This window comes from Pelodiscus sinensis, chromosome 1 (assembly GCF_049634645.1).
Source record: "Pelodiscus sinensis isolate JC-2024 chromosome 1, ASM4963464v1, whole genome shotgun sequence".
In the NCBI taxonomy this organism is placed as follows: domain Eukaryota; kingdom Metazoa; phylum Chordata; order Testudines; family Trionychidae; genus Pelodiscus; species Pelodiscus sinensis.
In genome coordinates this window covers 332,515,216-332,586,085 of record NC_134711.1, presented here as the reverse complement: position 1 = coordinate 332,586,085, position 70,870 = coordinate 332,515,216, and the positions used below count along the sequence as shown (strand labels likewise).

Here is a 70,870-nt window from a genome sequence, read left to right as displayed (position 1 = left end):
GTACGAGGGTGAACATCCTCAAGAGCTTTCCTTTTGTAAAAATGTATTCAGAGAAAGATGGATTTTTGTGAGGTGTTGACCCCTTTTGACAGTTGGTTTCTTGGATGCTGTTCCCTAGGATTGCATCCTCTCAGAGCTGCAATGGTTCAGTGTGCATTGCTCTTTACAGAGGAGGGGAAGGTTAGTTTGCGGGAGACCAGAGAATCTGATCCAGCAGGACAGGAGGGTGGGGAGATCCAGAGAGCAAGAAGGGTGTTAGAGGCATAATCAGCAGACCAGGGCACAGTCCCAAATGCTTTTCAGTGTGCAAACCCCATCACAACGGTCTCCCAAAGACTTCTTGCTAGCAAGTTAAAGAAGTTGGGCTTGAAGGAAAGGACTAGCTGGTAGAAAGAAAGCTGGCTGGGTTGTCAGAGTCACTGAGCAGTGATCAACAGCTCAGTCATAGGTGTTCACAGCACATTTCATTAGGGTGTGCACCCAAAGAATTTTTAAAAAATGTACTTTGAGCCCCATTAGCCACACCCCTGACCTTGTTAGCCATGTCCCTGACCCCCACTGGCCACAGCTCTGGAGGTAACACTCTCCAGACAAGATGGACACATGGCTTCCCCTCCCCCAAGGACTTTCCCCACTATCCTCCTACCAATAGGGATTAGTTTGCCCCCCGCCCCCAACTCCCCTCATGCAACTATCCTGCAGTTGAATTACCCCAATGTGTGAGAAAGTAACTGGGGGTGGAGAGGCTGGGGGAAGGGTTCCCTCTAAGAGTTTTCTCCCATGAGCAGAATGAATTTTGTGTTGTGCACCACTACTGAGTTTGTGGCTTGTTTGGATGTGCCAGTGTGGCACCTAAGTTATTAATAAATCTCATAAACCTCTACCTTTTCCCTCTGCTGCCATGTCTCCTCCCCTTGCTCCATCAGCTCCCCTGGTGCCTGCTGCCCCCCAGCCCCTCACCCTCCTCTACTGTCCTGACTCCTGCCCTTCTCACTGCCCTCAGCCCTCCTGTGACCTGCCCCTTCGAACAGCCCTTCTCTCCCCCCTGTGCCCACTCCTCCAGTAGCCCCACTCTGATCATGTGAGCTACCCTTCCTCATCCCCTCTCCTAAAACCTCCCCCTACACACCTGCCCTGCCTCTCTCCTCTGGTGCTGGTCCTTCCCCTGCAGGTGTCTGCCCTTCTGCTTCACCCCCAGAATCCCCTGGCACCTGCACCTTCCCTTAGCCCCGCACCCTCCTGGTGCCTCTCGCTTCCCTCACTGCCCCTGCCCCCTTTTTTCCTGATGCCAACCCCCTCACCACCCTCTGCCCCCATTCCCCTCATGCTCCTGTGCCCTCATACATGCCTTGCTCCATCCCTGCCTTCCTCATGCCCACCCCTTCTCCCAGCACCTCCCCTTCCCCCACTCTAGCCCCCAAAGCCCTTACCCTCTCCTCTCCCAGCATCACCCCGTCCCCCCTCTCACTGACACCTCCCCTCCTGCCCTTTCCCTCATTGTCTCTACTTGGCCCCCTGGCATTTGCCTCTCCTCTACCCTGTCCCTTAGCGCTTACACTCCAGGCCTCTCTGAAGTCGTTCGGAATTGATACAACCACCTGGGAATCGCTGGCACAGTCTCATCCACAAGGGATGCCAAGCTCTCGAAACAAGGCACATCTCTGAAGCACAACACAAGCACGTGCTGCGCAAGTCCAAAGCTACCAGCGCAATGATTGCAATGCCTACACACGTCTGCCTGACATGTTCCAGGACATTAGGTGCCCGAATTGGACTGATAAGTCATCTTCAGACACACTGTATCCAGTCTCAAAGCACTTAGTGGTGTTGAGGTCTTCATCGACCACGATGGACAAACAACAACACCCTGTCCCTTAGCGCTTTCCCCTTTCTTCTGCTGACCTGCCCCATTCCTTCTGCACAATCCCCTTCCTCTCCCACCCCTTCCTCTTATTTTCCCCTCTCCCCTCCCCTTCTCTTCCTTACCTTCGGCTTTTGCCTTCCAATTCACAGGGCTGGAGTCAGAGCTGGCCCAAGCTACAGGCCGGCCAGGCCCTAGCTGGGGCGCCCCCGGGGCACTGCGCGGTGCTGCTGGTCTGGGCAGGGGTGTCCCTGGGGTGCCTCGGGGGGGCCATGTGGTGTTGCCGGACCGGGCATAAGGGGCAGTGCTGTGGGGCCCGGAGTGCAAAAATGGCTTGGGCTGGCCAGCATTTGTAGTAGGGCCTCAGCTGCTTCTGGATTTAAATATCCCGGGCTTCATTTGCATGTTCCTGGGCGCCTCCATTTTTAAATCCCCCTTAGTCCGAACTAACTGCCCACAGCTAGACGTGGCAGTTAAACGTTAATTCCAACTAACTCCTTAGTTCGAATTAACTGTTACTCCTCGTGGAACCTTATGTAATGTGTTTGGTCCAGTTTATATACTGCCTGATGTCATAAAAGGAACATTCATGTGTCTTCAAAAGCCATGTGCAAAGGCTGTGAGGTTGCACTTTTGAAACAGAGCTATACAGGTGGCTAATTTAAGGGCATTTCCAGAGATGTATTAAGAGACTTTTCTAAGCAGGAGGTGACCAGTTTCAATGACTGGTTCATAGGGTGCATGAGAGGCCAAAGACAGGCAGCAAAAGTGCTCTCAACACAACTAACGGCACAGCCTAAAGTAGGAAAAAGGCTCATGATCAGAAGACCCGTGAGGCTCTCGTCAGACCTGGAAACCATGTTCGACTTCATGCCCATAGATTCCAATGATGTAACAAAATACAGGAAAAAATTGGAGTGCAATCCCCATGTTGTCGATACTCTCAACAGTCCCAGAGTGCTGGTTCACACTGTCCAGCCTGAACAAGGAGGTCCCGAGAGAGTAACACAGAGTGGGGTCAGGCATTCTCGTCCAACCAGGCTTCATGGCAGGCACAGAGCAGCCTGTCCCAAGGAGACTGAAGCCAATGGGGCAAATCCAATCCTGATGAGAATGGACAGATCCCTCAGACTGACCTGGCTTTACCTGCCAATGGATAAATAGAAAATACGGGTAATCAGCCACCAGTCTCCTGAAGGTCCTCTACAAGGGGATGTAAGGGGGATGTGGGCCCCTCACTAAAACAAAGTGAGAATTTTGTATTGGCCCTTCCCTTGCACCAGAAGGAAGGGGAAAGTCAATGGGAAACCAGGCACCTTACACTGAGATCCTCTGGGTGTAATGGAGAAAGGTGAGCTCTCCCAGTCAGCTTTACTGACAGGCTGGCGGGCCAATGAGAGAGCTGGGCCAGAGCAGGGCAGAGCTAAGGGACGAGCAGGGCCCAGGCTGGGCTGAGAGCAGAGCCACAGCAGCCAGCGTCAGAGCAGCCAGATCCACAACCCAGGCAGCTGAGCTGGCGGTAGAGGAGGGCAGCCCTCACAAGATATGCCAGGGGAGCAGTCCAGGGAGCTGGAGGCAGAGCAGCAGCAGTTCTGGGGCTCGGGACTATCTAGACTTTGCCCTACTTACACATTTTAAGAAGTCCGTTCTTGGAGAGAGAAGTGTCTCCCATCCCCCTCAGTCTTGCAAGAAACTGCCCTGCCTCTCAAACACAGAAGAGAGAGAACCCCCCTCTCTTGCTGTTTGAAATTCCTACCTGCATTGTTATTGGCTGACAACTCAACACTCGGCTAGATACAGGAGACATCAGTTAACCCTTTACTCACTGGGTGCTGGTCAGCATTCCTGATTATGACAGATGCATTAACAGGTGTGTTGTGAGCAAGACACGAGAAGTCATTCTTCCGCTCTACTCTGCTCTGGTTAGGCCTCAGTTGGAGTATTGTGTTCAGTTCTGGGCACCGTGTTTCAAGACAGATGTGGAGAACTTGGAGAGGGTCCAGAGAAGAGCAACAAGAATGATGAAAGGTCTAGAGAACATGAGCTACGAGGGAAGACTGAAGGAACTAGGCTTGTTTAGTTAGGAAAGGAGAAGACTGAGAGGGGACATGAGAGTGGTTTTCAGGTATCTAAAAGGGTGTCACAAGGAGGAGGAAGAAAAAGCCTGTGTCTACACTGGGCCACTTATTCCAGAAAATCAGCCGCTTTTCTGGAATAAGCTGCAAGCTGTCTACACTGACCCTTGAATTTCCAGAAAAGCAACGACACTCTACTGTACAAAATCAGCCGCTATTCCAGAAAAACTATTCTGCTCCCGCTCGGGCATAAGTCCTTATTCCGGAACACTGTTCCGGAAAAGGGCCAGTGTAGACAGCCCAGTAGTCTTTTCCGGAAAAGCACGTCTACATTGGCCACAGACGCTTTTCCGGAAAAAGGGCTTTTCCGGAAAAGCAGACTGCCAATGTAGACGCTCCTTTTCTGGAAAAACTGAAAACGGAATAGGATTCCGTTTTAAGCAGTTCCGGAAATTCATGCCAGTGTAGACACAGTCAAAATGTTCTCTGTGGCCTCTGAGGATAGAACAAGAAACAGTGGGCTTCAACTGCAGCAAGGGAGTTGTATTTTGGACATTAGGAAATATTTTCTACCTGTCAGGGTGGTGAAATACTGAAATAAATTGCCCAGGGAGGTTGTGGATTTTCCATCTCTGGCGATATTGAAGAGCAGGTTGGCTAGATATCTGTCAGGGATGATCCATGGTGCTTGGCCCTGCCGTGAGGGCAGGGGACTAGACTTGATGACCTCTTGAGGTCCCATCCAGATCTAGAATTCTAGGATTCTAGGATAAATACTGAGTTTCAGAGATGGTATCACACAGGTGAGTGGAAGTGGAAGCCCCTCAAGGTCAGGGCTACCAGTTGTTCCATCTCCAGGATGACTATTTCCTTCTTCTCCTCCTTTCTCTCCCCTGGTCTTCTCCTGGCACCTGGCGTTTCCATGGAAGTTCATAAGCAGGAGACTGAGGCTGTGCTATGAGAAGGGAGTTGGGGTGAGACCCAAAGCAGTCACAAAAGTGAATGGAGAGCCTTGTGCTCCCGTCTGTGTGTCTGGTCCAGCCGCCGCGTAATAGCCATTCCCGCTAGCTCCAGTCTAGCTCCCTCGGACATGTGCTCTGCTCTTTAAGGCCCAGGGAATTCTGGTAACAGCCAGGGCAGGGCTGTGCATTGTCGGCATGTCGCACCCACCTAGCAGCTTTTGTTACCACTTCTAAAAGAACAACAAAAAAAGGAGTAGTCCCGTGGCACCTTAAAGACTGACAACTACATCTGAGCATGAGCTTTTGTGGCCAAAACCCACTTCCTCAGCTGACGGAATCCAAGGCTGTGTCCAGACTCAGGGGTTTTTTCGAAAAAAGTAGCCTTTTTTCGAAAAAACTTCACCTGCGTCTAGACTGCAGCCGCGTTCTTTCGAAATTAAATCGAAAGAACGCGGCTTTTCTTTCGACGGTGGTAAACCTAATTCCACGAGGAAGAACGCCTTCTTTCGAAAGTGCTCTTTCGAAAGAAGGCGTTCTTGAAAGCAAACAGGCTTTTTAGAAAGAGAGCATCCAGACTCACTGGGTGCTTTCTTTCGAAAAAGCGGCTTGCTTTTTCGAAATTCCGCGTGCAGTCTAGACGCGATCTTTCGAAAGAGGCTTGCAGTCTAGACATAGCCCAAGGTATTTATGTCAGTGCCAGCTGTTCCCTGTCAGTTGTAGAACCTGTGTTTCTGAAACTAATTAAGCGGGCTGGATATGTCCCATTCATAGTTTGGATGTGAAAATGTAGGGCAGGAGAAATTCCCTTTGTAGCGTGTGAACTAGTTCATGTCTCTATTCCAGCACAGGGTGAGAGTGTCACGTCTGTCAACTAATTCCAGTTCAGCAGTCTGTCTCTGTAACTCGGTGGTTAAACCCCTTGGCTGTGTCTACACTGCAGGCTTTTTGAGCAAGAACAGCCGTTTTTGCGCAAGTACACTTACAGTAAAGTGTCGGGCCAAGTCTGTGCCTCAGTTTCCCTGTCAGCATAAAGGGGAGAGGCTCACAGTGATTTTCCTTTGCTGGGTGGTTTGAAGACCCCTCAGTGAAAGGTGCTGCCCAGGGTGATGATAGTTAATGATGAAAATCGCTGATCTCTGGTGCCGTAGTGGCAGGCCATGTGGTTCCTGTCTCCCCACACTCATCCGTCTCTAGATCTCTATTCTCACACTCTGCCTTCATGCCTGGGCATTTACAGGGTACGGCGCCTGTGGAGACCTGTGGATTATCCGCAGTTTTCTTAGTAGTCAGCAATAATTTTTCAATAAACACAAAACGCGCAGAAAGCCAACTCCTCTGACTCGGCCCAGAGCCCAGGAGTTCTCCTCTCCCTTTGGGAAGGGCCTTAATTGCTGTTTACTTCTAAAGCTGGAGAAATAGCCCAGAAGCCGAGCCATGGAAAATGTCACTGGAGAGTCACTGCCTAGAAAGTCTGTTCCACAGCTTCTTTGCATCCGGAGGCCACTTCTCCCCAGAGGCTGTGTGAACCCCCCTGGGACGGCCCAGAGCTGGGTTATAACCAGTGCCCAGCCCTGTGCCGGCTCTCGGCGCGGGACGCTGCTGCAGATGCTGGGCTGAGAGAGGTGCGGGACGCGGCTGCCTGAGGGGGGTTCCCAGGGAAACACGTCCCTCTCAGCACTCACAGGTACCAGCTCTGGCTGGGGGCTCCTCTGCTCGACTAACCCAGTGCACTGTGGGAGTGGTGGGATAGACAGTAAGTCGGGGTCCTTTCTGCTTTGCACAGACACTGAACGTTCTGGGGCCCTTGTGTTACTGGTGAAAATGTCCCTCTTTGCGGACGGCCTCTAGCCCACGGCAGCTGCATTTCAGGTGCAAAGTGGATCCTGTCGGATGAAAGATGCCAGCAGATGGACAAGGCAGGAGAATATTCTCTGGCCATGGCTCAGAGTTTACTCGACTTCCTGAGGCAAAACTCTCCTAGGAGCAAGAACTGAGCCAAGCCCTCAGCAGCCGGCTGTGTGTCACTGCCTAGACACTGTCACCTCCCTCCCCCCCCAGCATCTCCGGGCTCAGGCTGTTAACGGGGGGCTGTATCTGCTGAGTATCTGCTGGGAAGCAGAATCCATCGGTGCCTGCCCTGGCCTCCTTGTAATCCCCCTGCCGGCCTTTGGCTCAGGCACAGCTTTTATCTCCAAATGTTTTCAGTTTGCTTCCTGGTCATTGATGAAAATATCTAATCACACAAGGCCTACAAGTGATCGCTGCAGAGCCCTACTTGAAACAGCCCCATTGGCTGACAGGGGCCCATGGACATCGTCTGTCTGGAATCCCGGAGTGACCAGATGTCTGTCTATTTTGTGGGTGCTCTGATGCTATTGCAGAGTGCACATAGTTGATCTGTCAGGTTTCCCTCTTACATCAAAGGCGTCAGAGAAATCAAAGTCTCTTGCATGTGCGCTGTTCCCTTCTCAGCCAGATGTGCACTCGTATTACTGGAGGAGTTTTCCATAAAGCATGTTGGTGACTGGCATTAACTAATCCCAGACCAGCTTTTCTACTGAGTCCTAACCTGGCCAGTTCTGTCAATGTTTTGGTTAGTTTAATAGTTTCTATTTAACACACGTCTGCCTTTGATTTGCCTTTAAAAATATTCTGGTTCTGCTGCTGCCTGATTGTGCATCTCTGAATGCAAATAACATTTGTCGTAGATCGGTTAGCTCACAAGTCCCGGGTTTCCAAGTGTCTATGGGTATGTCTACACTAGACCCCTAGTTCAAACTAGGGAGGCTAATGTAGGCATTCAAAGTTGCAAATGAAGCTCGGGATTTAAATATTCTGGGCTTTATTTGCATCTTCCCATTTGGGCTCCATTTTTTAATCCCCTTAGTGTAAACTAACTGCCCGCAGCTATACGCGACAGTCAAACATTAAGTCAAACTAAGTCGTGGAAAGAGGTGTAACAGTCAACTCGAACTAAGGACGTAGTTCAAGTAAACGTTTGACTGCCGCGTGTAGCTGTGGGCAGTTGGTTCGGACTAAGGGGATTTAAAAATGGTGCCTGGATGGGAAGATGCAAATAATGCCTGGGAAATTTAAATCCCGGGCTTCATTTGCAACTTCGAATTCCTACATTAGCCTCCCTAGTTCGAACTAGGGAGCTAGTGTAGACATACCCTACAATAGATGCTGTTTAACAGCCTTATTGACTGTTAGTGGACAAGAATGTATTTCATCACCTCATGTGACATGAGTGCCTCTGAGTGCCTCTTTGTGAATGCACAACAGAAATATTTCGGGAATACGTCGACCTTTCCTGCAACATCAGTGACTTTTCTTTCTCTTTCTAGGAAATGGCAGATCCTTTCTTTCTTTTTTTTTTTAAAGATTTGTTGTGTTCTTTATATAGTTAATAATCTCATTTTGGCTATTCTTAGCTCTGCCGGACATGGATTTCTCACTGTTTCTAATATCCCTTAAAATGTCCACAACGTCCAATGTGTATTGTTTGCTATTGATTTTTCCCTTTTCCCTCATTTTTTCTGTATTGCTTCCCTCCCCTGTGTGCTTGCTGGAAAGAATTTGTTTGAGGTTAGGGGGTTGTATGTAGTCAAGGATTGGCCTGTCCCGCAATGCCTGTGAGAGTGAGGAGTCATTTTCCAGGATAGGTTGAAGATTATCAATGATGCCCTGGAGGGGTTTAAGTTTGGGGCTGTAGGTGCTGACCAGTAGTTTTGTGTTTTTTTCTTTGTTGGGTCTGTCTTGAAGAAGCTGATATCAGGGTACCTGTCTGGCTCTGTCAATCTATTTCTTCACTTTCCTGTGTGGGTATTTAAGTTTTAAGAATGCCTGCTAGAGATCCTGTAGGTTTTTGTCTCTGTCCGTGGGACTGGAGCAGATACGGTTGAATCTTAGGACCTGGCTGTAAACAATTGATTAGGAAATGTGTCTTGGATGGAAGCTAGAGGCATGAAGGTGAGTGTAAGAGTTGGTAGGTTTCTGGTATAAAGTGATGGAAATGTGGCTGTTGTTTAATTGTACTATAGTGTCAGGGAAGCGGATCTCTCATGTGGGCTGGTCTAGGCTGAGAGTGATTGTGGATTGGAAGTTGTTGAAATCCCTGTGGAATTCTTCAAGAGCTTACAGTTCATCTTCAAGTTTGACACAATCAACTCTGGATTAAACAAAGACTGTGAATGGCTCGCTAACTACAAAAGCAGCTTCTGCTCTGTTGGTATTCACACCTCCAGATCAGCTACTAGAAGTGGGCCTCATCCTCCTTGATTGGATCCACCTCGTCATCTCCAGCCTGATCCTGGCCTGCATATTTATTCCTGCCTCTGGAAATTTTCACTACATGCATCTGACGAAGTGGGTCTTTGCCCACGAAAGCTTGTGCTCCAACACTTCGGTTAGTCTATAAGGTGCCACAGGACCCCTCGCCGCTTTTTCTGATAGTTTTTTCGGAAGAGGATTTTCCAAAATTTGGCCCAGTGTAGACAGACCAAATTTCAGAAAATCCTCCTCTTTCAGAAGAACCCTTCTTCCTCGTGGGAGGAAGAAGACAGAGCTTCGGAAGGAGTGTCCATGCTCTTCAACAAAAAAAAAGCAGAACTCTGGTATCATGGAAAAACTCCATAGACTAGACGTAGCCTAACTGATCATACACTTTTTCTTCCTATTTCTTCCTAAGCTATTTTTTCTTCCTTCTCTTTTCCTCCCCATCCTCTGTCTTTCTCTGCTCTTTATTCGTACCCCAGATCCCTAGCTCTATTCATCTGAAGAAGTGGATTGTACCCATGAAAGCTCATGACCCCATCTACATGTTTTGTTAATCTTTAAGATGGTGCAGAACTTTTCATTGTCTTTTAAGTTGTTTTTTCTCCATGAGAAAGTAATCAGTTCCATTCTTTTTTTCCTCTACCATATTCTTCCTTTTTAGTTTCTTCCTTAAGCATTCTCAGGCATTTCAATCTGTCCACACATGGCAGTTCTCATAACCCATCAGGGAAACCCTCCTTCCATCTACTCTGTCCTTCGGAGTGACTGGGTGATCAAAACTGGGGGAATGTCTGGACCACCCCGTTCCTTTGGCACCTGAATAGTGTTAGTGTTGGGCACTAGCTGGTTCCTTTGAGCTGCCAGCAATGACACCCAGGCCTTTCCCTGAGTTGCGTTCTGCTATGGCACATTCACTCCGGTACGTGTCTTGGTTTGGCGTTACCCACTGTCAGGGTATGTCTACACTACCCCGCTAGTTCGAACTAGCAGGGGTAATGTAGTCATCCACAATTGCAAATGAAGCCCGGGATTTGAATTTCCTGGGCTAAATTTGCATGAATCCGGCCGGCGCCATTTTTAAATGCCGGCTAGTTCGAACCCCGTGTCGCGCGGCTACACGCGGCACGGAGTAGCTAGTTCGGATTAGGCTTCTAATCCAAACTAGCTGTACTCCTCGTGGAATGAGGAGTACAGCTAGTTCGGATTAGGAAGCCTAATCTGAACTATCTACTTCGTGCCGCGTGTAGCCGCGCGACACGGGGTTTGAACTAGCCGGCATTTAAAAATGGCGGCTCCCCGCTTATGCAAATGAAGCCCGGGAAATTCAAATCCCGGGCTTCATTTGCAATTGCGGATGACTACATTACCCCTGCTAGTTCGAACTAGCGGGGTAGTGTAGACATACCCTCAGATTTTTAGAAACTAAGTGAATTGAGAACTTACTAGAGCAGGGACGCTGAAGCCTGGGAAATAAGGAACAAAGACGTGTAACGAGTATCCACACTTGTGTTTCCCGATGTAGCCTATTCAGGTTTCCTGCATCACAATATAGTGGCTCTACTGACATGTTCGCCCCAGTACGCTTCTTGATTTGGTGTTTCCCCACTCTCACATTTTTAGAAACTGGGTAAATTGGGAACTTACCACAGCAGGGACGCTGTAGCCTGGGCATTAAGGAACAAAGACATATAACGAATATCCACACTTGTGTTTCCTGCAGTACAACACATTGGCATTATTGACACATGGACAATCATAAAATGTGGAATGGGCATTAGTAGGTTGTTCATACCTCACTTCTCTGAACAGTCAAATGTCATTGGTCAGTGTGTGGAGAGTGACCAATACGCTCCACCCATGAGAACAGCCCCCAGCAGTGCATGTCGTGTCTCATACGAACATTGTCTCTCCATCCAGGTATGCTGTGACCATCACCTGAGACCCTGGGTACATACAAGCCATGAGGAATATCCATGTGATACTATTCTATATCTGAGTTAGACACTTTCTCCCTTTCTCCATGTCAGATTCCAGCAGAAACAACTTCACCAACCCCTCCACCTTCATCCTGCAGGGCATTCCTGGCCTGGAGACAGCCCATGTCTGGCTCTCCATCCCCTTCTGCACCATGTACATTATAGCCATGTTGGGGAACTTTAGCATCCTGTTCATTGTGAAGATGGAGCCGAGCCTCCATGAGCCCATGTACTATTTCCTCTGCATGCTGGCCGCTACTGACCTGGTCCTCTCTACATCCATCCTGCCCAAAATGCTGAGTATTTTCTGGTTCAATTCCAGGGAGATCGATTTCAGTGCCTGCCTCACCCAGATGTTTTTCATTCACTGCACTTTACTAATGGAGTCTGGGACACTCACGGCCATGGCCTATGATCGCTACGTGGCCATTTGTGATCCCCTCAGACATTCCACCATCCTGACAAACTCCATTGTAGCCAAGATCAGCCTGACCGTGCTGCTGCGTGGTGTCATCCTCACATTGCCCTGTCCCCTCCTGGCAAGGCAGTGGCCATATTGTAGAACCAACATCATTCCTGAGCCATACTGCTCACACATAGGTGTGGTGAGCCTGGCCTGCGCTGACATTCGTGTGAGTAGTTACTACGGCCTCTTTCTCCTACTCTGTGTGATGGGGCTGGATGTGATTTTTATTGCTGTCTCCTATATCGAGATCCTCAGGGCCATCTTCAGACTCCCCACAAAAGATGCCCGGCTCAAAACTATTGGAACCTGTGGCTCCCACTTCTGTGCCATGCTAGCCTTCTACATGCCTCTTCTTTTCATCTCCCTTGTAAACCGCCTGGGCCAGAAAGTACCCCTGCATTTCCATATTTTAATTTCCAACTTGTATGTGTTGATGCCCCCAATGCTGAACCCCATCATCTATGGGGTGAGGACCAAGCAGATCCACAACAGGCTGCTCCGGCTCTTTACTCAAAAGGGTACCTAAGGATTTCTCCTGTTTCTCTGGCTCCGAGACTGAGATCAGACAAGAGCTGGGTGGTGACATGGTGCTGGGCCTTCTTCTGTGAAATTCTGACTGGAGAGTGAAAGTGACATTAAACCCTGTCCTAGCCTTACCATGCTGTGTCTGTGGGACAAACCGAGTAATCGGTCTGTGTTCAACTCATTCATTCATGGGGTTGCCCACTTTCTAATTCCTGGTACCTTGCACCCTGAGGTTCCTTTCCCTGCCCCGTTTATTCCTTCAATATTTCCTTCACCTCTTCCCCCACAATAAAACATTTTCTTGTTGTTCTACCCCCATGCCTCAAACCACCAACCCAGTTACTCAAACGATGATCAGACAATCTCTCTCCAGCCATCCATCTCTCCTTCCTAGATCATCTCCACCTCCCTTCCCTGCCATTGCAATTCCGTGTGCTCCAAGGCTGGGACAGGAGCGTCTCCAGACTGACTAAGAGTCTGGTCTGAGAGCAGGGAGGACACAGCGCTGAAGCTGACCGGCTGGGCAGGAGCAGAGAGGAAAGCTAAGAAGCACGTACAAACCCAGTTGAGGGTTGCGGGAAGAGTTGAGTTGCAGTCAGGCAAAATTATGCTACATCGTGCATGTGGGCCCTAACGCTCTGCTACAAAGCCAGGAAAAATGAGTTCAGTGTGTCATTTCCCTTTTTTATTATTCAATACCTCCCTGCTAGGGAGGGTCCCTGCAGTGGGTGTGGGCTGGGCACTTTTTGGCCTGAGCCAGGTCTTGGGAGGCAGGGCAGGGGATCAGCTTTGAAGCTGGGAGGACAACATCTGAGAGAGACAGAAGGAGAAGCAGGGAAGGAGAACATCACATTGGAGCAGCTGGGACATTCTGTCAAGTTGGCGTCATGGGATCCTCTCCTACTGAGGCTACCTCTGCGGGGGATGGAATTCCACATAATATGAAAAAAAACTGGCAATGGGGGATTAAATCATCAGAAACCTAGATAGCTGGGTTTGGGATGACCGGGAGAACCACTGGTGACTTATGTGCAAAGACTGTGGAACTCTTGAGACATCTCGATAGACATATGTGTATTATCAGGGGAAAGCAGGTGGTACATGCAAGTAGTAATGATGTAGGGAAGCCAAATATAAAAGATTGAAGTCCAGGACCTCCAGAGTAGCATTTTCAGAAACACGTTGGCTGAAACAGGAGTCATAGAACACTAGAACTGGAGGGGTCCTTGAGAGGTCGTCAAGTCCAGTCCCGTGCCCTCAGGGCAGGATCAAGCATCATCTAGACTGGGGTGGGGGGCAGGCAAAAGGGCCTCTGCAGGCTGTATCCAGCCCTCCAAGCGGGTTGATCATGTCTGCAAAGGCCCTGCCTCTCCTCTGCCCCAGGCCAATTAGGGCCTTGGAGGCAGGGGGTAGCGCATGAAGTTTCCTCCGCCCTGCCAGGAGCTGGAGGAGACTTCGCCCAGTCTTCCACCCCCAAGTCCTGATTGGCCTGTGGGAGAAGAGGGAGCATGCAAAGTCTCCTCCCACTGCAAGGGGCATGGGCACCTCTGTGGGGGCAAAGGTACTTCCCCACCCTCAGTCAATCATGATCTGGGGGTAGGGAAGGAGGGAAGTATCCTGGCCCCGCCCCTTCTGGTGTGGCCTGGGGCCACTTCAAAAATTTCTGAAGTGGTCCCTGGAAAAAAAAGTATTGCCCACTCCTGGTCTAGACCATCCCTGATAGATGTCTATTTAACCTGCTCGTAAATATCTTCAATGATGGAGATTCTACAACCTCCCTTCGCAATTTATTCCAGTGTTTAACCGCCCTAATAGTTAGAAAGTATTTCCTAATGTCCAACTTAAACCTCCCTTGCTGGTGTTTAAGCCCATTGCTTCTTGTCTCATCCTCAGAGGACAAGGAGAATATTTTTTCTCCCTCTTCCTTGTGACACCCCGTCAGATACCTGAAACCACTATCGTGTCCCCTCTCAGGCTTCTTTTTTTCAAACTAAACAAGACCAATTCTTTCAGTCTTCCCTCATAGCTTGTATTCGCTAGACCTTTCATCTAGCGAACCTTCTCAGGACCTTCTCCAATTTCTCCACATCTTTCTTGAAATGCGGTGCCCAGAACTGGACACAATCCTCCAACTGAGGCCTAATCAGTGCAGAAGAATGACTCCGAAGCATGAAGATCAACAGATGGAAATGCAGAGTCTCAATGGCTGTGTCCAGACTCAGGGGTTTTTTCGGGAAAAGTAGCCTTTTCCCGAAAAAACTTCCCCTGCATCCAGACTCAAGCCGCGTTCTTTCGAAATTATTTCAAAGAACGCGGCTTTTCTTTCGATGGCGGTAAACCTCTTTTTACGAGGAAGAACGCCTTCTTTCGAAAGTTCCTCTTTCGAAAGAAGGCGTTCTTCAATGTAAATAGGGCTTCCTCGAAAGAGAGCATCCAGATTCGCTGGGTGCTCTCTTTCGAAAAAGCGGATTGCTCTTTCGAAAGATCCGCCTGCAGTCTAGACGCGATCTTTCGAAAGAGGCTCTTTTGAAAGATGCTTTCGAAAGAGCCTCTTTCGAAAGAAGCCTGCAGTCTAGACATAGCCCAAGTGTGGATGAGATTGTAGTAGAAGGTGGAGGGGGTTAGATTTATTAGTAACTTGGGAACTGTTTGAGAAAGGAGAAGAGTATACAGGAAGAATGGTCTCCACATCAAATTCAATGGGACCATATTGGTATCACTTAAAATTACCAGGGTGTCAACTCAGAAGGCCAGGGCCCAACAGGGCTGTAGATTCGCTTCAAGACAGAGTCAATTAGGATAGTTGCTTTTATTAATCTCACTATGTGACTACTGTTATAGGCTTAATACTGCCAGATGGCTACACAGCTACTGCAAAGTAATACATGAATAAGTACAGGCAGAGCAATGCATAAAAACGAGCAACAGGCACTTGGAAATGCTTACGCCCCTTCAGTCCGCAAGGAGTCCTGTTCTAGTCACCGAGTGTGACTAACCGGGCCGGGTCTGGGCACAGCTGAGGGCATCTTCTCAGGGCAAATTGCTCAAACTTGGGGCTCCTTACAGCCCCAGACTAGAGACCTTCCCAAACAGGCCACAAACCAGTCACACCGAGCACTACAGCTTCCAATCTGTCCATCCAGAAGCCTCACAAGCAAAACCCCTCAGACACCTGAGCTCTTCCTGTGACCAGGGCCTAGCACACAAATGAGGGGTTATACAACCCAATCTCACCTACCTCAAATGGGTTCGTCTGGTCCCAAGAAACCAGCTACAGGTCCCAATCAATTTACACTCTGGATCTTAACCACAAGATCATGCTGAGCCAATCCGTTACAATCTAAAATCTACTGAATGAAAGAAAAGCAGGAGAGTCAGGTTGTTAAGGAGAATACATCACATGCACCGAATCACCAAGTTCTCATTGCAGGCTCTTAGCAGAGATGTTACAGCCTGCTGGCTTATAAGTCTCTGGTGCACATCCTATCTCAGGATGGGTCCACGGTTCTTTCCGGCTCCTTGTTCCCTGCAAGGCTGCGTTTGGGATCAGGAGCTGAACTGAAGACCAGATGGAGATTTCCACATGGCACTTATATACTTCTCCTGGCATCTTCCTGGCCAGAGTAGGTCACATGGTTCAGGGATCCATCCTTGTATCACATGCTTTGTGCCAACTTTTGGGGTAACTCCCCCCCCCATGGGTGCAGCAGTGATCTTTAGAATCCAATAACGTGACACCTCGTACCCGGCCACAGTGGATGTGGCTCCAGCTGGGGGGATCCAGGGCACCTTCCAAGGTTTAGGTCCCTGGTGAGACTCAGCAGGCATGGGACTCCCTACACCAGCTATGCTTCAGTTGTTTACTGGGTATGCGTGTGCTTGGCTCAACGCCATTCTTGTCACTCTTATGACAGCCAGTTCTCAGCTTTCCCTGCTTGCTTGCTTACCTCAATGAGGGACAGCAAAGCATTTTGTCTCTGCGCGCTCTGGTTGCCCTCACTCGGGACACCACAGCACTCTGCAACATGGAGCCAGAGCTGCCCCTGGGCACTCTGGTGCTTCTTTTTGATGCGTTGCTGTGAGCCTGGCTGCACTTTCTGCAGGATGCCATCCGGGAGGTCCATCGGGGGGCTGTCAGTATCCAGGAGGCCCTGCAGGAGAGCTTCCACCCCGAGGAGCACTAAGAGCCTCCCTGGTGTGCCCCAATGGGGGCTTGTGCCTCATTCCTCCCTCATGTCCTTCCACTTACTCCTCCCTAACCCCCCTTCCTTATGTCAAATAAATTACATGTATTTTCATGAACACAAACTCTCTTTATTTAACAAAACTGGGGGAGAGGAGAATGAAACTCTGGTGAGACTGGGAAAAGGAGGCAGGAGAGGGGAGAAGAGAGGGTGGGAGAGGGGAGGGGGAAACCTGGGAGGAGGGAGCTGGAAGGGAGACGCAAGGAGAAGAAGGGGGAGGGGAAGCTCAGGGCTCAGGTTTGGGGGTCTCACTGAACCAACTTGATTTTCATGCTAACCTGCTCCTGGGTTCGCATGTGACCTTTGGTGGCCAGGCTGGCAGCTATCCTGCCATAGACGGCCACATTCCTCCATCTAGTGCAGAGATCATGGATGTTGGGGGCATCCCCCCTGAACCTGAATAAGGTCCATGATCTCCACCCTGGATCAGCACCTGCTTTCTCCTGGCCCTGGCAGGCTCCTGGGAGCAGGCAGACTGCTCCTGGGGAGCGATGGAGGGCTGGGCTGCCAGTGGTTTGCTGGCTCATGTTTTGGGGCCACTGGGTCAGGGGCAGTGACTGTTGGCTCTGGGCTGGCAGGCCTGGAGCTGGCACAGGCACTGTGGCCAGAGTCAACCCCTTTAAGGGCTCTGGGGAGGAAGGAGGGAGAGGAGTGTTCTTGGCTGAGGCTGGAGTGGCCACTAGGGCACCCTGGGAAGGCTGGAGGCCCCCTATTTCGAAATAAGTGTCTACTCAGCACTTATTTCAAAATAGCTATTTTGAATTTGGCATTATTCCTCATGGAATGAGGTTTACCAAATTCGAAATAAGCACTCCGCTATTCTGAATTAATTTTGAAATAGAGGTTTGGCTTTGGAGACACTAGTAAAGTTATTTTGAAATAACTTTGCTGTGGAGACATACCCTTATAAGTCTGAGTAAGGAGAGGATGGAAGATGGTAAAATTCACTTAGGAGGAGTAACAATCAAATGAAAAATATCCCATTCAATATCATCGCATAATGGCTGACTGATGAAAAAGTGACAATTTGTAAAGTGTTTATATACAAATGCTATAAATTTAAACAAGAAGATGGATGATCTAAAGAGCCTCTTATTCAATGAGGATATTGATAAAATAGGCAACACAGAACCTGATGGAACGAGGACCATCAATTAGGCAGAGTAATACCTAGGTGCAATATTTTTTGGAAAGAGAGAGGAGTTTGAGCTGATGTGGGAATGGGAATAGAGGTGAAAGAAAGATTGAATGAAAGGAAGTAAAAACCTGAAAGGAACCAAACTGTCCAATAAAATCTATTTGGATAGTTATTCCATGCTCCAATAATACTACTTTAGTAGCAGCAGGTATATCATAGATCAAGTGTCCAGAATGGTGATAGTGATAGTGATAGTGAAATGGTGTGGGAGATTAGAAAGGATATACAAATGATACCATGGAGGAATTAAATTATCCCTATATTGACTGGGTCCATGTCACCTCAGGTCGTGTTGCAGAGATAAAGTTTCTTGACTCCTTCCATGACTCTTTCTTGGATCATCTAGTCCTTGAACCCATGAGAGCAAAGGCAATTCTTGATTTTGTCCTAATTGAAGTGAAAATATTGAATTTCACAAAGGGGATCTACACCTGAGCCCCAGGCTAACAGACACTGCTAGAGAACCCAAAAAGTGCCACTAAGTGCTGATCACCAACATAAAAGAAACAGTGAGAGACAAGACCGTGTCCTCTGAATAGAGCAACTTAAAACCCAGTGAGGGAAATGCAAAGAACCATAAACTCTGACAAGCAAAGTGTGAAACTATCCGAGTGTTTGTCGGGCGCAGCTGCTGCTTAATAGCCCATTCCCAGAAGCCCCGAACTAGTTCCCCTGAACTTGTGCTCTGCTGTTAACACCCAGGACACACTTCTACCAGCCAGGGCAGTGCTGTGCACGACGGCTGCCTCACATGCAGCCCCCTTGGTGGTGTGTTACACAACCGGCTGCGTCTAGACTGGCAAGTTTTTCTGCAAAACCAGCTTCTTTTGTGGAAAAACTTGCCAGCTGTCTACACTGGCCGCTTGAATTTCCACAAGAACACTGACGATCTCATGTAAGATTGTCAGTGTTCTTGCGGAAATACTGTGCTGCTCCCGTTCGGGCAAAAGCCCTCTCGTACAAATGCTTTTGCACAAGAGGGCCAGTGTAGACAACACGGTATTGTTTTGCACAAAAAAGCCCCGATGGCGAAAATGGCGGTTGGGGCTTTCTTACGTGAAACCGTGTCTAGATTGACGCGGACGCTTTTCTGCAAAAAGTGCTTTTGCGCAAAAGTGTCCGTGCCAATCTAGACGCTCTTTTCCACAAATGCTTTTAACAGAACAACCTTTCCGTTAAAAGCATTTGCGGAAAATCCTGCCCGTCTAGACGTAGCCGGTGTGTTTGTCTTGTCTACTCGATAAGCTACTTAGTGACGGGGCTGGGTGTTCGTGAAGAGCCCGGCACAAAGGACTCTGCACTGGAGCGAGGCCTCTGGAGGGTTTCACCATCCATATAATGCTCATAACAACTCAGTAGACCAACCTCGCCCCCTTCCCTTTGGCTACACACAGAGGTCAAATCATGCTTTCCAGCTAGTCACTTGTGCCCTGGTGGGCACAACCCCTTTGTCGGGCCGAGACAGGAATCTGTTCTGTCCCGTTCCAGCGCTGACAGACCCAGGGGCTCCGCACAGAGAAATGCCCCCAATTAGCCTACGTGTACTCTTGTTCCAGGGCAGATGTAGGGAGATTGGAGACACCCTCGCCCCTGGAGTGGCCCCCAGAGGCTCTCCATTCACAGGACCATTTGGTTGGTGTTTTACTGAGTCTATTCCCCCGAAGTGACCCCAGTCGCTGTGTGGGTGGGCAGGTCTCTGAGTGGGAGGGGAAGTGGTTTCCTAGGGTTCACCCCTTCCAGGAATGGGGAGCTCACAGACTCCATCTTCTTTTGGATTCTTCAGATTCCCCTTGATCTGTTCAGGCCGCTTCCCATCCAACACACAGCCTCTGCCAGAGTTGGGGTCAATTTCCTTCTTGGCGTGATGACAACACCGTGGTTACAAGAAAGTCTGGACACCTGGTTCTGTCTGTCATCCTGACACTCAATCTCTGTGTGACAAGTCTGGGTCTCAGTTTCCACATCTGTATAAAGGGGATAGTCTCATAGGGACTTTCTTTTCCTAAATGTTTTGACGACCCTGCAGTGAAAGGCGCTGTTACTGTCGTGAATCACAGCTCTCTGGTCCCACAGGGTACCTCTACAGAGCAGGGCAAAAGCTGAATAGAGCTACATCAATTGCGCAGATGAAGTCAACGTAGCTTAATTCGGCTTTTGGCGATATAACAGCTTGCTGTGTAGACGTGCACTATGTTATTTCAAATTAACATCCGTTATTCCGAAATAACACGTTGCGTAGATGTATCCTTAGGGACAGTCCCATGTGCCTGCAGAAATTGGCTTTCACTCCCCACAGTCATCTGACTCCAGATCTGTATGTTCAGTCTCCACCGATCATACCTGGGCATTTAAATGGTACAAGAGCCTATGGAGACCTAGGTATTACCTGCATTTTTCTTAATAGTCAACAACATTTTTACAATATACACAAGTGCACAGAGCAGCCAACTCCTCTGGCTCACCCAGGGTCCAAGCGTTCTCATCTCCCCTTGGGAAGAGCCCTTAATTGCTGTTTACTCCTTAAGCTGGATAAATAGCCCAGAAGCCCAGACATAGAAAGAGTCACTGGAAAGTCATCAGCTAGAAAATCTCTGTTCCCCAGACTGTTTGCATCCAGATGCTGCTTGTCCCCCAACTGCTGCATGAACCCCACTGGGATTGCGCAGAGCTGTATTATAACCAGTGCACACCCTTGTGTCGGCTCTTGGCAAGGGACGCTGCTGCAGATACTGGTCTGGGAGAGGTGTGGGATGTGGCTGCCTGACGGGGATTCCCAGGGAAGACACGTCGCTCTCAGCACTCAGCTCTAGCTCAGGAGCTAACCTCCTCCACAAAGCAAGGTGGGTATGGGACAGAGTAAGTCGGTGTCATTTATGCTCTGCATGGGTACAAAACCAATTAGGGCCCTTGCCCCAGGAGTTTTATTCCAGTGTTATTGTATAAAATGTCCCTCTTTGTTGATGGTCTCTAGCCCAAAGGCAGCTGCGGCTAGAGGCCATCAGCCAAGTGGGCTTTTTAGGATGAAAAATGCTAGTAGATCAATAATAAACAGCAATATTCTCTGGCCATGGCTCAGAGTTGACTCAGACCCACTGAGGCAAAACTCCCCTGGGAGCAAGAACTGAGTCAGGCCCTCAGCAGCCGGCTGTGTGTCACTGCCCAGACACTGTCACCTCCTCCCCGGCATATCAGGGCTCTGGCTGATCTGCTGGGAAGCAGAATGGCTGCTCGGCCAGTCCCTCCCCAGCCGCTAGCAGGGCCTGGCGTTCTTCTGGCCTTGTGGAACCTCCTCAGATTTCCTTTGTCTGCAGCCTGCATGTGACTGTATCAAACACTGTGTGCGCACGGGCCCCGCTCAGCCAGCACTCCGGATCCATCGGTGCCTGTCCTGGCCTCCTCCTTGTGATCCCTCTGCCAGCCTTTGGCTCAGGCACGGATTTTATCTCCAGATATTTTCCATTTGCTTCCTGCTCATTGATGGAAATATCTAATGGCATCGGGCGCACATGTGATCCCTTCAGGACCACGCTAAAAACAGCCCCGTTGTTGGCTGACAGGGGCCCTTTGACAACAGCTGTCTGGGATCGGGGAGTGGCCAGATTTCAATGCATTTTGTGGGTGCTCTTCTGGTATTGCAGAGTGTGCATTTTTGATCTGTCAGGTTTCCCTCTTACATCAAACACCTCAGAGAAATCAAGGTGTATTGCATCTGCCCTGTTCTCCTTCTCATCCAAATGCAGTTCCCTTTCTCACTCATATTAATGAATGATTTTTCCATGAAGCATATCAGTGACTAGCATTAACTAAGCCCAGACCAGTTTTTCTATTGTGTCGTAAACTGGTCAATTCTGTAAATATTCAGGGTTTTTTTTTAATACGATCTATTTAACACACATCTGCCTTTTCTTTGCCTTTACATAAATTCTGGCTCTGATGCTGCCTGATAGTACACTTCTGGTGCAAATAGGGTGTCTAGATGCTAGATTAGCTCACAAGTCCTGGCTTTGTGACCTCAAGTTTCTATTTTAGATGCTGTTTAAAAGCCTTGTTGACTGAAAATAGATGGGAATATATTTCATCGCCTCATCTTACAGCAGCCCATGTCAGGATGGCCGAGGGGTCTAAGGTGCCAGACTCCAGGCTCCGTGCTTCCTCTAGTTGGCAAATGTCACTGCGGAGTCTTTGGCCATTATCTCTGAAAACTCGTGGAAATCGGGAGAGATCCCGGATGACTGGAAAAAGGCAAATGTAGTGCCCATCTTCAAAAAAGGGAAGGAGGACAATCCAGGGAACTACAGCCTTATCTCAGTCCCTGGAAAAAATCATGGAGAGGATCCTCGGGGAATCCATTTTGAAGCTCTTGGAAGTGGACATGGGGAAGTCGGTGAATGTGATATACCTTGACTTTAGTTAAGCTTTTGATACGGTCTCCGCAATATTCTTGCTAGAAAGTTAAGGAAGAATGGATTGGATAAATGGACTGTAAAATGGATAGAAAGCTGGCTAGGCTGTCGGGCCCAACGAGTACTGATTAATGGCTCAATGTCAGGTTGGTGTTTGGTTTCTAGTTGAGTGCTCCAAGGATCGGTTTAGAGCCGGTTTTGTTCAACATCTTTATTAATGACCTGGATGAGGGGCTGGATTGCACCCTCAGCAAGTTTATGGATGACACTAAGTTAGAGGGAGAGTAGATACACTGGAGGGCAGGGATAGGGTCCAGAGTGACCTAGATTTAATTAGAGGATTGGGCCACAAGAAATCTGATGAGGATCAACAAGGACAAGTGTAGAGACCTGCACTTGGGATGGAAGAATCTCAAGCATTGTTACAGGCTGGGAACCGACTGGCTAAGTAGCAGTTCTGCAGAAAAGAACCTGAGGATTCCAGTGGATGAGAAGCTGGATGTGAGTCAACAGGGTGCCCTTGTAGCCAAGAACGTAAATGGAATATCAGGTTGCATTAAAAAGAGCACTGCCAGCAGATCTAGAGAAGTGATTATTCCCCTTTATTTGGCTCTGCTGAGGCCATATCTATAGCATTGCAACCAGATCTGGGCTCCCCCCCCCCAATATGGAAAGGATGTGGATGCATTGGAGAGAGTCCAGTGAAGGGCAACCAAAATGATGAGGGGGCTGGAGCACATGACCTGTGAGGAGTGGCTGAGGGATTTGGGTTTGTTTAGTGTACAGAAAAGAAGAATGAGGAGGGATTTGATAGCAGCCTTCAACTTCCTGAAAGGAGGTTCCAGAAAGGACTGAGCGAGGCTGTTCTCAGTAGTGACGGATGACAGAACAAGGAGCAATGGTCTCAAGTTACAATGGGAGAGGTCTAGGTTAGATATTAGGAAAAACTATTTCACTAGGAGGGTGGTGAGGTCCTGGAATGGGTTACCTAGGGAGGTGGTGAAATCTCCATCCCTAGAGGTGTTTAAGTCTCGGCTTGACAAAGCCCTGGCCGGGTTGATTTAATTGGGATTGGTCCTGCCTAGAGCAGGGGGCTGGACTTGACCTTCTGAGGTCTCTTCCAGCTCTATGGTTCTATGATTCTATGATTCTACTACAACCAGTTCTGTCAACAAAGCAAGCCGCTTTTTTGACAGAGTCTATACACTTTCTTTTGAAAAAGCACAGTGTGGATGCAATAGCACCTTTTTAGACAGAATTCTGTCGAAAAAAAGGCGTTATTCCTCATAAAATGAGGTTTACCACCATCGACAAAACTGCCGCGTTCTGTCTACTTACTGTCAACAGAACATGGCAGTAGTGTAGATGCAGGTATAGTTTTGTCGACAAAAGTCCATTTTTGTCGACAAAATCCTGTAGTCTAGACACACCCTAATCATTTCCATCTGTCCACATATGGCACCTTCCCCTGCTCTTATAGCCCATCCGGGAAATCCTCTTTCTATCTGTTACGTCCTTCAGAGTGACCGTGGGTATGTCTACACTGTGGGGGTTTTCCGGAATACTGGAGGTACCCCGGAAAAACTGCCACATCCAAGGAACATGTTTGCTCTTCCACTTTTTTTTGTGAGTAGAGCAAACACACTCTTTCGGGGAGCCGTGAATTCCTCGTTCTATGAGGGATAAGGGTTCCACTGAAAGAGGAGTCTTTTCCACAGTTCAGGCCCATCTAGACTGGGCCAAATAGCAGAAAAACCTCTTCCGGGAAAGCGATCGGAAAAAGCTATGTAAATTGGGGAGCACAATTTCTGTATCTTTTTCTGAAAAAAACCTATAGTTTAGACCAAGCCTGGGTGAGCAAAACTGAGGGAAAGTCCAGACCAGGGAATTCTCCACCCCATTCTGTTGGCACCGGAACAGTGTTTGTGTTGGGCACAGTTCTGCATCTCTAGCTGTTTCCATTGAGCTGTCAGTGATGACTCCCAGGCCTTCCCCTGAGGGGTGTTCTGGTTGGGATGTTTCCCCGGTATGTGTCTTGGTTTCTTATTTCCTCACTTTCAGACTTTTAGCAACTGGGTGAATTGGGAACTTATCAAAGTTTGGACTCTTTAGCCTTGGCGTTAAGGAATGAAGACAAATAATGAGAATTGACACTTATGTTTCTTCCTGGTGCCTATTCAGGTTTCCTGCATCGCAACAGATAGGAACTAAAGATACGTGGAGAATCATAAAATGTGGAATGGGCATTGGTAGGCTGTTCATACCTCACTTCTCTGAATAGTCAAATGTCATTGGACAGTGTGTGGAGAGTGACCAATATGCTTCACACATGAGAAAAGCCTCCAGCAGTGCATGTCGTGTCTCAAATGAACATTGCCTTTCCAGTCAGGAATTTGTGCTGTGACCTTCACACAAGAGTCTGAGTACATACAAGAAGTCAAGGGAACGTACATGTGAGACCGTTCTGCTTCAGAGCTGGACAACTTCTCCCTTATTCCATGTCAGATTCCAGTACAACAAACTTCACCAACCCCTCCACCTTCATCCTGCTGGGGATTCCTGGTCTGGAAGCATCCCATGTCTGGATCTCCATCCCCTTCTGCACCATGTACATCATAGCCATCTTGGGGAACTTCACCATCCTCTTCATTGTGAGGAGAGAGTGTAGCCTCCATGAGCCCATGTACTATTTCCTCTGCATGCTGGCCGTCACCGACATGGTGCTATCCACATCCATTGTGCCCAAAATGCTGAGCATTTTCTGGACCAAAACAAGGGAGATCAATTTCAATGCCTGCCTCACCCAGATGTTCTTCCTTCACTGCTCTTCAGCAATGGAGTCTGGTATATTCATAGCCATGGCGTTGGATCGCTACGTGGCCATCTGCCATCCCCTGAGACATTCCACCATCCTGACAAACCCCGTGGTGGCCAAGATCGGCCTGGCCGTGCTGCTGCGTGGTGCCATGCTTGCCTTGCCCTGTCCCTTACTGGCCAGGCAGTGGCCATACTGCAGAACCAACATCATCCCTGAGCCGTACTGCTCACACATTGCCGTGGTGAAGCTGGCTTGTGCTGATATTCGTGTCAGCAGTTACTACGGCCTCTTTGTGCTATTCTGTGTGTTGGGTCTGGATGGGATTTTTATCGCTCTGTCCTACACCCAGATCCTCAGGGCCATCTTCAAACTCCCCACCAAAGATGCCCGGCTGAAGACTTTTGGGACCTGTGGCTCCCACATCTGCGCCATCTTAGCCTTCTATGTGCCTGGTCTTTTCATATCCCTTGCAAACCGCTTTGGCCAGAACATGCCCCTGCATTTCCAAGTTCTCATTTCCAACTTGTACCGCTTGATGCCCCCCATGCTAAATCCCATCATCTATGGGGTGAGGACCAAACAGATCCATAACAGGCTGCTCCGTCTCTTTGCTCAAAAGGGGACGTAAAGTTTTCCCTTGTTGCTCTCATTCTGAGACTGAGATCAGAGAAGAGCTGGTTGGTTGCATGGTGCTGGGCCTTTTTCTCTGAATTCCTGTTACTTTAAGTTTGTAATTCACTTTGCGTGGCCTGTTTGCACTTGTAGCCACTGAAATCCTACTGCCTGTACTTAATAAAATCCCTTTATTTACTATCAAGCCCAGAGTAACTAATTGTTGCACATTCCCCTTTCATTGTTAAAGGGGGCTTACCTGGATGATGTAGTTGGGGTTCTGATCCCATTTGGGGAGCGCTTTCCCTGGACGCTGAGCCCTAAACTGCATTTTCCTCAGACAGGAAAAGGTTCAGTATCCGTATTGCTCTGTGGTGGTGGTGTTCATGTGTTGGGGGAGGGGGAGAGAACAGTGAACTCAGCTGTGTGGGGGGTGACTAAACTTCAGGGTTTTGTCGACACAAGTGGACTTTTGTCGACAAAACTATACCTGCGTCTACACTACCGCAGAGTTCTGTAAACAGTAAGTCGACAGAGCGCGGCAGTAAACCTCATTCTACGAGGAATAACGCCTTTGTCGACAGAGTTATGCCAAAACCCGGTGCTATTGCAGCCACACTGTGCATTTTCAAAAGAGAGCGTCTAGACGCTCTGTCAAGAAAGCGGCTTGCTCTGTCAACAGAACTGGCTGTCGTCTAGACGCTCTTTTTTTCGACAGAGGCTTTGTTGACAGTATCTGTGGGACTGAGGACTCAGATCCTTTCACTAGTGAGTTCTACCAGGGTGGTGTCTATGCAAGGAAAGTTCCCAGTGAAAGAGTTTGCCCTCTTGTCTCTCTAAGGAGTGGGTCAAAGCACTCGCCTCGCATTTCTCTGAAGGTGAAACTTTTACCTGTGGAATGTTTCACTCTTTTGAAGCTCGCTGGGCTCTTTACATTTCTGCATCCATGTGTAATAACCTGAGGGTGGCTGAGTCTCCCTACAGGCAGCACAGCCCTGCCCCTGTACGATCTGCCACGCAGCACCTCTGTGCCCATGAGAGAGAGCTCTGTTGCCAGCACCATTCCCCCTCCTACCCCACAAGGAGCTGCTCCTGCTGACCCAGTGCCGTCCATGGTTGACCAGGGGGGTGTTTTTTCATACCCCTGACTGACAAAGTGCGACAAAGCTAGGTCTGAACTGCCGTGGGAAAGGTGCAATGTTCTGCTGGGCTCCTTGGGGCCCAAACCCAGCTCCTGTCAGTCACAGAGCTCCAAACGCCCAGAGCAGCCAATTCCTCGGACTCAGCCCAGAGCCCAGGAGTTCTCTTCTCCTTTTGGGAAGGCTCCTTAATTGCTGCTTATTGCTCCAGCTCAATAAATAGCCCAGAAGCCCAGACATGGAAAAAGTCACTGGAGAGTCACTGCCTAGAAAGTCTTTGTGCTCCAGCTTGTTTACGTCCAGATGCCGCTTCTCCCCCAGAGGCCGAGTGAACCCCACTGGGACAGCCCAGAGCTGTTTTATAACCAGTGCCCAGCCCTGTGTCGGCTCTCGGCGCGGGACGCTGCAGCAGACGCTGGGTTGAGAGAGGTGCGGGATGCGGCTGCCTGAAGGGGGTTCCCAGGGAAGACACGTCCCTCTCAGCACTCACAGGTACCAGCTCTGGCTGAGGGGCTCCCCTGTTCCACAGCCCAAGATCAGATCAACAGTAAGTCTGGGTCCTTTCTGCTTTGCACAGACATAAACATTCTGGGGTGCTTGACACAGAAAGGGTGAGTTTTATTCCAGTGTTATTGGCTAAAATTTCCCTCTTTGAGATGGCCTCTAGCCCCAAGGCAGCTGGACTTCACTTGCAAAGTGGACCTTTTAGGATGAAAGGTTTTAGTAGATGGACAATACAGGAAAATATTCTTTGGCCAGGGACCATACTTCACTCAGCCCTCACTGAAGCAAAACTCCCTTTGGAATTAGACCTGAGTAAAGAGCTCAAGAGCCAGCTGTGTGTGAATGCACAGACACTGTCAGCCGATGGTCAGGGCAGTGTGTGTGTGTGTGTGTGTGTGTGTGTGTGTGTGTGTGTGTGTGTGTTACATCTGAGTCCCGTCACAGCGGGCAGCCTTAGGGAAGACCGACGGGCACCCCGAGAAGTTTAACGTCCGTGTCTTTGACAACTAGGACCAGGTTCCTTCACGGTAGGCAGCCAACAGGCTTACAGATGCCTCAGAGTTTACAGGGAGAGCTTATTACACCTCAGACTTTGACTGCTAGGATACATGATCCCTTCGCAGCGGGCAGCCTAGGGAAGGCTGACACACGCCCCTACGGATCTGTCCCTTGGAAGCATCATGATCCAAACGCCCAGCTCTGCCTGTATCTGTCCCTTATGACCGGCTGGAGTTCTTTTAAATTGTGCTTGGTTCTGTTACAGCAACTGAAGGAGTCAGGTTAAAAGCTTAAACAGTTACAGGTTTATTAAAGAAGGTTATAAATCATATGGTTACAATGGCTATTGCTCTATTTCTTAACTGCTAGCAAATATAGATCTTAAAAATGTTTACAAAGAAAATAAAGATAGAAAATAGAAATAATGGTACCAAGTGACAGCTTAATCTTTAAAGAGCTCTAAGTCTATGTGTACACTTAAGACAAAGGACACATCCAGGTACAATTTTTACCCCCTTCTGTGCCTCTCGACTCCAGCATATCAGGCCAGGGCCGGTCCCTCAATTTCTAGGAAAGACGAATACGAGGTGGGCGTCCCCGTGGAATCTCGGGAGGTCAAACACCTAACCCGACCAGCAGATAGATGGTAGATTGACACTCAGAGTAAATGTGCTGCTGGACCCATCTATATACCCATAGGGGCCCGTATCCTCTTTCTTATCTAAGATGCCAAATTGTACTCGTCCATCTTTGTGATGCCAGTTCTTACAAGGGAGTTTCAACTTAATTTACACTTGCAAGAGAGATAACTAAATTGTGAGTACTGGACATTCTTTACTGGGTGAGAGATTCCTCCCCCCGCGGACGGATGTGTGTTCGCATCAATATGGGTTTCAGTCAAGGCAGTTCTCGCAGCCTCGAGGTCAACAATTGGTGTATCTCTGTTTACAGCCATCCACGGTCACAGCAGCCAGCATATCCGGGCCTTTTGTCAAGGCATCAAAGACTATGCTGATTTTACTGCTCTCTCTCTATGCCCGGTGTGCTCCAGGCAAGCAAAGATGGATGTTACGGGGAGAGGGGGTTCCTGTCTGGCTACAGACCCTGTCATCTCCTCCTCTCAGATCTCAGGGATCTGGGTGTTAATGGAAGGCTGTTTCCTGACTTGTATCTGCTGGGAAGCAGAGGGATGCTGGGGCACAACCCTGGTAAACATTTTACAACATGGGCCAGACATCTTCTTCCCTGGCTTAACTGGCTTCTCTGTGATGCCTGAGACTTTCAAAAAGAAATAAGCCAGACGCAGACACCCAAGGTGGGGAATTTCAGGCAAAGTAGCTAAAGTTCCGCCCATTTATAAACTGAAAATGAATTTGTTCAGTGTTGAAGTTGTCAGGCAGCCTTAACTAAATATCATGACACCAAGATCACCAGCAATATCCCATCCATTTTCTCCAATACTGTCAGTGGCAGGAGGTTGCACAGGCAAATAGATATTTTGTGAACAATTTTCTTCAGTGTTTTATGTTCGGAATTTCAATGCTCCCTTGACTGTGCGCCATGAAACACAGTACACAGAAATGCCTGATCTACTTCTTTTGTTACTAGATTCATAGGGTGTAAGGGTTACTGTGTCTGAATTTCTGTATAACACAGACCATGACATTTCACCCAATTGTCCCTCTTTTGAGCCACATGATTTGTGTTTGACTAAAGCTTTGTCTAAACTAGGATTTTGCGTGATAGAATCACAGACCCACGGGTGAGAAGGGAGGAAACTCAACTCAGCAATGCTATGCACTGTGTCAGGATCTCACAGACACTCCAGCTGGCTGGCTCCTGCTCTTATCTCATATCCAACCTCCACCGAACAGAATAGCCACTCAAATACCTCACTTCCTTAACTGTAAAAACTTAAAAAACAACGGATAGTCCTGCAACACCTTAAAGACGAACAAAACATGTCAATGGGAGCATGAGCTTTCGTGGGTACAACCCACTTCTTCAGATCAAAAGCTCATGATCCCCTCGACATGTTTTGTTTGTCTTTAAGGAGCTGCTGGACTATTTGTTGTTTTTTTAGTTTTTCTAGTTACAGACTAACTCCGCTCGCCCTCTGAAGTTCCTTAACTGAGTCAATGCAAATATGAAGATCCCGCAGCACCCTGGCCTGCAGAGTCCACCAAAGATGCTGTTAAACTCTTGTAGCTCTGAACCACACCAAGAGTCTCACACCCAGCCTTGATGCTGAGGCTGCATGGAGATCCACAGAGAGCCCTTTGATTGCACAAAACACACCGCGCCTGCTTGATGCCATTAAGGAAGCACTGGGGCAGACTGAGTTGTGTCAGGCCATCTCATGGGAGATGTGGGCAAACCCTCTATAAATGGAAAATGAGTCCAATAGCTTTATGGGATGGTTACCGGGGACACACAACAGACAGGTCATCTCTGAGTGTCCCCTTCGTTCTTTTCTGGGGGGGCTATTCTCCAGTTGACTGCTGGGGCATTGTGCTGGCTACTAAACTCCAATATAAACTTGTGGTCATTGCTACCTACCCAAGCCATAGGAAAGGAGGAGCAGTGTCCCTAGGTTCCATAACACAATGCCCCATTCTGTGGTGGAGCCTGCATTGCCTGTGTGTGATTGTATTACACGTTGTGTGTGCACGAGCCCAGCTCGGCTGACGCTCCAGATCCATCGGTGCCTGCCCTGGCCTCCTCCTTGTAACCCCCCTTCCGGCCTTTGGCTCAGACACAAGTTTTATCTCTAAATATTTTCCATTTGCTTCCTGTTCATTGACACAACTATCGAATCGCATGAGGCCTACCAGTGATCGCTGCAGGGCCACACTAGATACACCCCATTGGCTGACAGGGGCCCTTGGACATCAGCAGTCTGAGATCCGGGAGTGACCAGATGCCAGTCCATTTTACAAGAGTTTTGCTGGTATTATGGAGTGTCCACCTTTATCTGTCAGGTTCCCTATTACACCAAGTGCTTCAGAGAAATCGGTCTCCTGCATCGGTGCAGGTCCTTTTCTCAGCCAAATATGCACTCGTATTCAGGCAGGAGTTTTCCATAAAGCATGTTGGTGACAGGCATTAATTAACCTCACCCCAGCTCTTCAGTTGTGAGATTCTGTAAATGTTCTGTTTCTAGTTCATATTTTCTATTTCATTCTTTTATTTGCCATTAAGAAAAAAATCTAGTTATGACGCTGCTTAATTGCGCACTTCTGGGTGCAAATGTGTTTGTGTAGTTCAGGGGTTTTCAAACTTTTTGATACCGTGACCCCCTAAAATGCTCATTGCATTTGTGTGACCCCCCCCCCCACCAAAATTGTTAAGGAAAAAAAAGAAAAGGGGAGACAAAGAAAGTTGTTAAGCAGAAAAAAAAAGTGCTTGACTCACCCCTCCTGCAGTCACTGTGCTGCAGAGAAGCTGTGGAAAGGGAGCAAACTTCTGGAATCCCCGGAAGTGGCACAAAGGACCCTGGGTAAGACGGCAGCTGTGACTCCCCTGTAAGTCTCCACACTTGGAGAAACACTGGTGTAGTTGATCACTCATTTCATACCCCATGTGTTTGACACGCCACATTCTATTGCACACACTGATTAACAGCCTCCTAAACTGCTAATGGACAGGAAATGATATCATCAACTCATGTGACATCAGTTCATAAAAGTGCTTCTTTGTGAATGCAGAACAGAAATATTTCATGAATATATCCACCTTTTCTGCAACATTAATGACTTTTCTTTCTCCTTCTAGGAAATGGCAGATCCTTTTTTATACATATATTTTTTCCCTTAATATACTTAATAATATCATTTTGGTTATCCTTAGCTCTGTTAATGATGGATTTTTCACAGACTTTAATTTATCTTAGCATTGGAAAATTTTCTGAAAAGGGCGACAGTGATTATGGGTTTGGAACGGGAGACATATGAAGACAGATTAAAAACCCTGGGACTTTTGAGCTAGAAGAGAGGAGAATAAAGGGGATGTGATAAAGGTCTATAAAATCATGACAAGTATGGAAAAAGTGAATAAAGAAAAGTTATTTACTTGTTCCCAGAAGTAGGGGTCACCACATGAAATTAATAGGTAGCAGGTTTAAAACAAACAAAAAGACGTTTTTCTTCATGTAGCACACAGTCAATCTGTGGAACTCCTTGCCAGAGGATGTTGTGAAGACCAGGACTTTAACAGGGTTCAAAAACGAATTAGATAAATTCATGGAGGTTAGGTCCATAAATGGCTATTAGCCAGGATGGGTCGGAATGATGTTCTTGGCCTTCATTTGTCAGAACCTGGAAATGGGTGACAGGCGAGGGATCACTTGATGGTTCCTTGTTCTGTTCACTCCCTCTGGGCCACCTGGCATTGGTCACTGTCAGCAGACAGGATACTGGGCAAGATGCACTTTTGGTCTGACCCAGGATGACCAGTCTTATGTTCTTCTGTTATGTTTTGACATTCACATCCGTTATCAATTTTCCTTACTTCCAATTTGTGGTGCTTGCCGTCAATTTTTCCCTTTTTCGCTCCCTCCTCTCCAACTGCTGCCTGCACTTTGGGACTGAAGAGTTTTTTTGTCCAAACGTCTCACCTTTTTGGCTGTGGAACAGTGGCTCTGTAGTTGTCTAAGAAACTCTTCTTAATGAAGTCCCAATTTATGTTCCCATTTTTCTGTCTAATGTTTTCCTCCCAATCAGTTTTACCAATAATTTTCCTCAGCTTTGGGGTATCAGCCCTTTGAAGTGTCTGTAGGTATTACTGATTGGGAATTGTTCTCTGGTGCTCCATGTGAATGTAATCAGCTCCATTCTTTTGTTCTGTTCTCCGTCAAATGCCAACTTTTCTGTCTCTTCCAGATTCTCCAGTCCCTCCACATATGGCAACCTCCCCCGTTATCTTAGCCCACCTGGGAAACCCTCTTTCCATCTGTTGTTTCCTTCAGAGTGACGGGGGGACCAAACTGAGGGAATGTCCAGACCAGGTAATTCTCCACCCTGTTCCATTGGGAGCAGAATAGTGTGTGGGTTGCACACGGTTCTACATCACTAGCTGATGGGGATGATCACCCCGACACATGTCCTGGTTTGGTATTTTCCTACTCTCCGATTTTTAGCAACTGAATGAATGGGGAACTCCTACAGCACGGACTCTCTAACCTGGGTTTCACTGCAGTAGGGAACAGAATCCACACCCGTGTTTCTTTTGGTTCCCATTACAGTTACCCTCAGCACAACATATAGGGACTATTGACACATGGCAAATCCTAACACATGGGACTGGCATTAGTGGGTTGATCATAACTCATTTCCCTGAATTGTCAAAATGATATTTTTCAGTGTGTGACCAATGATTTTCAATCATGAGAACAGCTTCTGGTGGTGCATATAGTGTGATGTACTAACACTGTCTCTCCATCCAGGCATTTCTACTCTGCCCGTCACCTGAGAACCTTGGTACATAGCAGAAGTCAGGGGAACATACGGGTGACATCGTTCGGCTTCAGAGAAGGACACCTTCTCCTCTTTTGATGTCGGATTACAGCACAAATAACTTCACCAACCCCTCCACCTTCATCCTTTTGGGCATTCCTGGCCTGGAGACAGCCCATGTCTGGCTCTCCATCCCCTTCTGCACCATGTATGCCATGGCCATCTTGGGGAACTTCACAATCCTATTCATTGTGAAGACAGAGCCGAGCCTCCATGAGCCCATGTACTATTTCATCTGCATGTTGGCCATCACCGACCTGGTCCTATGCACCTCAATCCTTCCCAAGGCATTGACAATCTTCTGGTTCAATTCCAGGGAGATCGATTTCAGTGCCTGCCTCACCCAGATGTTCTTCATTCACTGCTTCTTGACAACAGAGTCTGGAATCTTTGTGGCCATGGCGTTTGATCGCTACGTGGCCATTTGTGATCCCCTGAGGCATTCCACTATCCTGACAAACTGCATGGTGGCCAAAACTGGCCTGGCCATCGTGCTGCGTGGAGCAGTAATTGTGCTGCCCTATCCCTTCCTGGCAAGGCAGTGGCCATATTGCAGAACCAACATAATCCCTGAGCCATATTGTGCACACATAGCTGTAGTGAACCTGGCCTGTGCTGACATTCGTGTGAGTAGTTACTATGGCCTCTTTGTGCTACTCTGCGTGTTGGGTCTAGATGTGATTTTTATTGCCCTATCCTATACCTGGATCCTCAGGGCCATCTTCAGACTGCCCACAAAGGATGCCCGGCTCAAGACTTTTGGGACCTGTGGAACTCACCTCTGTGTCATTTTAGCCTTTTATATCCCTGGTCTTTTCATTTCCCTCATGAACCGATTTGGCCAGAATGTGGCTCTGCATTTCCACGTTCTCATTTCCAACTTGTATCTCTTGATGCCCCCCATGCTAAATCCCATCATCTATGGGGTTAGGACCAAACAGATTCGGAACAGACTGCCCCGGATCTTTGCTCAAAAATAGACCTAAAATTGCCGTTGGTGCACTGGATCTGAGACTGAGATAAGTGAAGAGGTGGTTGGTGACATGGTGCTGGGGCCTCTTCCCTACATAATGGGAAACATACTGGGAACAATGAAAGGTCCACCTTGCCCGGTATCTTGTCTTCCAACAGAGACCAATGCCAGGTACCCCAGAGGGAGTGAACAGAAAAGACAATCATCAAGTGGGTGTCACCCATCTCTGACTGGGCACTAAGAAAAATGTTTAACCCTGTCCTGACATTACTGTGCTTTGTCACTGTGACAAACTGAAGAATCAGTCTTTGTACAACTCATTATCTCATGGGGTTGCCACTTTTCCAGTTGCTGGTCAAGGGAGCCCTGAGGTCCCTTTGTCTACCCCATGTATTTCTAGATAGGCCCAAACAATGGTCCAAGCGAAGAAAATGGCTAAAACCACCTGGTGGTAATGACTATCATATAATTAACATAAACATCCTTCTGACTGGAAAAGCACGACAGAGTCACAACAGGGCAGCCTTGAATTTTGCAAGGGGGAAATACAGTAAAAGGAGGAAGCTAATTGAAGGACCATTAAAAGACATAGGGGCAACTGTGAAATCCCTGCTAGCTGCATGGAAGTTTCTTAAAGACATCATAATAGAGGCTCAAAATAAAGGTATCCAGCATGTTATTTGACAGAGGGAGAACCAAAAAAGTGCCACCATAACTGAACTACAAAGCAATAGATGCAACAAGAGTTAAAAGTCCTTGAAAGAGTGGGTGTTAAAACCCAGTGAGGAAAACGGAAAGGGACATAGACTCTGGCAAATGAAGTATGAAGGGAACATTAGGAAGGCCAAAAGAGAATGTGAAGAAAAGCTAGCCAAAGATGCCAGATGTAACAGCAAACCAGCTAGCAGGTGAAAGAACCATGAGGATGAACCTTCATGGGCACTGTGATGGTACGTCTAGACTACAGGCTTTTGTCAACAGAGGCTTTGTCAACAGATGCTGTCTAGATGCTCTTTGTTGACAGAGGCTTTGTCAACAGATACTGTCTAGACGCTCTTTGTTGACAGAGGCTTTATCGACAGATACTGTCTAGACGCTCTTTGTCGACAGAGGTTTGTCAACAGATACTGTCTAGACGCTCTTTGTCGACAGAGGCTTTGTCAACAGATAGGGTACGTCTAGACTACCGCGTTTTGTCGACGGAAGTTTTGTCGACAGAAACTGTCGACAAAACTTCCGTCGACAATTTGCGTCCAGACACATGGAGTTCTGTCGACAAAGCAAGCCGCTTTGTCGACAGAACTCCGTAGTCTGGACGCAGTGTTACAGGCAATAACACCTTCTGTCGACAGAGTTCTGTCGACAGAAAGTGTTATGCCTCGTAAAATGAGGTATACCAGCGTCGACAAAACCGCGGAGTTCTGTCGACGTTATGTCGACAGAACTCCGCGGTAGTGTAGACGCTGGTATTGTTTTGTCGACAAAAGTCCACTTTTGTCGACAAAACTAGGTAGTCTAGACACACCCATACTGTCTAGACACTCTTTGTCGACAGAGGCTTTATCAAAAGATACTGTTGACAAAGCCTCTGTCGACAAAGTGCGTCTAGACTACAGCCAGTTCTGTTGACAAAGCAAGCCGCTTTGTCGACATGACAGTGTAGACGCAAAGGACAGTGTAGATGCATTAACGCCTTCTGTTGATAGAACTCTGTCGACAAAAGGTGTTATTCTTCGCAGAATGAGGTTTACCGCCGTCGACAAAACTGCCGAGTTCTTTCAACATTATGTCAACAGAAGTCAATGGCAGTGTAGACGCAGGTATAATTTTGTCACCAAAAGTCCACTTTTGTCAACAAAACCCTGTAGTCTAGACACACCCTAAGAGGAATACTGTGCTGAGAAGAATACTGAGTCAAGTGGAGAGAGAGTCATTTCCAGGAGCATAGCAGGATGATTCGAAATGTTAAAGTGGGCAGAAGACAGATGGCAGAACAAGGAGCAATGGTCTCAAGTTGTGGTGGGAGAGGTCCAGGTTGGATATTAGGAAAAACTATTTCACTAGGAGGGTGGTGAAGCACTGGAATGGGTTACCTAGGGAAGTAGTGGAGTCTCCATCCCTAGAGGTGTTTAAGTCTCGGCTTGACAAAGCCCTGGCCGGTTTGATTTAGTTGGAATTGGTCCTGTCTAGAGCAGGGGGCTGGACTTGATGACCTTCTGAGGTCTCTTCCAGCTCTGTGGTTCTATGATTCTAAGACCACTTTATTCTTCCTTGGAGATGGTTGATCTTTCATGAACATGTTAGCTTTATCAAAGCTTTTGATACGGGTGTGTCTGTTCCCCCCACGCTTTATGAAAATTGGCTTATAAATATAAATATGCATCACTTGGAGATGCTTTGGACAAAACAACTCCTGTAACCTCTCAGTTTTAAAAGTGCCATCTGCTGGATCTGTATGTCCTGTTTTGGTGTGTGTATCATTCTTATACGTGAAGAGAAAAAATAAGAACGATGAGATTGTTTGTAGTTTGAACTGTGCTAATACGAGCCATTACTGATGCTTCAGATGCCTTACTGATCAACTTAACAACTTGTAAACAGCTTTGTTTCTCTTGTAACGCTAAAGGTGATTAGACTAGTAAGACATGTGAGTGTACCACCTGGTACTTGGATTCCATTTTGAGCCAGGTAGTTTTCCATGGAAGGAAGAATGGAGAGCAAAAGATTCCTTCCTTGTGTGGAAGACTATTTTAGCAAGAGAAAGTTATAAGGTCTTTGTCTTCAGCTGGCTTGGGGGAACAGCCTGGCACACTAGAATACAAAGACCATTCTAAAGAAGGCTGGAAATCCAAGCAAAACCAAAGATCATCTTTGACTTGAAGACTTGCCTCAAATAAGAACAGTTCTTCAGGATACGAATCTGCTTTCAATAAGATTTTAGTGAATTAGGACTAGCTATGCATTTTCTTTCATTTCAGTTTTTAATAACTTACTTTAATCTGTTTTCACTTCTAACCACGAAAACCCTCTTCTTTGTATTAAAAGAACATTTTGTTTACTGTCAGGCTCAGTGTAACTAATTATTACCTGGGGGAATGTGACAACCACCGCGTATAACTCTCTTTTCAAAGATAAAGAGGGCAAACTTCTTCATGAGCTTTCTTTGTGTAAAACTTTTATTCATAGGAAATGGGTTTTTTTTTTAAGTTTCAGTCCCTTTTGAAGGTTGGTTTCCTAGGAGCTGAGCCCTAAAACTGAATACTCCCAGATCGGAAGTGGTTCAGAATCTTCTTTGCTCTTCAGGGAGGTGATAACTCCAACTCCGTGACTTGTCTGGGGGAGATCACAGAATCTGGCCCAGCAGAACAGGGTGTGGAGATATTCAGACAGCAAAAAGGTCTGTACGGCTTGGATGAATGAAAGATAAGGTGGTTAGAAAGCTGGCTGAATCGTCAGGCTCAATGAGTAGTGATCAATAGCTCAGTATATAGTTGGCAGCCAATATCTAGCACAGTGCCCCATGGGTTGGACCTGGAACTGGTTTTGGAGTATCAAGCGGAGCACCCCACAAATTGGACCTGCGATTGGTTTTGTCCAATATTTTCATTAATGAGCTGGGTTGGTCTGAACCCTCAGCAAGTTTACAGATGACACCAAACTAGGGGAAGAGGCAGATATACTACACGATAGAGATGGGGTCCACAGCGACCTAGACAAATCAGAATGATAGGATCGTAGAATCCTATGTAACCCCTCCTGTTCACTAGCCAGTGTGAGGTTACTTCTTACACCACAGTGGGAGGCCAGGCCTGAGGCTCCTTGGTGTGCTCTGCATTGTGTATGTGTGTGTGTGTGTGCCCCCCGACCAAACCCACTTAGACAAACCTCCAGGAACAGACTTTATTCTGTAAAAAAACCATACAGAAGAATCCCACTTCAGCAGCCCCTCCTCTCAGCATGCTGCCTGCCTGCTGCTTCTAACTCAGTCCCTGCTGAGACCCTGCTGGGGGCAGAGGGGATGGCCTGGCAGGAACCAGGGAGTTCTCCCAACTTGCCGCAGTTTGTAGTCCACAACTTGTAGTTCCCAGGGCTGCTGCTGGACCATGGGCCACGCATAGAACACGAGAACTGGAAGGGACCTTGAGAGGTCATCAAATCCAGTCCCTGCACTCACAGCAGGACCAAGCACCTGCTTGGTGGTTCCCAACCTTTTCCAGATGGGGACCCATTTTCATAACTCAGGAAGACTTGGTGACCCAAGGCATTTCAAAAATAGGGGAAGGAGGGCGGGCAGAGTTACCTGGGGAGACACTTAGGGACCCTTTGGAAATGTAATGGTGACCCATATTTGGGTCACGACCCATAGGTTGGGAAACCCTGGTCTAGATCATCTCCGACAGGTGTCTGTCCAGCCTGCTCTTAACTATCTCCAGTGAAGAAGATTCCACAACCTCCCTAGGCAACTTATTCTAATGTTTAACCATCCTGACAGGTAGGAAGTTTTCCTAATGTCCAACCTAAACCTCCCTTGCTGCAGTTTAAGCCCATTGCTTCTTGTCCTGTCTTATCGCTACTTATAATGCCTTTTTAGGTACTTGAAAACTGCTCTCATGTCCCCTCTTAGGGTGTGTCTAGACTACAGGGTTTTGTCGACAAAAGTGGACTTTTGTCGACAAAACTATACCTGCGTCCACACTGCCTTTGAGTTATGTCGACATTACATCGACAAAACTCAGCAGTTTTGTCGACGTATGTAAACCTCATTCTACGAGGAATAACGCCTTTTGTCGACAGAGTTCTGTCGATAGAAGGCATTATTGCATCTACACTGTCCTTTGCGTCCACACTGTTATGTCGACAAAGCGGCTTGCTTTGTTGACAGAACTGGCTGCAGTCTAGACGCTCTTTGTCAACAGAAGTTTTGTCGACAGTATCTGTCGACAAAACTTCTGTCAACAAAACCCTGTAGTCTAGACATACCCTTAGTCTTCTCTTCTCTAAACTAACTGGCTGTGTCTAGACTGGCAAGTTTTTCCAGAAAAGCAGCTGCTTTTGCGGAAAAACTTGCCAGCTGCCTACACTGGTCGCTTGAATTTCCGCAAGAACACTGACGATCTCATGTAAGATTGTCAGGGTTCCTGTGGAAATACTGGGCTGCTCCCGTTCAGGCTAAAGTCCTTTTGTGCAGAAGATTTGCGCAAAACGGCCAGTGTAGACAGCTCAGATTTGTTTTGCGCAAAAGAGTGTCCAGATTGGCACAGAAGCTTTTCCGCAAAAAGTGCTTTTCCGCAAAAGCGTCCTGCCAATCTAGACGCTCTTTTCCACAAATGCTTTTAACGGAAAACTTTTCTGTTAAAAGCATTTTTGGAAAATCGTGCCAGTCTAGACGTAGCCACCAAGTCTAGTTCATACAGTCTTCCTTCATGGGTCATGTTTTCTAGACCTTTAATCACTCTTGTTGCTCTTCTCTGGACTTTCTCCAGTTTCTCCACATCTTTCTTGAATTGTGGTGCCCAGAACTGGACACAATACTCCAGTTGAGGCAGAAACAGCACAGAGTAGAGTGGAAAAATGACTTCTCATGTCTTGCTCACAACACTCCTGTTAATGCAGCCCAGATTCATGTTTCCTTTTTTTGTCTCATGTTTAACTTGTCATCCACTGTGATCCCTAAATCCCTTTCGGCAGGACTCCTTCCTAGACAATAACTTCCCATTCTGCATGTGTCAGACCGATTGTTCCTTCCTAAGTGGAGCACTTTGCATTTGTCCTTATTAAACTTCATCCTGTTTACCTCAAACCATTTCTCCACTTCAGTGTTTGATCCAGTTTATATACTGCCTGGTGTCATAAAAGGAACATTCATGTGTCTTCAAAAGCCAAGTGCAAAGGCTGTGAGGTTGCATTTTTGGAACAGAGCTACACAGGTGGCTAACTTAAGGGCATTTCCAGAGATGTATTAAAAGACTTTTCTAAGCAGGAGGTGACCAGTTTCGATGACTGGCTATTAGGGTGCATGAGAGGCCAAAGACAGGCAGCAAAAGTGCTCTCAACACAACTAACGGCACAGCCTAAAGTAAGAAAAAGGCTCATGATCAGAAGACCCGTGAGGCTCTCGTCAGACCTGGAAACCACGTTCCACTTCATACCCATAGATGCCAATGATGTAATAAAATACAGGGAAAAAAATGGAGTGAAATCCCCATGTTGTTGTTACTCTCAACAATCCCAGAGTGCTGGTTCACACTGTCCAGCCTGACCTATACACAACGATCAGGGGCTCAGAAATGTGTCCAGAGCAGGGAGAGACACCCAAGGTCTGTCCTGGGAGACCCAAGATGGTTGGGGTAAAACCACCTGAGTCTAGCCTGCCACACAGCAGAGTGCAAGGGAAGCCTTCAAGGTGAGGCAGGCCTCTGGGGAAAGGCAACAGGAGCGAGGACTCAGATCCATCAGGGTGGTGTCTATGCCAGGAAAGTCCCCCACAAAAGGGGACCCTTCACCCTCCCGCCTCCCCGTGGAGTTGTTCAAAGGACTTGCCTCGTTTTTCTCTGAAGGTCAAACTTTTGCCGGTTGAACATTTCGCTCTTTTGAAGTCCACAAGGCTCCTTACGTGTCTGCAGCTGTGTGGAATAACCGGATCGCTCTGACGGCGGCTGTGTCCGCCCTACAGACCTGACAGCGGCACAGCCCTGCCTCTGAACATCTGCAAGTAGCACCCCTGTGCCCATGGGAGAGAGCTCTCCTACCAGCATGATTTCCCCTCTTCCTCTAGAAGGATCTGCTCCAGCGGACCCCGTGCCATCCCCAGCAGCACTACGGTTGGCCCGGGGTGTTTTTTTCACACCTCTAACTGACAAAGTGCGAGTTCAGACAAAGCCCGAATTGCATCATGGTCACTCTGTCCCCTGCCTCCAGCCCTGCCGTGGGAAAGGTGCAATGTTCTGCTGGGCTCCTTGGGGCCCAAACCCAGCTCCTGTCAATCACAGAGCTCCAAACACCCCGCACAGCCAATTCCTCGGACTCAGCCCAGAGCCCAGGAGTTCTCCTCTCCCGTTGGGAAGCTTCCTTAGTTGCTGTTTACTCCTAGAGCTGGAGAAATAGCCCAGAAGCCCAAACATGAAAGAGTCGCTGGAGAGTCACTGGCTAGAAAGTCTCTGTTCCCAGCCTGTTTACATCCAGATGCCACTTCTCCCCCAGAGGCTGAGCCAACCCCACTGGGACGGCTCAGAGATGTTTATAACCAGTGCACAGCCCTGTGCCGGCTCTCGGCGTGGGAGGCTGCAGCAGACGCTGGGCTGAGAGAGGTGCAGGACGGGAGAGTCCCAGGGAAGTTATTTCAGCATCGGGATTCACAGGTATCTCTTGCTCCTCACTCCCCAGTGCACCGTGGGCATAGTGGGATAGCCGGTTAATTTGGGTCCTTTCTGCTTTGCACAGACACTAAACGTCCTGGGGTCCTGGGGTGAGTTTTACTCCAGTGTTATTGGACGAAGTGTCCCTCCTTGCGGATGGCCTCTGGCATTAAGGCAGCTGCATTTCAGCTGCAAAGTGGATCCTTTAGTATGAAAGGTTTTAGTAGCTCTACAGGACCAGACAATATTCTCTGGCCATGGCTTAGAGTTTACTCAGACCTCACTGGGGCAAAAGGTCCCTTGGAGGAAGACCTGAGTAAAGACCTCAGGAGCTAGCTCTGTGTGAAGGCGCAGACACTGCTGTCCATAGGGGGCTAATACCTATATTTTATCTGCGGGGAAGCCAGGAGGTGCTGGGGCTCCCCTCTGAAACACTTCAAAGCATTGTACTGCATGAGCCAGACATCTCCTCCCCTGGCTTAATTGGCTGCACCGTGATGCCTGAAACTTTCATAAAAGAAATCAGCCAGAAGCAAAATCACCAACAACATCCTATCCACTTGCACCAATAGGCCAGGCATTCAACAGGCAAAATAGGCTTTATGTGAACCGCTTATCTTCAGTGCTGTCTGTTCAGAATTACAGCACAATTGACTGCTCCCTTGATTGTGTGTTATGAGACACAGTATACAGAAATGCCTGATTTACTTCTTTCATAGGTTATTGTGTTCTTAAGATACTTAATAATCTTATTTGGGGTATCCTTGGCTCTGCTAAGCATGGAATTTTCCCTGACTTTCATATCCCTTATCAAGTTTCATTACTTCCAATTTTTATTGCTTGCTGTGGACATGATTATATTGTGTCTCCCCCAATGCAGCCTGTCCTTTGGGACTGAAGCCGTCCTTTGTTCAACATTCTCTATGTTTTACTGTTGAATTGTAGATATTTAGTTTAGTAATTGTAGTACTGTTGAATTGTTGCATTGTAGAATTGAAGTGTTCTAATAAACACTTCTTAAAGAGCTAACAGTTTGTGTTCTCATTTTTCTGTCTAATTGTTTGCTTCCCAATCAACTTTGCTGATGATTTTCCTCAGCTTTGGGGAATCAGCTTTTTTGAAGCACTAAGGGTATGGCAGATAAGATCAAAGCAACCACAGTCGATATTCCAGGGTTCTATTTCGTGGATCTAGTGAAGATACACTAATTCCAATTGAGAGGGACACTCCCGTAGGCACCAATAGTCTTTATTCTGCCAGGATTAAGGGAAGTCGAAGGGAGAGTTTGCTCCCTTCAAATTTCTGCAGCGTGGACAATGCCAAAATTTGAGTTAAAATACTTTGACTTCAGCTACGCAGTTAACGCAGCTGAAGTTGTATATCTTAATTCTAACTTATCTGCTAGTGTAGATCTACCCTAAGGCTACGTCTAGACTGGCATGATTTTCCGGAAATGCTTTTAACGGAAAAGTTTTCCATTTTCGGAAAAGACCATCTAGATTGGCAGGATGCTTTTCCGCAAAAGCACTTTTTGCGGAAAAGCGTCCATGGCCAATCTAGATGTGCTTTTCCGCAAAAAAGCCCCGATCGCCATTTTCGTGATCGGGGCTTTTTTGCGGAAAACAAATCTCTACTGTCTACACTGGCCCTTTTGCGCAAAAGTCTTTTGGAAAAAGACTTTTGCCCGAATGGGAGCAGCATAGTATTTCCCAAAAAGCACTGATTTCTTACAGTAGGAAGTCAGTGCTTTTGCGGAAATTCAAGCAGCCAGTGTAGACAGCTGGCAAGTTTTTCTGGAAAAGCAGCTGATTTTCCGGAAAAACTGGCCAGTCTAGACACAGCCTGAGTGTCAGGAGATATTACAGTTTGGGAATTGCTCTCTATTTCTCCATGAGAAGATAATCACTTCTGTTCTTTTGTTTTGGTCTTCTCTATCATACTCCTGCTCTCTTGTCTCTTTTCAATCTGTCTTCATATGACAACCTCTACCATTTTCACAGTGCATCTCGAAAGCCCTCTTTCTATCTGCTATGTCCTTTAGAGTGACTGGGTGACCAAAAGCTTGGTAATTCTCCATCCTATTCCATTTGCACCTGAATATTTTTTGTTTTAGACACAGTTTCAAATCAACACCTGTTTCTATTGAGCTGCCAGCAAGATGCCCAGACCATTACCCGAGGGGGGTTCTGGTTGGGAGGTCTCCCCCGGACGTATATTTTGGCAAACATTTGGTATTTTCCCACTCCCAAGTTTTTAGCAACTGGGTGAATGGGGAACTCCCTATAGCATAGACTTGCTAACCTGGGTTTTAGTGTCTTAAAGAACAAAGATGGATAACCAGGATCCACACCTGTGTTTCCTTCTGGTGCCTATTAATAGGGTCATAATTCAAAATGATCTGGACAAATTGGAGAAATGGTCTGAGGTAAACAGGATGAAGTTTAATAAAGACAAATGCAAAGTGCTCCAATTAGGAAGGAACAATCAGTTTCACACATACAGAATGGGAAGCGACTATCTAGGAAGGAGCATGGCAGAAAGGAATCTAGGGGTTATAGTGCACCACACACTGAATATGAGTCAGCAGTGTGATGCTGTTGCAAAAAAAGCAAACACGATTCTGGGATGCATTAACCGGTGTGTTGTGAGCAAGACACAAGAAGTCATTCTTCCGCTCTACTCAGCCCTAGTTAGGCCTCAGTTGGAGTATTGTGTCCAGTTCTGGGCACCGCATTTCAAGAACGATGTGTAGAAATTGGAGAGGGTCCAGAGAAGAGCAACGAGAATGATGAAAGGTCTAGAGAACATGACCTATGAAGGAAGACTGAAATAATTGGGTTTGTTTAGTTTAGAAAAGAGAAGACTGAGGGGGTACATGATAGCAGTTTTCAGCTATATAAAAGGGAGTCATAGAGAGGAGGGAGAAAACTTGTTCATCTTGGCCTCTGGGGATAGGACAAGAAGCAATGGGCTTAAACTGCAGCGAGGGAGGTTTAGGTTGGACATTGGGAAAAAGTTCCTAACTGTCAGGGTGGTGAAACACTGGAATAAATTGCCCAGGGAGGTTGTGGAATCCCCATCTCTGGAGATATTTAAGAGTAGGTTAGATAAATGTCTATCAGTGATGGTCTAGACAGTATTTGGTCCTGCCATGGGGGCAGGGGACTGGACTCGATGACCTCTCGAGGTCCCTTCCAGTCTTAGTATTCTATGATTCCATGATTATGTTTTCCCTCATCACATAGGTTTTATTAACATATGGAGAATCACGCAATCGGCCTTAGTAGGCTAATCATAACTCATTCCTCTGAATAGTCGCAATGATATTTTTTCCATGGGTGATCAATCTTTCTCAACCATGAGAACAACTTCTGGTAGTGCATATGTAACAGGTGGCTTTATAGCTCAAGCTGGGAAGGCTCCTAAACTAAGCTCTACAAGTCCCAGGTTTGGCTCTGCCTGCAGATGGTGACACATATGGGGTGTTATATTAACACTGTCTCTCCATCCAGGCATTTCTACTATGACCATCACCTGAGAACCTTGGTGCATATGAGAAGTCAGAAGAACATACCAGGGACACAATTGGACCCCTTCTCCTCTCTTCATGTCCAACACAAATAACTTCACCAACCCCTCCACCTTCATCCTGCTGGGCATCCCTGGCCTGGAGACGGCCCATGTCTGGATCTCCATCCCTTTCACCACCATGTTCACCATAGCTGTCTTGGGGAACTTCACCATCCTGTCTGTTGTGAAGATGGAGCCGAGCCTCCATGAGCCCATGTACTATTTCCTCTGCATGCTGGCTGTCAGCGACCTGGTCCTATCTTCATCCATCCTTCCCAAGACATTGGCAATCTTCTGGTTCAATTCCAGGGAGATCGATTTCAGTGCCTGCCTCACCCAGATGTACTTCATTCACAGCTTCTCAATAATAGAGTCTGGGATCTTCGTGGCCATGGCGTTGGATCGCTACGTGGCCATCTGCCATCCACTGAGACATTCCACCATCCTGACAAATCACATGGTGGCCAAAATCAGCCTGGCCGTGCTGCTGCGTGGTGCCATGCTTGTGCTGCCCTATCCCCTCCTGGCAAGGCAGTGGCCATATTGCAGAACCAATATTATCCCTGAGCCATACTGCTCACACATAGGCGTGGTGAATCTGGCCTGTTCTGATATTCGTGTGAGTAGTTACTACGGCCTCTTTGTGCTATTCTGTATGAGGGGTCTGGATGTGAGTTTTATTGCCATTTCCTATAGCCAGATCCTCAAGGCCATCTTCAGACTCCCCACAAAAGATACCCGGCTCAAGACTTTTGGGACCTGTGGTTCCCACCTTTGTGCCATCTTAGCCTTTTACATCCCTGGTCTTTTCATTTCCCTCATGTCCCGATTTGGTCAGAATGTGGCCCTGCATTTCCATGTTCTCATTTCCAACTTATATGTCTTGATGCCCCCCATGCTTAACCCCATCATCTATGGGGCGAGGACCAAACAGATTCGCAACAGGCTGCTCCGGCTCTTTACTCAAAAAGGACCTAAAGTTTTCCCCTGTTGCTCTCATTCTGAGACTGAGATCTGAGAAGAGCTGGCTGGTGATATGGTGCTGGGCCCTCTTTCCGAAATCACTCACCTCACCTTCAGAGAGACATTTAACTCTGTCCTCACCTCACCGTGCTGCGTCAGTTTGACAAACTGAAGAATCAGTCTTTGTACAACTCATTCATAGAATCATAGATTCCTAGGGTTGGAAGAGACCTCAAGAGGTCATCGAGTCCAGCCCCCTGCCCAAAGCAAGACCAACCCTAACTAAATCATCCCAGTCAGCAATTTGTCAAGCCAGGACTGAAAAACCTCTAGGGATGGAGATTCCACCCACTCCCTAGGGAACCCATTGCAATGCTTCCCCACTCGCCTGGTGAAATAGTTTTCTCCCCCTAATATCCAACAAAGACCTTCGCTCACTGCAATTTAAGGCTATTGCTCCTCATTCTGTCATCTGTCACCACTAAGAATAGCCTTTCTCCATCCTCTTTGGAACACCCCTTGAGTTGGTTGAAGGCTGCTATCAAGTTCCCCCTCACTCTTCTCTTCTATAAACTAAAGGAGACAAAATCCCTCAGACTCTCCTCTTATGTCATGTGCTTCAGCCCCCTAATCATTTTTGTTGCCCTCCACTGGATTTTCTCCAGTGTGTCCACATCCTTTCTGTAATGTAATGCCCAGTATTGGGAGCAATACTCCAGATGTGGCCTCACCAGTATCATATTAATTCATAATTTACTCAAGTGGTTGTCACAGAGGCCTCTTTTCCTGCCCCATCTATTACCCTTCAGACAGTGGTCCAAATGAAGAACATAGTGAAAACCACCTGGTAGCAGTGATTCTAATATGTTCTATGCCATCAAGTGCTAGCAATTCTCTTGTGCCATGTATATTGGCCAAAATTAGACAGTCTCTATGACAAAGTTTTAATGGACACAACTCAGATATTTGAAAATGCAACACTCAACCCTGTCAGGGAACATTTTAACTTGCCCCGGCACCCATTAAAAGAGCTCAAAGTTACCATATTATTACAAGCCAATTTCAAAAACCAGCTTGAAAGGGAAGCCGCAGAACTTAATCTCATTGACAGGTTTGATACCTGCAGTAGAGGTTTAAACAAAGACTTTACTTGGCTTATGCAGTACATTCCACATCCTAATGATATAAATAGCCAAGCACTGGGTACTTAAGGGTACTTAGAACCCATTCTGTCAGCTTCATTTAGCATGGACACTCTAATTGGCAATTTTTTCCCATTTTTTCCTTCTCTTTCTCTTCCCATCCCCTCTTTTTCTCTGCTATTTATTTTGCAACCTGGACCCCTTAACTCCATTCGTCTGAAGAAGTGGGTTGTGCCCACAGAAGCTCATGATTCTTTTGTTAGTTTCTAAGGTGTTGCAGGACTAGTCATTGTTTTTTACGTTTTATAATATAATTAACATTAACAACCCTGTGGCAGGAAAAGCACTACAGCATCACAACATGGGAGTGTCTAATTTTGTAAAGGGGAACAACACTAAAAGGAGGATGTTAGTTGAAGAGTTATTACAAAGCACACTCTGAAAAGTGAAATCCCTGCAAACAGCAGGGTAGCTTCTTAAAGACACCATAATAGCGGCTCAAAATAAAGGTCTCACCATGCTAATAGACATGGCAATATAACCGAAAAAGTGCCACCGTAGCTGAACTACAAAGCAAAAGAAGCAAAGCGCGTTAAAAATGCATCCTTGAAAGAGTGGATGTTAAATTCGAGTGAGGAAAATGGAAAGGGACATAAACTCTGGCAAATGAAGTATGAAGGGAACATTAGGAAGGCCAAAAGAGAATGTGAAGAACAGCTAGCCAAAGACGTCAAATGTAACAGCAAACCAGCTAGCAGGTGAAGGAACCATGAGGATGAACCTTCATGGGCCCTCTAAGAGGAATACTGTGCTGAGAATACTGAGTCGAGTGGAGAGAAAGAGTGGGGGGAAACTGGAAAGAATAAAGTAGGGGGAAGACACTTATTCCTCCTTGGAGGGGGATGATCCTTGATACATACCTTAGCTTTAGCTAAGTTTTTGATACGGCTGTGACTGTCCCCCCCACTTTATGAAAATTGGCTTATAAATATAACTATGTTTCACTCAGGGATGCTATAGACAAAACAACTCATGTAACCTACCAGTTGTAATGTTACCATCTGCTGGATCCTATTTTGGTGTGTGCATCATTCTTATATGTAAAGTGACATTTATGAACTATGAGACTGTTTGTTGTTTGAAATGTGCTAATCAGAGCCATTACTGATGCTTTGGAAACCTTAATGACCGGGTGATCAACTCAACAACGTGTAAACAGCCTTGTTTGCCCTGTAAGTTCACTATGACCATACCACGTGGTACTTGGATTCCAGTCGGAGACAGTTTTCCATGGATGGAGAATGGAGAAAGATTCCCACCATGGGTGAAGACTATTTAAGCAAGAGGAAGTTATCAGGTCTTTGTTTTCAGTTGGTCTGGGGAACGGCCTGGCGCACTAAAATACAAAGAGCATTCTAAAGAGGGCTGGAAATCCAAGTAAAAAAGATCAATTTTGACCTATAGACTAGCCTCAATAAGAACAGCTCTTTCGGAAAAGAATCTACTTTCAATACGATTTTAGTGAATTAGGACTAGCTATGCATTTTCTTTTCATTTTGATTTTTAATAACTTAATCTGTCTGTTTTCTCTTGTAACCATTTTAAACCTCCTTTTTGTGTTAAAAAACCCTTCCATTTATTCTCAGGCTCCGTGTAAATAATTATTACCTGCGGGAGTGTGACAACCAGTGTGTCTGTCTCTCTCTCAAAGATAAAGAGGACAAACATCCTCATGAGCTTTCTTTGCGTAAAGCTTTTACTCAGAGAAGGATGGGTTTATTTTAGGTTTTGATCCCTTTTCAGGGTTGGTTTCCTGGGAGTTAAGCCCTAGAACCGCATCCTCCCAGAGTGGAAGTGGTTTAGGGTGAGCATTGCTCTTTAGGGAGGTGGTAACACCAACTCTGTGTCTTGTCTGGGGGAGACCAGAGAATCTGGCCCGGAAGGACAGGATGGTGGGAAGATGCAGAGGTCAAGAAGAGAGGTGTCAGTGGCATGTGCAGCACATCGGGGAACAATCCAAAGGAGTCTTCTGTGACCACACCCCATCACAACGGTCTCCCACAGGATTCTTTCTAGCACATTAAAGAAGTACGGCTTGGGTGAATGGACGATAAGGTGGAAAGAAAGGTGGCTGGATCGTTGCACTCAATGAGTAGCGATCAACAGCGCAATGTATAGGTGGCAGCCAGTATCAAGTGGAGTGCCCCACGGGGAGGTCCTGGGACAGCACAGGGGGACCCGATCAGGCAACAGGACTTGTAGGGGAATCGCACTGGGGCAGGTCCCTTGGGAGAAAGGTCCCTGACACTCATGTGGCCACTGCCCAAGCTCCATGGCATCTCCACAGCACAGCCAGGGGCTGAACAGGGGGCAGGTACATGCGAGGGCCACACTGGGACCTGCCCTGACATCCCAGTGATGGGTGTTCGTGGTGTCCTGCTGCTACCGAACACCGGGTGGGGTGACGTGTTTCCCTTTAGCCTTTCCCGTTTGGTACTTTCAGAGGGTTGCTGTTTCATGAATTGTACTTGCCTGAGCAGAGACGTGTCCAGAGCAAGGAGAGCACCTCAGAGTGAAGGCAACCTAGGCCCTGTCCTATGATTTCCAACAAGATCGGGTAAAATCCCCATGAATTCTGAGTCCAGCTTTTTCGAGGCTGACGCAGGAGAGTGGAAGGGAAGCCCTTTCAGGCAGGCCTCTGGATGACGACAGTGGGAGCGAGGACATACATCCTTTCTATAAAAAAACCAACAAATGGTCTGGTAGCACTTTATAGACTTACAAAACATGTTGATGGGATCATGAGCTTTTGTGGGCACAGCCCACTTCTTCAGATGACATAAGAACATAAGAACGGCCATACTGGGTCAGACCAAAGGTCCTTCTAGCCCAGTATCCTGTCTGCCAACAGTGGCCAACACCGGGTGCCCCAGAGAGGGTGGACCGAAGACACGATCAAGCGATTTGTCTTCTGCCATCTCTCTCCAGCCTCTGACAAACAGAGGCCAAGAACACCATTTTATCCCCTGGCTAACAGCCTTTTAAAGACCGAACCTCCATGAAATTATCTAGCTTCTCTTTAAACTCTATTATAGTCCTAGCCTTCACAGCCTCCTCTGGCAAGGAGTTCCACAGGTTGACTACACGCTGTGTGAAGAAGAACTTTCTTTTATTAGTTTTAAACCTGATATCCATTAATTTCATTTGGTGTCCTCTAGTTCTTCTATTTAGGGAACTAATAAATAACTCTTCTTTATCAGGCCTCTCCATACCACTCATGATTTTATAGACCTCTATCATATCCCCCCTCAGTCTCCTTTTCTCTAACCTGAAAAGTCCCAGTCGCTTTAACCTCTCCTCATATGGGACCCGTTCCAAACCCCTAATCATTTTAGTTGCCCTTTTCTGAACCCTTTCCAAGGCCAAAATATCTTTTTTGAGGTGAGGAGACCACATCTGTACACAGTATTCAAGATGTGGGTGTACCATAGTTTTATACAGGGGCAGTAAGATATTCTGGGTCTTATTTTCTATCCCTTTCTTAATAATTCCAAGCATCCTATTTTCCTTTTTGACCGCCACTGCACACTGCATGGAAGTTTTCAGAGAACTGTCCACGACAACTCCAAGATCTCTTTCCTGATTTGTTGTAGCCAAATTTGCCCCCATCATACTGTACGTATAGTTGGGGTTATTTTTCCTGATGTGCATTACTTTACACATTCAATTTCATTTGCCATTTTGTTTCCCAATCACTCAGTTTGGTGAGATCCTCTTGGAGTCCCTCACAGTCTGCTTCTGCCTTCACTATTCTAAACAGTTTAGTATCATCTGCAAATTTTACCACCTCACCACTTACCCCTTTCTCCAGATCATTTATGAATAAGTTGAAAAGGATTGGTCCCAGGACAGACCCTTGGGGGACACCACTAGTTACCCCTCTCCAATCTGAAAATTTACCATTTATTTCTACCCTTTGTTTCCTGTCTTTTAACCAGTTCTCAATCCAAGAAAGGACCTTCCCTCTTACCCCATGGCCATGTAATTTACACAAGAGCCTTTGGTGAGGGTCCTTGTCAAAGGCTTTCTGAATATCTAAGTATACTATATCTACTGGATCCTCCTTATCCGCATGCTTGTTAAGCCCTTCAAAGAACTCTAAGGGTATGTCTACACTACCCTCCTAATTCGAAATAGGAGGCTAATGTAGGCATACCGCACTTGCAAATGAAGCCCGGGATTTGAATTTCCCGGGCTTCATTTGCATAAGCGGGGCTCCGCCATTTTTAAACCGCCGCTCGTTCGAACCCCGTGCAGCGCTGCTACACGGGGCATGAACTAGGTAGTTCGAACTAGGCTTCCTAGTTCGAACTACCGTTACTCATCATTCTGCGCGGCACGGGGTTCGAACGAGCGGGGATTTAAAAATGGCGGAGCTCCGCTTATGCAAATGAAGCCCGGGAAATTCAAATCCCGGGCTTCATTTGCAATTGCAGTATGCCTACATTACCCTCCTATTTCGAATTAGGAGGGTAGTATAGACCTACCCTAATAGATTACTAAGACAGGATTTCCCTTTACAGAAACCATGTTGACTTTTGTCCAACAAATTATGTTCTTCTACATGCTTCACAATTTTATTCTTTACTATTGTTTCATGACTGGAGTTATGACTAGGGGATATGAAAACTCGAAATAAATAGGAGAGGGAAGGAGAGGGGGGAGAAAAAGAAAAAAAAAAGGTAATAAGACAGGGTGTGTGAGACAGGGCATCATTAAGTATGTGGAGAATTGGTACTCAAACCTAAGCAGATCAAAGTCAATAGATAGATGCTACGACAGGAAGGCTACCACTCACAGAGCTATTAGCATCTTCAGTGGTTATGAAGTAGGTCATGTCCTAGCCAGCCCATATCACGATTGAGTCCATTAGCATGTGAATTGAATGTGTGGATGAACGGGGATTCCAATCCTTCCCTGTGTATTTGGCTTGTGGCGCTGGCCTGTGACAAGACAGCCACATGCAGATCCACATGTTTTGTTAGTCTATAGTGCTACCAGACCATTTGTTGATTATTTCTGTCACAGACGAACTCGGCTACCCCCTGAATATCTGTCCTAAAGTCAATTCCACCAGGGTGGTGCATACGCCAGGAAAGTTCTGCACAAAAGGGACCCTTCACCCTCTCGCCTCTCTGAGGAGTTTTTCAAAGGACGGGCCTCACTTTTCTCTGCAGGTGAAACTTTTACCTATTTCACACGTTGAAAGTATACATGGCTCTTTGCATTTCTGCAACTGTGTGTGATAACCTGATAGCTCCACTGGACAGGGGTTGTGGTGGTTTGGGAGGTTTCTGAAACTAGTTTCCCAGGATTCACTCCTCCCGGAAGTGGGAAAGCACAATCTCCAGCTATTTCTGAAAACCTCACGTTCACCTTGAGAGAAAAACTCAGGTTCCCTCTTCCAGCCTTTCCTCGGCTTCCCACCCAACACCCAGACCATGCCAAAGAGGTCATCAATTAAACCCTTGGCAAGGCACACAGACCGTGGTTATGGGAGGGAAGTTAGGACTGCTGATTCTGTCACCCTGCTACTGAATCTCTGTGTGACTGTGGCCAAATCTGTGCCTCAGTTTACAATGAGATTTGGTTCGTAGTGACTTTCTTTTGCTAAGTGTCATGATTGCTACTGATGAGAATCACTGATGAGAATCACTGGTCACTTAGTGCCAGCCCATGTGCCTGTAGAAAGTGATTTTCACGCCCCACACTCATCTGTCTCCAGAACTGTATGTTCACTTTCTACCTGTCCTGCCTGCGCATTTACATGGTACAAGAGACATAAGAATATAAAAACGGCCATTCTGGGTCAGACCAAAGGTCCATCCAGTCCAGAGTCCTGTCTGCCGACAGTGGCCAATGCCAGATGCCCCCAGAGGGAGTGAACAGAACAGGGAATCATCCAGTGATTCCTCCCTTGTCACCCATTCCCAGCCTCTGACAAACAGAGAGTAGGGACACCATTCTCATCCATCCTGGCTAATAGCCATTGATGGACCTAACTCCATGAATCTATCTAGCTCTTTTTTAAAACTTATTAAGTCCTGGTCTTCACAGCATCCTCTGGCAAGGAGTTCCACAGGTTAACTGTGCGCCGAATGAAGGAAAACTTTCTTCTGTTTGTTTTTAGCCTGCTATTGATAAATTTCATGTGGTGACCCCTATTGTTTATGTTATGGGAACTGTTAGAATTGAAGGTTTTATTCTTTTTTACATTTGTATTTTAGGTTTAGTAATGTAGTAATGTAAGGTAATATATATAATCATAGTTAATATTGTAGTAAGTCAAATCCTTTAGTTACATATATATCTTCTATATTTCCTTGTTCTAAAGTTTAGTAATTAAAGAGACAGGATCTCGTATTGTGTCTATGTCAATAAGATTAGAGGCGTGTTGAAGACCTGAGCCGTCAGTGTGAAGTGTTTTAATAAAGGCAATTTACAATGCTGTTTGCTTTTGTTTAATATAAAACGTTGCTGTTTGTAACTCTGTGAAAGACTGTTTGTATGAATGAAATACGGTGTGAAGGTCATCGTGAGAGCCAGATGGTCAAGAGAGAAGGGGGAGAATGTGGGGTGAAGACAAACTGTAAAAGACTGGCTGCGAAGAAACATATCGGCATCAGAAAAACCATCAGTACATACCCACAGTCAAGAATTGATCAGACTGGCAGAATTGATGGCTCTAAAGGTGAAGGGCGGGCACCCCTGAAAACAACGGATTAAATCCAGGACAGGATGATTGACATCAACAAGATAACATTCCGGTCAAAGGCTGACAGAGAGGGATCCATAGACATCAACAGAGAAAAGGATTATAAAAGCAGGGTGCCTTGCTATGGAGTTTTGGGTTTGTCTTGCCACCAACTCCAGAAGAGCATCAGATCGATTGACCAACAAAGGTCCTGCTTCCCTTCTGTGATCAATCTGGCTGGCCACTAGATTGATACAGACTCTGGACTGGCAGCTATGACATTGTCTAGTGGGACTGTGTATGCATGGTGTTTGTGTGGGTAAGTGATTGAAAAGCATATGCAACTGTTGTATTCTCAATAAATACAGCATACTGTCTTTTCCCCTATAAAAGATCTCGTGTGCTTCGTTTAAGCAGATAACTTTTCCTTATTCACTTTTTCCACACCAGTCATGATTTTATAGACCTCTATCATATCCCCTCTTAGTCTCCTCTTTTCTAAGCTGAAAATTCCCAGTCATTAACCTCTCTGCATATGGGACCCGTTCCAAACCCGTACACATTTTTGATTGCCTTTTTTTAACCTTTTTCAATAACAATATTTCTTTTTTTGAGATAAGATGACCTCATCTGCATGCAGTCTTCAAGATGTGGGCGTACCATGGTTTTAAATAAAGGCAATAAGATATTCTCTGCCTTATTCTCTTTCCCTTTTTTAATATTCCTAATATTCTGTTTGCAACCCTAACCCTATGGAGATCTTGGTGTTATCCCTAGTATTCTTAGTAGCCAACAATAATTTTTACATTTTACACAAGTACACAGAGCAGCCAATTCCTCTGACTCAGCCCAGAACCCAGGAGTTCTCATCTTCCTTAGTAAAGGTCCCTTAATTGCTGTTTACTCCCAACGCTGGATAAATAGCCCAGACGTCAAGACATGGAAGGAGTCACGGGAGAGTAACTGACAAGAAAGTCTTTGTTCTCCACCCTGGTTACATCCAGATGCCGCTTCTCCCATAGAGGCTGAGTGAACCCCACTGGGACTGCCCAGAGCTGTGATATAACCAGTGCACAGCCCTGTGCTGGTTCTCAGCGTGGGATGCTGCTGCAGATGGTGAGGTGAGAGAGGTGCAGGACACAGCTGCCTGAAGGGGATTCCCAGAAAAGACAATTTGGTCTCAGAATTCCCAGGTACCATCTCTTGCTGAGGAGCTCCCCTGCTTAACAAAGCCAGTGCTATATGGGTATGATGGGATAGACAGTAAGTCTGGGTCCTTTCTGCTTTGCACAGACACTAAACGTTCTGGGGTCCTTCCAATGTTGTAGAGCTCTCATTTTTTTCCCAGAAAAATTTCTGTTAGTACATTAAATGCCTAAGGGTGTGTCTAGACTACACCTCTCTGTCGACAGAGAGATGTACATTAGGCACATCGAAATTGCTCACGAAGCAGGGATTTAAATATCCTGTGCTTCATTAGCATAAACATGGCCACCACTTTTTTTTGAAACTGAGTTAAAAAAAAAAGGCAGTCTAGACGCAGATCTGTCTAAAATAACCCCTTTTTTTTACAGATCCTGTAAACCTCATTTTTTGAGGAATGTAGGATCTGTCAAAAAAGGGTTTAGTTTGAACAGATCCACATCTAGACTGCCGTTTCAAAAAAAAGTGAAAGCGGTGTTTATACTAATGACGCGCAAGATATTTAAATCCCTGCTTCATTACCAATTTCGATGTGCTTGATTTGCATCCCTCTGTTGACGGAGGGATGCAGTCTAGACATAGCCTCAGAGACTGTTAAGTTCATTACATCTGCAGGGTTCCTTTGATCAACCAAATATCTACTGTCATTAAAGACAAAATCAAGCTCATTTGACAAGACCTGTTTTCCATAAACACTGTTGTTGACTGGCATTATTTAAATTCTTTGAATTCTTTAACTAGTTCTGGGCACCACATTTCAAGAAAGATGTGGAGAAATTGGAGAGGGTTCTGAGAAGGTCAATGAAAATGATTAAGATCTAGAAGACATGATATATGAGGGTATGTCTACACTACCCCGCTAGTTCGAACTAGCAGGGTAATGTAGGCATACCACACTTGCAAATGAAGCCCGGGATTTGAATTTCCCGGGCTTCATTTGCATAAGCGAGGAGCCGCCATTTTTAAAACCCCGCTGGTTTGAACCCCGTGCAGCACGGCTACACGGGGCACGAACTAGTTAGTTCAAACTAGGCTTCCTAGTTCGAACTACCGTTACTCCTCATTTCACGAGGAGTAACGGTAGTTCGAACTAGGAAGCCTATTTCGAGCTACCTAGTTCGTGCCCCGTGTAGCCGCGCTGCACGGCGTTCCAACCAGCGGGGTTTTAAAAATGGCGGCTCCCCGCTTATGCAAATGAAGCCCGGGAAATTCAAATCCCGGGCTTCATTTGCAAGTGCGGTATGCCTACATTACCCTGCTAGTTCGAACTAGCGGGGTAGTGTAGACATACCCAGGGTGGTTAAACACTGGAATAAATTGCCTGGGGAGGGAGTGGAGTCTCCATCATTGAAGATTTTAAGAGCAAGTTAGATCGACATCTATCAGGGATGTTATAGATGGTGATTGGTCCTGCCGTGAGGGCAGGGGACTGGACTTGATCTTTCGAGGTGCCTTCCAGTTCTCATATTCTATGACTCTATGACTCCATGATTTTAATATATATAATAATATCATTGTTGTAACCTTAGCTCTGCTTGATTTTTCATTGCCTTTAACATCCTTTATCAATTTTCATAACTTTCTATTTGTAATGCTTGCAACTGATTTTCCCAGTTTACTATATATTTCCCAGTTTACTATATAAACTTTTGCCCAGTTTACTATATATTGCTTCTCCCCAATTGCTGCCTGCAATTTGCAACTGAAGCATGTTTTTGTCCAAAGTTCTCTAACTTCTTGACTGTGGAATAGTGGCTTTTAGCTGTCTAATAAACTCTTTTTAAGAATTCTCAATTTATGTTAGCATTTTTCTATCTCATTTTTCCTCCAATCACTTTTGGTGATAATTTTTTTTCAGCTTTAGGGGATCAGCCCTTTTGAAACACTAAGGACTGATCTACACTAGACCAGGAAGGTCAGCTTAAGGTACGTGACTGCAGCTACGCAAAATGAGTACCTGGAGTTGGCTTACCTTAAGCTGATCCTTGATGGCGTCCACACAGTGGGAGGACAACAGGGTCTTCTCTTATTCCTCACAAAAGGAAGAATAGCAGATGACGGCGGGGGCTGCCCTCAGCATTTAATTTAGGGGTCTATACCAGACTCACTAAATCAAACGCCAGAAGATCGACCCCTGGGGTGTCGACCTTCCTGTAAGTATAGACAATGCCCTACGTGTCTGGAGATATTGCTGGTTGCGAACTGTTTTCTGTTTCTCCATTTGAACGTAATCAGTTCCATTCTTTTGTTTTGTTTTCGTCTCGATCATTTGCCTGATTTTTTGTCTCTTCTCTAAAGTAAACACTCCCAGCTGTTTCTGTCTGTCCATCTATAACAGCCTCCACCATTCCCGCCACCTGTCTTGAGAATTCCTCTTTCTATCTGCTATATTCTTTAGAATGACTCGGTGACAGAAACTGAGGGAATGTCCAGACCAAGTCATTCTCCACCCCATTCCTTTGGCACCTGAATATTGTTTATTTTGGCCATTGTGCTGAATCATCGGCTGGTTCCATTGAGCTGCCAGTAATGACGCCCAGGCCTTTCCCTGAGAGGTATCCTAAATGGGAACTTATCCCCTGGCACATCCTGGGAAGTATTTATCTCCCTTTCCCTGATTTTGAGCAACTGGTTTAGTGGAGAGCTCCCCATATCATGGACTGTCTAGCTTGGCTTTTCTTGCATTAAGGAACAAAGATAGATAACCAGTATCCACACTTGTGCTTCCGCCTGGTGTCTATTAAGATTACCCTCATCACAGTATATAGGATGTATTGACATATGGAACTGCCATTCATAGGTTGCTCGTAACTCACTTCTCTGGATAATGAAAATAGCATTTCTAGTGTCTGACAAGTGATTAATCCACTCCACCAATGAGAACAACCTCCAGCAGTGCATGTCGTGTCTCATACGAACATTGTCTCTCCATTCAGGAATCGTGCTGTGACCATCACCTGAGACTCTAGGTACATACAAGAAGTCAGGGGAATGAACAGGTGCTTCAGAGTTGGACAACTTCTTTTTACTCCATGTCAGATTCCAACACAACTGATCTCACCAGCCCCTCCTCCTTTATCCTGCTGGGCATTCCTGGCCTGGAGGTGGCCCATGTCTGGATCGCCATCCCCTTCTGCACCATGTATATCATAGCCATCTTGGGAAACTTCACCATCCTGTTCACTGTCAAGATAGAGCCGAGCCTCCGTGGGCCCATGTACTATTTCCTCTGCATGCTGGCTGTCACTGACCTGGTCCTGTCCACCTCCACTCTGCCCAAAACATTGGCAATATTCTGGTTCAATTCCAGGGAGATAGAATTTAATGCCTGCCTCACCCAGATGTTCTTCCTCCACTGCTTCTCAGTGATGGAGTCTGGGATCTTCGTGGCCATGGCCTTTGATCGTTATGTGGCCATCTGTGATCCCCTGCGACATTCCACCATCCTGACGAACCCCGTGGTGGCCAAGATCAGCCTGGCCGTGATGCTGCGTGCTGTCATTTTCACATTGCCCTATGCCTTACTGGCAAGGCAGTGGCCATACTGCAGAACCAACATCATCCCTGAGCTGTATTGTGTGCACATAGCTGTGGTGAACTTGGCCTGCGCCGACATTCGTGTCAGCAATTACTACGGTCTCTTTATGGTGTTCTTTGTGAGAGGTCTGGATGTGATTTTTATCACTGTATCCTATGTCCAGATCCTCAGGGCCATCTTCAGCCTCCCCACCAAGGACGCCCGGCTCAAGACTTTTGAGACCTGCAGCTCGCACCTCTGTGCCATCTTGGCCTTCTACATCCCTGGACTTTTCATCTCCCTCATATATCGATTTGGCCAGAATGTGGCCCTGCATTTCCAAGTTCTCATTTCCAACCTGTACCTCTTCATGCCCCCCATGTTAAACCCCATCATCTACGGGGTGAGGACCAAACAGATCTGGAACAGGCTGCTCCGGCTCTTTATTCATAAAGGTACCTAAAATTTCCCCTGGTTCTCTGGCTCTGAGGTTCACCGTAGTGAAGAGGTGGTTGGTGATATGGTGCTGGGCTCTTCTCCGTGAATCCCTGACTGGGGAGACAAAGAGACATTATACATTGTCCTGACCTCACTGTAATGAGTCAGGGTGATAAACTGAGGAAAATATCTTTGTACAACTCATTAATTCATAATTAATTGCTGCTAAGCTGATCCCTGAGATTCCTTCCCCTTCCCCATCAATTTTCCCAAGTCCCCAACTCCTTCATAACCCCTTCCCACAAAATTTCTGCCTTTGTTCTACCTCATCCGCCAACACCTCAGACCTCTTGCTCTCTCCTTGATCCCCAACCCCACTCTTTCCCTGGATCATCTCCACCTCCCTCCCTTGCCAAGTGGGCTCCTTCTGCTGTGACCGGAGCTGCTGAAGCCCGACAAGGAACCTGTCATGAGGGCAGGGAGGATGCAGCAATGGGGCCAACAGACCAGTCAGGGGCAGAGAAGGAAGCCACAAAGCCATGTAGAAGCTGCTGGGGGTCAGAGCAGAGTTGTGTTGAAGGCAGGCAAGATTGTGCATCGTACAGCTGGTGGGCCCGACAGCTCAGATACAAAGCCTTGAAAAAAGAGAACATTGTGTTATTGTCTTTCTTATTCATCTATACCAGGGGTGGCCAAACCGAGGATTGCGAGCTGCATGCGGCTCTTCTCCCACCCTTCCCACCCTCCCTCCTACCAGGTGCAGCTCGCGAGCTGCCTCCCCTCCCCCGTGGCTCAAAAGATGCCCCCACGAATCCAAAAATGGCCCTCTCCTCCCAGCTCCCTGTGCTGACCTGGGCAGGGAAGCCATCCAGCACAGCCATTAAAGCAGCATAAATAAAGATGGCAGCAGGTGGCAGGAACCAGCTGTGCCCAAAAAGCCTCAAAATGTGGTTTCTTAAAGGGGCAGAGCCTTTTTTTTTGTTCAACAACTTTGCACTGGATCTACTGCTATTTTGGCTCTTTGCTCAGAATGGGTTGGCCACCCCTGATCTATACCTCCCTATTGGGGGCCTGTAGCTGGTAGGGTCTCCTCAATGACTGTGACTTGGGAGCCCTTTGCCCTTAGCATGGGAAGGGATCCGTTTTGAAGCTAGGTGGACAACAGCTGTGAGAGATGGAAGGATACGCCCCCACATTATCTGGGAAGCTGGGATGCTGGGCAGAGGCCATGGTGGAGGGAGATAAATGGATCCCCTTCCATACATAACAATTTACGCACGTACATGACACCTTCTCTGGAACCCTTTGCCTAGGGGCTGACACTGACCCATGAAGCTGAGTACAAGCCATAAGTGTGGTCTCCGTAAGCACCCCAGTGCTTGGCTCACCATCCAGACACTGGTCTCCATCACGATCATTAACTAAAAACTAATGCTCTAATCTCAAGAGAGCAGCTCTTAGCTGGGTCAATATATAACTCAGATCTTACCCAATAATCATGTTGCTGTCCATCCATAGTAACCAAAACCAGAAGACTTAATAAAGGAAAAGAAGAAGTGATAAAGGTTTAAAACTAATAAAAGAAAGTTCTTCTTCACACAGCGTGCAGTCAACCTATGGAACTCCTTGCCAGAGGAGGCTGTGAAGGCTAGGACTATAATAGAGTTTAAAGAGAAGCTGGATAAATTTATGGAGGTCAGGTCCATAAAAGGCTATTAGCCAGGGGATAAAATGGTGCCCTTGGCCTCTGTTTGTCAGAGGCTGGAGAGGGATGGCAGGAGACAAATCGCTTGATCATTGTCTTCGGTCCACCCTCTCTGGGGCACCTGGTGCTGGCCACTGTCGGTAGACAGGATACTAGGCTAGATGGACCTTTGGTCTGACCCAGTATGGCTGTTCTTATGTTCTTATGATACATTCGGTTAATAATAGATTATCTGCAATGAACTGGAGAGAGTTTGTCTGTCTGTCTGTCTCTGTTCGTTTGTTGAAGTACTTCTCCAAAACGGTGGGGAAAGATACACAGCTTCCTCTGATCAGAACTTAAAGCAAGCTAAGGGTGTGGTTGTGCCAGGACAAAGAGATGTGCCTGGAACGGGATTGCTTCTGAGAAAACTGAACAGAAAAGAGACAGAATCACGAGACGTGTGAAAGGGAGCCAGGTGGGTGTGTGCAAAGCTTCCTACCCCTTACACACCCTTTAGGGATGGCAGGCTGAGAGTTGATGCTCCCCCACCCCTGATTTGTACGTGAACATTGCTGGCTGTTCCTCTCCACCAGGGAGCAAGGGGGAAAGTGCCCAGTTTGCTGCATTCCTCACTCTGCCCAGGGAGTGCAGGGGCAGGTGAACCTGGACCTGCCCCTGCGAGGGGACATGCCCCCTGTGACACGTCTCTTCCCTGTGCTTTATGAAATTGGCTTATACATATAAATATGCATAAATCAGAGATGCTTTGGACAAAATACCTCGTGGAACCTGTCAATGTTACAATCTGCTGGATCTGTACAGCCTAATTTTTGGTGTATGTATCATTCTTGTATGTAAAGGTGTAAATATGAAGTATGAGACTGTTTATGCTTTTACATGTGCTAATGAGAGCCATTACTGATGCCTTAATGACTGGGTGATTGACTCAACAATTTGTAAATAGCCTTGTTTGTCCTGTAAGTCCAAAGGTGGCTGTACTAGTAAGACACGTGACCATTCCACCTGGAATTAGGATACCACTGTGAGCCAGGTACATTTCCATGGAAATTGGGATGTTGAAGTCTAATTGAGCAAGGGGAAGTTATCAGATCTTTGTCTTTGGTTGGCATGGGACACCAAAAAGTGAGCTGAGTACTTGGGTCAGGGTAAAAGAGTGTCTGACCTGAAGATTATGGGTCCGATAAGATCAGCTCTTTAGGTAAGAGGCTGTTTGTGGTAGTCTGGAGTTTATTAGAACTAGCTATGTGTTTTCTTTTCATTTTTATGTAGTAGCTTACTTTGATCTGTCGGTTTTCACTTGCAACCATTTAAATCCTACTGTTTGTACTTAATAAAAACACTTTTGTTTACTACCAAACCCTGTGTAGATAATTGTTTTCTGGGGGGGGGGGGGGGGGGAACGACAACCAGAGTGCATCTCTCTCTTTCATTGTTAAAGGTGGCTTACCGGAATGAGCTTCCCTTGTGTAACATTTTTACATAGTGAAAGATGGGTTTATTTGGGGTTTTGATCTCTTTTGGGGGTTGGTTTCCTAGGTGCTAAGCCCTAAAACTGCATCTTTCCAGATTTGAAGTGGTTCAGTGTCTTAAGGAAACTGCAAAAGTGGCGAGGAGTCCTGTGGCACCTTATAGACTAACTGAAGTGTTGGAGCATAAGCTTTCATGCTCTTGCATCTGACAAAATGGGTCTTTGTCCATGAAAGCTTATGCTCCTACACTTCAGTTAATCCAAAAGGTGCCACAGGACTCCTCGCCACTTTTGCAGATTCAGACTAACACGGCTCCCCCTCTGATACTTAAGGAAAGTGGTAACCTCAACTCTGTACCTTGCCGGGGGAGGGGGATGTGATGGGATATGGTCACAGATGGCCCTTTGGGATTGTTCCCTGGTGTGCTGATTATGCCACGGATACCTAAATTCTTGCTGGGTCTGCCCACAAACCTGTCCTGCTGGGCCAGACCCTCTGGCCTACCCCGGCTGTGGTGGCAGAGGGCTGAGGTATTCCTCTCTCTTCAGGGCAGCCCGCATACTGAACCCCTCATCCCTAGCCCCAGAGCAATGAGTGAAATGAAGCTTGTACCTTTTCATTGTATTCTGTTGTACAAAGAAAGGAGGAACGAGTTCTGTAAAAGTGAGCAGGAGGCACCTCTGAATGTTTCTGTTTTCCTTATCCCCCATACCAGTGATTAACACCCTCACCTGGAACACGGGAGGCCAACCAACCAGAGTGAGAGCCCACTCCAGAATATTCTCTTTCCCCAGGGCACGCACGTGGGATGAGGGAAACCTATGTTTCAGTCCTGGCCCCAAAAGAAGTAGAACTTCACCCGGGGACAGACCTCCAGCTGCTCTCTATCAACAGGATCGTTCGGTTGGTGCTGTTTTACTAAGTTTGTTCCCACAGTGGGACATCAGCGATTGTGATGGGTAGGCTGGTTTCTGATTTGGAGGGGCAAGTAGATTCCCATAGTTTACACCTTCCAGGAGCAGGATGCTCACAAACTCCAGATTCCTCTTGAGAAAAAGCTGAAAGCATGCTCTCCCAATCTTTCCTCTGCTCCCCACCCAACACACAGGCCATGCCGGAATGGGCATCCATTCCCCTCTTGCCATGACAGAGGCTGTGTCCAGACTCAGGGGTTTTTTCGGGAAAAGTAGACTTTTCCCGAAAAAACTTCCCCTGCGTCCAGACTCAAGCCGTGTTCTTTCGAAATTATTTCGAAAGAACGCGGCTTTTCTTTCGATGGCGGTAAACCTCGTTTCACAAGGAAGAACGCCTTCTTTCAAAAGTTCCTCTTTCGAAAGAAGGTGTTCTACAATGTAAAGAGGCCGTCTTCGAAAGAGAGCATCCAGACTCACTGGGTGCTCTCTTTCGAAAAAGCGGATTTCCTCTATCGAAAGATCCGCCTGCAGTCTAGACGCGATCTTTCGAAAGAGGCTCTTTCGAAAGATGCTTTCGAAAGAGCCTCTTTCGAAAGAAGCCTGCAGTCTAGACATAGCCAGAGAGACCATGGTCATGGCAGGGAAGTCAGGACTCCTGGTTCTGTCTGTTATCCTATCACTCAATCTCTGTGCAACCCTGCCCAAGTCCGTGCCTCAGTTTCCCTGTCAGTATAAAAGGGATAGGATCACAGTGACTTTCCTCTGCCAGGTGATTTGAAGATACTGTCGTGAAAGGGGCAGCACAGGATGATGATAGTTACTGAGGAGAATCACTGATCTCTAACAGCCAGGGTGCCTGCCGAAAGTGGTTTTGACACCTCACAGTCATCTGTCTCCAGACCTGTTGGTTCACTCTCTACGGGTATGTCTACACTGACACCCTAGTTCGAACTAGGGTGGCAGTGTAGACATACCCTACCTCTCCTGCCTGGCAATTACAAGATACAAGAGCCTATGGAAACCCTGGCATTATCCCTAGTTATCTTCGTAGCCAGCAATATTTTTTTCAATATACACAAATGAACAGAGCTGTCAATTTCTCTGACTCATCCCAGAGCCCAAGAGTTCATATCGCCCTTTGGGAAGGGCCCTTAATTACTGTTTACTTCAAAATCTGGATAAATAGCCCAGAGACACAGAGAGAGTCACTGGAGAGACACGGCCAAGAAAGTCTTTGTTCCCCAGCCTGTTTACATGCACATGTTGCTTCTCCCCTAGAGGGTGAGCGAACCTCCCCAGGATTGCCCAGAGATGTGTTATAAACAGTGCACACCCTTGTTGGCTTCTGGTGTGGGATGCCGGGCTGAGAGAGGTGCGGGACGCGGCTGCCTGAGGGGGATTCCCAGGGAAGACGCATCCCTCTCGGCACTCACAGATCTCTTGCTGAGGAGCTTCCCTGCTCGACAAACCCAGTGCAGCGTGGGCATGATGGGATAGGCAGTAAGTCTTCGTCCTTTCTGCTTTTCGCAACCACTAATCATGTTGGGGTCCTTGCCACAAGGGGGATGAGTTTGTTCCAATATTATTGGTTAAAATGTCCCTCTTTGCACATGGCCTGCAGCCCCAAGTCAGCTGCATTTAGGTTGCAAAGTGGATCCTTTAGTATGAAAGGTTTTAGTAGATGGACAATATTCTTTGGTCATGGACCATACTTCACTCTGCCAACACCAAGGAAAAAACTTCCTTTGGAATAAGACCTGAGTAAAGAACTCAGGAGCCAGCTGTGTGAATGCATAGACATGGTCAGCTTCTCCCCTTGCATCTTACAGCTCTGGCTGTTAATGGGGGGCTGTTGCATGACTTGTATCTGCTGAAAAGCAGGGAGGTGCTGGGGATCCCCACTAGAACACTTGAAGTTGGCTGAATAGTTACGACTGAAACTTTCCAAAAAACAAATCAGCCAGAAGGAGACAGCCAAGGACTTAAAGTTCAGCCAATTTACTGAGTCATTTTTCTTTTCGATTTCAAGTTATCAGGCAGCCTTAACTAAATATGAGGTCACCAAGATCACTAACAATCCTCTGTCCGTTTATGAATCCCATTCAGCTAAGATTTTTGCTCCAATAATAATAGGCATCGTGTGAAGAATTTTCTTATGCCAGTGTTATATATTGAGAATTTCAATGCAATTGAATGCTCCCTTGTTGGTGTGTTGAGACACAGTCCATAGAAATGCTTGATCTACTTCTATAGATCGATTTGTGGGGTGTAAGGCCAAAAGGGACCCTTAGATCATCCTGTCTGAAATTCTGTTTAACACAGGCTATTAAATTTCACCCTATTGTCTCTCTATTCAGTGATCTGTGTGTGAATAAAGCTTGGTGTAAACTAGGATCATGCATGATAGAACCATAGAGCCACAGGTTGAGAAAGGAACATATGGGTCAGCTCGTCTATCCCTCTGCAAAGATGACCTATTCCTTTTGTCCAAACCATCCCAGACTAATGATTATGCAGCCTCCTTTGGAAAACCTCAAGTGAAGGAGCGTCAAACATCTCCCTAGATACCCATTCCATTGTTGTGGTTTTATTAAAGTTAGGGATTTTTTCCCCTGAGTTTTCATTTAAATCTTCAGTAGTTTAAATCCATTTCCTCTTTGGCTGCCATCTGTCTGAAAGGAGAACAGTTCTCCCCCACTCTTCTAAGGGAAGCCTTTCAAGTGTTTGAAGAGCAATGTCAGGTCCCTCTTCAATCTTATAAGAACATAAGAACGGCCACACTGGGTCAGACCAAAGGTCCATCCAGCCCAGTATCTTGTCTACTGACAGTGGCCAATACCAGATGCCCCAGAGTGAGGAAACACCACAGGTAATTCTCACGTGATCCCTCCCTGGTTTCCCATTTCCAGACAAACAGAGGCTAGGGACACCAGTCCTACCCACCCGACTAATAGCCATTGATGGACCTAACCTCTATGAATCTATCTAGGTCTTTTTTAAACCCTATTATAGTCCTAGCCTTCATCACATCCTCTGGCAAGGAGTTCCACAGGTTGACTGTGCACTGTGTGAAGAAAAACTTCCTTTTGTTTGTTTTAAACTTGCTGCCTTTCATTTCATTCGATTGCCCGTAGTTCTTATATTGTGGGGATAAGTAAATAAATTTTCCTTATTCACTTTTTTCACACTTGTCATGATTTTATAGACCTCTATCATATCCCTCTCCCCTTAGTCTCCTCTTTTCTAAACTGATACATCCCAATCTTTTTAATCTCTCTTCATATGGGACACGTTCCAAACCCCTAATATTTTTATGCCCTGTTCTGAAACTTTTCCAATACTAATATATCTTTTTCAAAATCAGATGACCACATCTGTATGCAGTATTCAGGATGTGGGTGTACCATGGTTTTATACAGAGGAAATAAGATATTCTCTGGCTTATTCTCTATCCCTTTTTTAATGATTCCTAGCATTCCGTTTGCTTTTTGACTGCCACTGCACACTGGGGCTATGTCTAGACTGCAAGCCTCTTTGGAAAGAGCATCTAGACTACAACCAGTACTTTTGAAAAAGCAAGCTGCTTTTTCGAAAGAGAGCACTCAAGCAGTCTGGATGCTCTCTTTTGAAAAAGCACTGTTTGCATTAATCAGTGCCTTTTTTCAAAAGAGCACTTTTGGGAAAAGGCGTTATTCCTCATAAAACGAGGTTTTCCACGGTCAAAAAAACTGCCACGTTCTTTCACTTTACTTTCTAAAGGATGTGGCAGCAGTCTAGACACAGGGGAAGTTTTTTTTTGAAAAAACGCTGTAATATAGACACACTGAGTGGATATTTTCAGAAAACTATCCACAGTGACTCCAAGGTCTCTCTGGGTATGTCTACACTACCACTCTAGTTCGAACTAGGGTGGTTAATGTAGGCAACCGGAGTTGCAACTGAAGCCCGGGATTTGAATTTCCCGGGCTTCATTTGTATGTTGCCAGGCGCCGCCATTTTTAAATGCCGGCTAGTTCGGACTTCGTGCCCGCGGCTACACACGGCACGGACTAGGTAGTTCGGATTAGGCTTCTTATTCCGAAGGAGTACAGGTAGTTCGGAATAAGAAGCCTAATCCGAACTACCTAGTCCGTGCCGCGTGTAGCCGTGGGGCACGGAGTCCGATCTAGACAGCATTTAAAAATGGCGGCACCCGGCAACATGCAAATGAAGCCCGGGAAATTCAAAACCCGGGCTTCATTTGCAACTCCGGTTGCCTACATTAACCACTCTAGTTCGAACTAGGGTGGTAGTGTAGAGATACCATCTCTTGAGTAGCTGTAGCTAAATTAGTCTCCATCATATTGTATGTATAGTTGGGATTATTTTTTCCAATGTGCATTACTTTATATTTATCAACATTTTGCTGCCCAATAACTTAGTTTGGTGAGATCTTTTTGAAGCTCTTCACATTCTGCTTTGGTCTTAATTATCTTGAGCAGTTTGGGATCAGCTGCAAATTTTGCCACCTTATGGTTTACCTCTTTCTCTAGATCATTTATAAATATGTTGAATATGATGGGTCCCAGGACTGACCCTTGGGAGACCCTACTAGCTACTTCTCTCCAGTCTGAAAACTCCTCTTTTCCCAAGTGAACATGCCCATTACCTGCAGGCGTTGTCCATAGGGTACACATTCAATCTCTTCCACTGTCTTTGTCTTTTACTTTCAGAATCTTCCCAGATTTTCTGAATTGTCTATCTGTCTGCATATGGTAGCTTCCCTAATTCTGACATGCATCTGACGAAGTGGGTCTTTGCCCACGAAAGCTTATGCTCCTACACTTCAGTTAGTCTATAAGGTGCCACAGGACTCCTCGTCGCTTTTCCCTAATTCTGATAGATGATCTCAGGAACCCACGTACAAATTGATATGTCCTTTATAGACACGGGATGATCCAAACTGAGAACATGTCCCAAGCAGGTTACTCTCCATCCCACTCTTTAGGAATCTGTACATTGTCTTTGTTTTGGCCACTGCTGTGAAGGGTGCTTCTGTGGAGTTTCTATCAATGATGGTCAGCATGTTTTAGTTGGGATGTTTCCCTCTTGAAAATGTCTTGGAACAGGTTTGGATTTTTTGCCCTCTCTGGTTTGGACCAGCTAAGTGAATGGGGAGTTCCCTGCAGCATAGCTCTCTCGCCTCCATTAAGGGTCAATGAAACATAACTAGTATCCACCCACGAGTATCCTGCTGGTGTGTATTAATGTTTACCAGAGCACAACATAAAGGAATTATTGACAGCTGGGGCACCATCAAATCAACTGGCATTCGTAGGGTCCGTTCTTCACAGTTCATTTATCTTCATCATGAAAATATCCTGTTTCAATGTGTTAAGACCAATCCATCTGCTTCACCCATGAGAACAGCCTCTGGTAGTGCATGCCGTGTCTCATATTTATATTGTCTCTCTATTTAGGCATTTGTACTGCAGCCATCACCCTACACTCTCAGCACGTACAAGAATTTTATGGAATGAATGGTAGATAAAGGAGACACTGTTCTGGTACAGAATTATATTCCTGCTCTACTCCATGTCAGATTCCAACACCACAGCCTTCACCAACCCCTCCACCTTCATCCTTCTGGGCATTCCTGGCCTGGAGGCGTCCCATGTCTGGATCGCCATCCCTTTCTGCATTATGTACGCCATAGCCGTCTTGGGGAACTTCGCCATCCTGTATGTCGTGAAGATGGACCTAAGCCTCCATGGGCCCATGTACTATTTCCTCTGCATGGTGGCCATCACCGACCTGGTCGTCTCCTCATCCATCATGCCCAAAACGCTGAGCATCTTCTGGTTCAACTTCAAGGAGATCGATTTCAATGCCTGCCTCACCCAGATGTTCTTCATTCACGGATTCTTAGTGATGGAGTCTGGGATCTTCGTGGCCATGGCGTTGGATCGCTACGTGGCCATCTGTGATCCCCTGAGACATTCCACCATTCTGACAAACTCAGTGGTGACCAAAATTAGCCTAGCAGTAGTGCTACGTGGCAGTCTGCTTGTGCTTCCCTATTCCCTCCTGGCAAGGCAGTGGCCTTACTGTAAAACCAACATCATCCTGCACACTCACTGCGAACACATGGCCGTGGTGAAGCTGGCCTGCGCTGACACCCACATCAGTAGCTACTATGGCCTCTTTGTGTTATTGTTTGTGAGGGGTCTGGATGTCTTTTTTATCACCTTGTCCTATACCCAGATTCTCAGGGCCATCTTCAGCCTCCCCACGAAGGACGCCCGGATCAAGACTTTTGGGACCTGTGTTTCCCATCTCTTTGCTATCTTAGTCTTTTATATTCCACATCTCTTCTCCTCCCTCACACACAGGTATGGGACTAATGTGCCCCTACATTTTCACGTTCTCATTGCCAACATGTATCTCATGATGCCCTCCATGCTAAACCCCATCATCTACGGGGTGAGGACCAAACAGATCAGGTCCAGGCTACTCTGGCTCATTGCTCATAGAGGCACATAAAGTTTTCTCCTAGTGCTTGGCCTTTAGACGGAGATCTGGGCAAATCTAGCTGGTGACATGCTGTAGAGGCCTCTTCCCTGAATCACTGAATGAATAGTCAGAGAGACACTACAACTTTTCCTGGTCTCACAGTGCTCTTTAAAGAATCAGGTAAAAAAGCTGCAGCCAGAAAAAAAATAGGATACCACACAGCTCAATCTTCAGCCTTGTCGTGTTCGTTGACCAGGTATGCTGAATGCTGACATGCTGCCTAGAACTCTGCATAGAGGCCAATGATGTGGTGTAAGAAACTAAATGAGTGTACAGTATGACTTAAGGGTTCTGATTAGGGCCTTCAAATCAGTGATGGAATCAAATGAAAAGTCTTTCTGTAAATTTCCCAAGCAGGTTGGGGGTTATCAGTCCTTGCTCACAGCTTCCTTTGTGGAAGCCCAGCCAAGAGAAATTAAGATAAGATGGGGGGATCTCTCAGGGAACCTTTGATATTCTCTGCCCTGTGTGTGGAATGTTAGTGTCCCAAACAAAACCCACAGTTCATGTGCTTGGAAAATTATTATCCCAAGCTGTAGGCCAGAGTGGAATGATCATCACATATCCTCTGTCATGATCATGAGAGATGGCCAGCAGCCTGGGGACTAAAGGGTCAACTATACCTAAGCCAGATAGAGTCAGCCAATAAAAACACAGAGAGGGATTTCAAACTGGGACAAAGGAATTTTGGGGTTTTTCCCTCCTTTGTCTCAGGGCAGTTTCTTTCCAGCTACTGAGTGGGACAGACAAAACATCTCCCTCCAAGAAAAGACTCTTCACTATCTCTAAGTAGGGTGAAGTTTAGATAAATCCCCCCATAAGTATATTAATTGGTGACTTTTCCATCTAGTAATTATCCTTGCAACACGAATATTGTGGTGATAATAAAAGTTCTTTCTCTTTTCTTTTATTAACCTCATATTGGTTAATTTTTGTGTCCTGGTTTTACTTTTGGGACTGAGATTTCTCTGGTTTCTTTATTATTACTTGGATGGTGGCAGCGGATTTTTTATCCCCACAATCTAGAGTTTTAAGACTTGGGGGTGGGAAGTTTTTTACCAAAGCCTGGTGGATAAGGTTTTGAGGTACTTTTGCGGCCCACACTTCTGCATTTATCATGCCAGAGTGGGGAAGAACCCTTGACATCTTCCCATTCCTAGACACATACAATCATAGAACTGGAAGGAACCTAAAGAGGTCATTAAATCCAGTCTCCTGCCCTCACGGCAGGACCAAGCAC

General features: G+C 46.7%; 6 protein-coding genes across 6 annotated transcripts; all 6 read left to right on the top strand.

The window, feature by feature from the left end:
- The first annotated feature begins 11,196 nt into the window (after window positions 1-11,196).
- On the top strand, window positions 11,197-12,144 carry LOC102457807 (olfactory receptor 52E2-like). Its single transcript, XM_006130385.3, has one exon. It carries the CDS (start codon window positions 11,197-11,199, stop codon window positions 12,142-12,144), a length of 948 nt encoding a protein of 315 aa, XP_006130447.3.
- A 12,342-nt stretch (window positions 12,145-24,486) lies between these two features.
- On the top strand, window positions 24,487-25,434 carry LOC142827540 (olfactory receptor 51E1-like). Its single transcript, XM_075923144.1, has one exon. It carries the CDS (start codon window positions 24,487-24,489, stop codon window positions 25,432-25,434), a length of 948 nt encoding a protein of 315 aa, XP_075779259.1.
- Window positions 25,435-33,110: 7,676 nt separating this feature from the next.
- On the top strand, window positions 33,111-34,052 carry LOC142827535 (olfactory receptor 52E4-like). The gene has a single exon (XM_075923141.1). The coding sequence runs from the start codon at window positions 33,111-33,113 to the stop codon at window positions 34,050-34,052; it is 942 nt and encodes a 313-aa protein (XP_075779256.1).
- Window positions 34,053-45,007: 10,955 nt separating this feature from the next.
- Window positions 45,008-45,988, top strand: LOC142830743 (olfactory receptor 52R1-like). Its single transcript, XM_075937520.1, has one exon. The coding sequence runs from the start codon at window positions 45,008-45,010 to the stop codon at window positions 45,986-45,988; it is 981 nt and encodes a 326-aa protein (XP_075793635.1).
- A 12,076-nt stretch (window positions 45,989-58,064) lies between these two features.
- LOC142827529 (olfactory receptor 52R1-like) lies at window positions 58,065-59,012 on the top strand. Its single transcript, XM_075923132.1, has one exon. It carries the CDS (start codon window positions 58,065-58,067, stop codon window positions 59,010-59,012), a length of 948 nt encoding a protein of 315 aa, XP_075779247.1.
- A 9,640-nt stretch (window positions 59,013-68,652) lies between these two features.
- LOC102456304 (olfactory receptor 52R1-like) lies at window positions 68,653-69,600 on the top strand. The gene has a single exon (XM_006130379.2). It carries the CDS (start codon window positions 68,653-68,655, stop codon window positions 69,598-69,600), a length of 948 nt encoding a protein of 315 aa, XP_006130441.2.
- Window positions 69,601-70,870: the final 1,270 nt, after the last annotated feature.

Bases quoted from the DNA above. Each gene is read 5' to 3' on its own strand.
- LOC142827535 (XM_075923141.1), top strand. From the start codon at position 33,111: ATGTCGGATTACAGCACAAATAACTTCACCAACCCCTCCACCTTCATC.
- LOC142827540 (XM_075923144.1), top strand. From the start codon at position 24,487: ATGTCAGATTCCAGTACAACAAACTTCACCAACCCCTCCACCTTCATC.
- LOC142827529 (XM_075923132.1), top strand. From the start codon at position 58,065: ATGTCAGATTCCAACACAACTGATCTCACCAGCCCCTCCTCCTTTATC.
- LOC142830743 (XM_075937520.1), top strand. From the start codon at position 45,008: ATGTCCAACACAAATAACTTCACCAACCCCTCCACCTTCATCCTGCTG.
- LOC102457807 (XM_006130385.3), top strand. From the start codon at position 11,197: ATGTCAGATTCCAGCAGAAACAACTTCACCAACCCCTCCACCTTCATC.
- LOC102456304 (XM_006130379.2), top strand. From the start codon at position 68,653: ATGTCAGATTCCAACACCACAGCCTTCACCAACCCCTCCACCTTCATC.